Source organism: Erythrolamprus reginae, chromosome 2 (genome assembly GCF_031021105.1).
Source record: "Erythrolamprus reginae isolate rEryReg1 chromosome 2, rEryReg1.hap1, whole genome shotgun sequence".
In the NCBI taxonomy this organism is placed as follows: Eukaryota; Metazoa; Chordata; class Lepidosauria; order Squamata; family Dipsadidae; genus Erythrolamprus; species Erythrolamprus reginae.
The window spans coordinates 173361892-173433980 of NC_091951.1; the positions used below are offsets into that span (position 1 = coordinate 173361892).

General features: G+C 40.4%; 1 protein-coding gene across 2 annotated transcripts; it reads right to left on the reverse strand.

Annotated features, from left to right (window-relative positions):
* Window positions 1–948: 948 nt before the first annotated feature.
* On the reverse strand, window positions 949–26002 carry DGKE (diacylglycerol kinase epsilon). Of its 2 annotated transcripts, XM_070736005.1 has the most exons (13): window positions 25944–26002; window positions 25322–25416; window positions 23572–24051; window positions 21400–21559; window positions 17811–17930; window positions 15421–15564; window positions 14144–14301; window positions 12974–13025; window positions 9034–9147; window positions 6824–6895; window positions 5985–6112; window positions 4151–4262; window positions 949–1606 (listed from the first exon to the last, which is right to left on the reverse strand). In XM_070736005.1, the coding sequence occupies exons 3-13, from the start codon at window positions 24027–24029 to the stop codon at window positions 1415–1417; spliced, it is 1710 nt and encodes a 569-aa protein (XP_070592106.1). In that variant the 5' UTR covers window positions 24030–24051; window positions 25322–25416; window positions 25944–26002; the 3' UTR covers window positions 949–1414. The 2 variants fall into 2 exon arrangements, with proteins under 2 accessions (XP_070592106.1, XP_070592107.1); XM_070736006.1 differs by lacking the exons at window positions 12974–13025; window positions 14144–14301.
* Between the last annotated feature and the right edge of the window lie 46087 nt (window positions 26003–72089).

Genomic DNA, 72089 nt, shown 5'->3' on the forward strand with positions numbered 1-72089 from the left:
TTATAGCTATTTAGATCCAGTGTTCTTTTGAGCAAGTACATTCCACTAACAGATTCTTCTAACTCCCCTACTATTATAATCCTTGACAAGCATCTGCAGAATGTTAGAGGTCCCCCTGGAATAATGCGGTTACTATACTGGAGGATTGAGGGGGAAATTAATAAAAATGGTCTCCCTACTCTCATTCAAATATCCAGGCTGGCTTTTTTTTTTTGGTTATCGGGAGCCAGCAAGTTTCTTTTTCTCCAGTGGAAAGTGCCAAAATATTAAAAAAAGAGTAATACAAATAATTGGAATGCCATAAAACTCACCTATTATCATACATCTCAAAATTCTAAAGCAACAGTGCTGAAATCTCAGTGTATATGTGCTCTTATCTACATTCCTATAAGATCCTGCAAGGTCTTTGCGTTAGAATACGTTTTGCATTCTGGCAGCAGCCTGCATTTCCTATAAAACAAATCTAAAAGTAATCTCCAAAGTTGTAACAGTTAATTGAGGAGTCCTAATTAGAACTGCCATTTCTATAAATAAATCAGTGTAACAGACATCAGAAACAAAGCACATTGTAAAAAAAACCCACAACACATTCTAAAACAGCTAGTACGGAAGCCAGATTAATATTCCAAACAACGAACATTTTCCTATGAGAGCTCCAAATATGTTATCAGTATTGACTGGATAGGTAGCATACAAATCTACCCCCCCCTTCTTTTCAGGATCACAAAAAAGGTAAGAATATCAGCCGGTGTAGTCTACAGCATGTTTGTCACCAATAATATTACTTATTCAACAAAACTGAACTCGAAGCTGACTGTGAACCTAATGCAGACATAGTTTTGCCCCATAGCTTTGTAACCTTATGAAGATTTCTTTCTTCGGACAAATTTTCTTCATTTTTCATAATTTCATTTTCAAAAAGAGAGTAAAAATAATGGCACCATGCCGTTTTAGGGTCTGCAAATTTTTTTTAAAAAGGAATGCATTACCAGGAGAGGTGAGGAAGGGAGAGAAAAGGGGCAGGTGACTCCATATATCATTCCTGATCAGGCAGGGCTATGTCTGATGGAATTTGAACCCCCTCCCCATAAATGGCTTTGTGCAGTTAATGGAAGAACTGCCTTTAAGCCTCAAATTACAAACCTGGTAACGATTACTACTACACAGGACTTTACATACGTTTTCAGGGTCTACTAAAAAAGTAAACAGTTACCATGAAAGGTTCTTTCACCCTGCTATTTTTTGGGGGGGGATACACTCAAAAGTCTAGCTTTTTAATATTCCTGTGTTGTTTGTAAAAGCAGAGATGGTACAACGTCTGCGGGAGCCAGGATCGTAGTGCAAGGTTTTTTGTTTCAGCAAAAGCCATGCTGAACTACCATTACTGGTTAGCAGGCCAAACCTGGATCAAGACCTATGTGTCTTCATCAGTTTGATCTTTTGTCGGTTCCTGTTCAGACACACTGGAGACGTCGTCGTCTGACTGTTCACCTGAGTGATAGAGCATCAGTGCGTGGGTCTTGTGAGTAATAGTGATGGTGCAAGGGCCTTGTGCCCAAGGTTCCCCATCCACCTGCATTGGCATTTTTGAGTTCTTCAAGATCAACTGAAATGGAAAAACAAAAGAGGAGATAAGTAAAGGTAGAGGACTGTGGAATCTGAGAATAAAGTCAGTCCAGGATAGTGTTTTAAACACTAATCACAATAGCACTTAAGACTTACATACTGCTTCACTGTGCTTTACAGCCCTCCCTAAGCGATTTAAGAGTCAGCCTATTGCCTCCAACAATCTGGCTCCTCATTTTACCGATCTTGGAAGGTTGGAATCAATCTTGAGACGGTGAGATTTGAATTGCTGAACTGCTGGCAATTGGCAGTGACCAGAGTCAACCTGCAATATGCTTTCTAACCTCTGTGCCATCACATCTCTATGCTAAATATATTTTGTATGCACTAAACAATACTCCTTCCTGAGTATTGCATTGGCAGTTCTGTGTTAGCAAAAACTTCAGAAGAGAAGGATTTAGGGGTAGTGATTTCTGACAGTCTCAAAATGGGTGAGCAGTGTGGTCGGGCAGTAGGAAAAGCAAGTAGGATGCTTGGCTGCATAGCTAGAGGTATAACAAGCAGGAAGAGGGAGATTGTGATCCCCTTATATAGAGCGCGGGTGAGACCACATTTGGAGTACTGTGTTCAGTTCTGGAGACCTCACCTACAAAAAGATATTGACAAAATTGAACGGGTCCAAAGACGGGCTACAAGAATGGTGGAAGGTCTTAAGCATAAAACATCAGGAAAGACTTCATGAACTCAATCTGTATAGTCTGGAGAACAGAAGGAAAAGGGGGGACATGATTGAAACATTTAAATATGTTAAAGGGTTAAATAAGGTTCAAGAGGGAAGTGTTTTTAATAGGAAAGTGAACACAAGAACAAGGGGACACAATCTGAAGTTAGTTGGGGGAAAGATCAAAAGCAACATGAGAAAATATTATTTCACTGAAAGAGTAGTAGATCCTTGGAACAAACTTCCAGCAGACGTGGTTGGTAAATCCACAGTAACTGAATTTAAACATGCCTGGGATAAACATATATCCATTGTAAGATAAAATACAGGAAATAGTATAAGGGCAGACTAGATGGACCATGAGGTCTTTTTCTGCTGTCAGTCTTCTATGTTTCTATGTTTCCTTCTTTCTCCTGTGAACTGAACTGAACTGAGAGAGAGAGACTGGTCTCAAAGTCACTTTCCTGTTGTGGCCCACCAGTAGCCCATGCAGCTGATAGCGGATCCTGTTCAAGAGGAAACCGACTTGGTGATGTGCCAGTGGCCTGTGCAGTTGGTACCTGAATCGGACAGTGAGGAGGCTGGCGAGGACCTGGTGCCAGAGGCAGGAGCGGTTACTCCAGAGGAGGTTTCCTTGGGAGTAAGACTTAGGGTTAATTGGTCACTCTCCTAGTCTACCTAAGCAGAGTAGAGAAAGCTGAATGTCTGCAAGAAACAATGTTTGAAGTGTGTGTGTTTGTCGTGTCTTGAAAATCTCTATTTTGCTTATCTGCTTCGGTTTGTTTATTGAAGACAACTTCTAGGCATTTTGCCAAACTTCGTGAGCTATCAAAAATTACTATTCTATGGTTTAAGACTTTCTAAACCTATGCCAACTGTTAATGATGATTAATTAACAGTTGGGTTTTTGCAAGAAAAGACTGCCTTTAGATTTGTGTGTGTGCGTGACCTCTACTAAGACAATTATTAAGTAGTCAGTTATTGATTAAAAAAAGTTCAAACAAACTGTGTGTTTGCTACGTTCTTAGCTGGGGCAGAATATTTCCTTTGTAACCAACAAAGAGGAAGGCAGCAAGGTGGCAGAAGAGGCTTTCCCAAAGCAAAAATTGAGTCTGCAGATTGCTTCCTCTTTGGCATGAAAATGAAAGCCAGCAAACTCCTGAGAGCTTATTGGGAAAAAAAATAGAACAATTTCTAAACTTTTCTGGAGAGAAAAATAACTAGATTTTGAAAAGGATAGAGTTGAATGAGACAACAGTATGCCTTGAACAAGAAACAAGAGAAGCAACAGACAATATTTTATTTAAAAAAATGCTTTGGCAAGTATAAGCATTCAAGCAATGTTTTTGTCTTGAGCATATGATTATGTCTCAGTGTGAAGTAAATATTGGTTAGACTGCTGGAGAAAGTGGACTTTCTTATGTACCAACAGATGAATGTACACTGTTAAGAGGAGACAGCAATTATGTCCTTCTGTTTCTTCTTTCTGGACTAGTTTTGAATGACACTCCAAATGAATTGGCGTTAAGATCCTCTGCTGAATATAAGCAGATCATCTGCACCAGAAAGTCAATCAAAGCACCAAAGGGCATTATCCCCATTTGTCTCTACAGACACTAAAAATTAATTTAAAAAAATGTAAGCTGAAATTCCAAAGTGTTTTGTCATGCACCTGCCCCAGAGCTACAGTCTCTTCATGCAATATGAAGGTTTCCTGGTTTGGTCTGCCTATTTCCAAGTGCAATTAAACTAATGTGCTTCATGCCCTGCCTTTTCTCAATACAGTTTCTGTTTCATTATTGGGTTCCAAATAAAAGATTCAATCCAGAGTATGGAAAACTGCCATAGAAATGTACAACATACCCTTACTGTATGGGCCTGTCCCAGCCGGACAGGATTTGCAAGCTTCACTTGAATTTGTGCACAGTGAAATGAGCCATTGACTCCAACGACTTCCAGCAATCCATCATCATGCCTTAAGTAGGACAAAGAAAGTTTAGGATCAGTAAAGATATCCTGGACCCAACTGTCAAAAAGTTTCCGCATTATGTGTATCACAACCCTACCAATAATAAATAACAGCTCCCACCCCTTCCCAGACTGAGATGATATGCTGAGAAACCCAAATAGATAGGTGTGGGCTTATCTTTTATGACTTAACAGTTATGACTGTAACTTGTTGCTTGTATCCTTATATATTAATATTGATTGTTTCCTGATCGCTTATTTTTACCCTATGACAATCATTAAGTGTTGTACCTCATGATTCTTGACAAATGTATCTTTTCTTTTATGTACTCTGAGAGCATATCCACTAAAGACAAATTCCATGTGTGTCTAAACACACTTGGCCAATCAACAAGTCTATTCTATTCTATTCTATTTCATTCCTATTGCCTCAATTTTGCTTCCTAATCCAACTTCTCAAGCCTCTACTTGCAGAAAAGTGTTTAAAAGTCAGAAAGAAAAGGAGGTCAAAAATTGAGATGATGATTTAGATCAGGGGTGTCGAACTTCCAGCCTGTGGACCAGATGGGTCACATGCTGGCCCCTCCTGGTTTAGGGAAGGGGTAAAATGTGTCACGTGACACCACCGTGAGTTTGAAACCCCTAATGTAAATGCTGTTATGTGCCTTTCATAAGCTCCTTAAAACCCACCTCTGCCATCAGGCATGGGGAAACTGAGATATTCTTTCCCCCTAGGCTTCTACAATTTATGCATGGTATGTTTGTATGTATGATTGGTTTTATAACAAGGGTTTTTAGCTGTTTTAGTATTGGATTGTCACATGCTGTTTTCATCACTGTTGTTAGCCGCCCCGAGTCCACGGAGAGGGGCAGCATACAAATCCAATAACTAACTAACTAACTAACTAACTAACTAACTAACTAACTAACTAACTAACTAACTAACTAACTAAAGTGTGAACACCAGGCCAAGAATTGGGGATGGAACAAATTATTCTGTGGGATCCTTGGGAAACCTCAGAACTTGGGTTTTTGGGGGGAGGGGGGGTGGCTTGCAGATTTTTCACTACCAAAGTAGGTAACTTCATCAGTACTCTCTATTCTCGACTCTATTGGAACAAATTATTCCTTTTTAGGATGGCCAACTAAATTACACACCCAAGAAAAGGTCCCTGAAGGGTTTCCCCCAGGCTGTCACCTTTTCAACTTACCAATAGAAGGAACCAGCATTCCTTTAGTTTAGATAACTCTCCTGCGTTAAGGAAAGTCCTATAATCATGCCATAAGATCCCCCATAAAGCAAGTAGCTTCAGGAGCTGTGCTTTGAAGCAGCCCATCTGACAGCTGAGGGGGCAGGACGGCAATCAGTTGTTGAAGAAGCAGCCATTTTGGAATTTATGTGTCAAATGGGCAGTAAGTTCTGCCTTTTACTTCTTAAATATTTTAAGGACTATTATCTTTATTAAACTAAGATAGGTTCGCTTTAGCCACAGCCTGTTATTCATTTTTTGAAGATCTGTGCCATTTTGGAGATTATTTCATTGTTAAACACCAAGGAAAAAGGCTGCTAAGGCAAGCTAAAATAAGGAAGTGTGAAGTATTTTTTAAAAAAATACTGAGCTATAAAACTATCAGATGATCTTGCTTGGATGGATCCCACCCCCGGATACAAAACTCTCCAAACCTTCCCAACTGTATATAATTTATATGCCACTTATTACTAACCTACCTTGCTAGAGGATAAAGTTCATCCCCCATTCCTTCCCATAGTCGACAGCCACCTCCCCAGTAGGCAATATTTAGCACTATGATCCCCTCCAAACTGGGCAAGTCAATCTTCTCTCCATCCAACTCTAGCTTTAAAGATATACAATAGGTTGTTAGTAAGTTACACCTGTGAGAATGCATTCAAAATGTTAGCCATCTATGGCAAATCAGAAGGGAACATAAAAGAAGGCCAGCAATGAGTTTGTAGGGCCTCTGCTAAGCCAGAGATAATCACGATTTGGGAAACATTTCCTAATCAAACCACTAACAATTTTGCAAACAAGCAATCCTAGCTTATTTGGCCAATTGTTATTTTGCTTTCCTTTGCTTTTTAAACACTGCTTTTGCATTGTAAAATCTATGAATTGGTCAGGGGTTTGACTGGAGCACAAAACAAGCCAGGAAACTGGTTTGGCTTGTTTTGTTATGGAAGATAAATTTATTTATTGGCCCCATTCATACCTCCTGCTAAGCCAGAAACAAACCAATCACATTCTGATTTCATATAAAGGGTGACTCTCCCATGTGATTTTAAAATGAATTGATCCAGGGAAGTTTCATATATATGGTTACAAAAGCAGAAATAAGCACAAGTGAGCATCCAATGATTGCTGTCTAAGACAAAAAAAAATCCTTATTTAAAAGCTACTAAACATACTTATTGATGCCACTAAAGCCCTTCCGTGTAACTGTACATTCTTGATTTACTGTAGGCATTTTCTGATTCTACCTCCTTACAAATGACAAGATATTTCTTATGTAAATTAAATTTCTAAATTAAAGAAAAAACGTTTTTCTTACCTCAATCTTTTTGTTTAAATCTTTACATTCCTGAACTAAGCAATCTTTGGTTCCATAAAAAAAATACACAGCCTAAAAAACAAACACAGGCAGGATTTCAATCAAGAAGTCTGGAGAGGTGGCATCCCCCCCCCCCTTACAGATTACACCTAGTTTCCAAATTCTTTTGACGTATATAGAATTATTACATATAAATATTTTGTGAGAGATAACTACCATGAACAAATTTTAAAAATTCTAAACCAAAGGAGAGAAAGATCCTTGGTCTCTTTTTACAAGCTTCCTGGTTACATTTTTCACTCTAACCCCACCGACCACCCACGTCCCTGGCTACCTTAAACAATGTACATCACCACTAGTGATTCTGAAAAAAAAATTCCCCCTGGAATTTCTTAATTTGGGACTATCCACATTCCAATTATATAAGCTTTACATTACATTTTGAATAGTATTTCCTTCACGGCAGAACTTGTGAACTCTTGCATTGATAACAATTGATACAGACAGTCCTCACTTGATGTCTATCACTACTTGTAACCATCATAGACAAACTCCATTACAGTTTAACTAAAGGAATATCATTGTTGGGGTTCTCTCAGACTGAGATAAACTAAGAATGTCCTGAATTAGAGACAATCATAAAAACCACAGAATCCCATCAGAGAAAAAAAAGTATGCTTATGCGTAGCTATCAGAAGATTGTATAAGATATATTCTCCAGAATGTAGAGTATTTCAGTGTAACAATCAATGATGCTGAACTATTACTGATAACTTTCACCTAGTTACAGTGGAACCTCGACATACGAGCAGCTCTACTTACGAGCTACTCGAGATAAGAGCTGGGAGGGGAGCGACATTTTTGTTCGCCTCCCGAGCTCACATTCGGGATACGAGCGCCAAGGAGCTGTCTCCTGAAGCCGAACGCTAACTTCCGCGTTCGGCTTCAGGAGACAGCTCCTTGGCGCTCATATCCCGCGTGTTTTAAAAGGTTGCAGCCGGCCTGGGGGGCTCAGGGGGGTGCTGGCAAGCCCCCCAGGCCGGCTGCAACCTTTTAAAACACGCGCGCCGCTTCGCAGCTGTCTCCTGAAGCCGAACGCGGAAGTTAGCATTCGGCTTCAGGAGACAGCTGCGAAGCGGCGCGCAGCCAGCCTGGGGGGCTCGGGGGGAAGCCCCCGAACCCCCCAGGCCGGCTGCCACGTTTTAAAACACCCGCGCCGCTTCGCAGCTGTCTCCTGAAGCCGAACGCTAACTTCCGCGTTCGGCGGCAGCGGTTTTTTTTTGTTGTTGCACGGATTAATTGACTTTACATTGTTTCCTATGGGAAACAATGTTTCGTCATACGAGCGTTCCGACTTACGAGCCTCCTTCCGGAACCAATTAGTCTCGTAAGTCGGGGTTCTACTGTACTTCCTCTAAATACTGTAGGGAGAAAATGGATACAGTTTTACTATGTGCATTTAGTTGACTTATTTGGAGGAAGGTCAGATAAATTCAGGTAGTCCATGAATTACAATGATTTATTTAGTGACTATTCAATGTTACAATGGCACTGAAAAAAACGATGCATGACTGTTTCTCACAATTATGATTGTTGCAGGATCCCTGCAGTCATGTGATCAAAATCTAGATCCTTGGCTCATATTTATGAGGGTTGCAACGTGGTATGGTTGGGGGTAGGGGGTGGATGTCCTCCCTGAATACTCTCTATCAGCTGTTCCCAGAGGTGAAATTTTCACAACAGGTTTGTTGGTTGTGAGCTCTGTGCCTTGCTTTTTCAGCCTATGAATCCTCCATTTCAGAGGCTTTTTTCCAGCCTGTAAAACCCCTGTTGTAGCCCCACCCAGCCCCTCAAACAGAGGTTTCAGAGGCTGAAAAAAGGCCTCTCTAAACAGAGGTTTAACAGGCTGTTTTCAACCTCTGAAACCTCTGTTTGAGAGGCTAGGCGGGGCTACATTTGGTGTATAAAATGAACCCAAATTTTCACCTTCTTTTTTTGTGGGGGAGGGGGAGGAATGTTTCATCTTATACTCCAAAAAATACGGTATCAACTGCAGCGATTCACATAACAGCCGTGGCAAAAATGGACATAAAATGGGGCAAAACTCATGCAACCATTTTCTTACTTAGCAACAGAAATGTTGGGCTCAATTGTGGTCGTAAAAGTTGAGGACTTCCTGTACCAGAATTTTTGGCTCATTCAACCCTTACCTTGTTAATAATCCTGCTAGTAAAAAGAGACGGAGTCTTCTTACGGTGCGCATGGAAGTTTAAAGCCATGAGGGCATCTGGCCCTACCGAAAAATAGTTATTCATTGAGAATACCTGCAAAGAGAGAGGGCAGAGGGGAGAGAGAGAGAGAGAGAGAAAACACCAACCATCAATGAATGCAAAATTGGAAAAGAATAAATTAAAAAAAAAAAGTGTCAGTTTTGTAAAACACACAGTCAAGAAACACTATTTAAAAAAAGAAAAAAAAGAAAAAAGACCTGGGGATTTAAGTAATGTCATGAGGTTGATGAAGGAAGTCCAATCGGGTCATGCAATGTTCTTTTTTGAAGACTGTGTGTAGATCTGAACATTCTGTTCTGCTTCCTGCTCAGCAGTGCCGTGGCTTACCAACATTAAAGGGGAAGGAATTCTTATATCTCTTTGCAAATAAGGCACAACAGAACTCTTTAGAACGCTTCTCTGGCATGGAGTAAGATGGCTGAGAATTACATCCCCTCTGATAAAGGGGGGGGAGAGAAGGCATCTATGAACTAACAACATTCTTCTCTACTCCAGAAATGTCACAAGTTCAGACTAACATGGATATTTCCCCTGCTCCAGTTGTCAATTATAAGCCTGAATTATCTGAATATCTGAATTATAAGAAAAAAGGTGAATATATTTTCTTCCCTATGAGTGGGCAAAAATCTTAGAAATAGCAGATCACCCACCTCTTTCGTACCTTACACTAGGGTTGCTCTAAATTTAATCCAGCTCTCCTGAATATACATGCTTAGTTAAGAATCTTGCTGGATTAAAGAACCTAGAATCTAGCAGGTCCAAGCGGATCACTAGAAATTACCTACCGACCCATAGAGATTCAGGTTTTTATAGTACAGCAGGGCTGTCAAACTCGTGGCCTGCAGACGGGACGTGTCTCGTGCTGGCTATACCCATGCCTGGCTTAGCAAAGGGGGAAAATGTCCTGATACATCACATGAATGATGTGAGTTTGACACCCCTGTATTATAGACAGATATATAGAAAGATAGAATTCTTTATTTGCCAAGTGTGATTGGACATACAGTGATACCTCGTCTTACGAACCCCTCTTCATACGAACTTTTCATGATACGAACCCAGTGTTTAAGATTTTTTTGCCTCTTATTCCGAACTATTTTCACCTTACGAACCCGAGCAGCCGCCGGGATTTCCCTGAGGCTACTCGCTTCCCTCCATTTTTGCCAGCGCTTCTTTGAATCCCAGCGACAAACTCCCCCCTTCCAAACTGCATGGGGAAAAGACTCATGGAGCTCAAGAGAGGAGAAAGGTGTGGGAGAAATGAGCAGAACGGGGTGGGCAAAAACGGGAGGGACCCATGGAGCTCAAGAGAGGAGAAAGGTGTGGGGAAGATGAGCAGGACAGGGTGGGCAAAAACGGGAGGGACTCATGGAGCTCAAGAGAGGAGAAAGATGTGGGAGAAATGAGCAGAACGGGGTGGGCAAAAACGGGAGGGACTCATGGAGCTCAAGAGAGGAGAAAGGTGTGGGGAAGATGAGCAGGACAGGGTGGGCAAAAACGGGAGGGACCCATGGAGCTCAAGAGAGGAGAAAGGTGTGGGGAAGATGAGCAGGACAGGGTGGGCAAAAACGGGAGGGACTCATGGAGCTCAAGAGAGGAGAAAGGTGTGGGAGAAATGAGCAGAACGGGGTGGGCAAAAACGGGAGGGACCCATGGAGCTCAAGAGAGGAGAAAGGTGTGGGGAAGATGAGCAGGACAGGGTGGGCAAAAACGGGAGGGACTCATGGAGCTCAAGAGAGGAGAAAGGTGTGGGGAAGATGAGCAGGACAGGGTGGGCAAAAACGGGAGGGACCCATGGAGCTCAAGAGAGGAGAAAGGTGTGGGGAAAATGAGCAGGACAGGGTGGGCAAAAACGGGAGGGACCCATGGAGCTCAAGAGAGGAGAAAGGTGTGGGGAAGATGAGCAGGACAGGGTGGGCAAAAACGGGAGGGACTCATGGAGCTCAAGAGGAGAAAGGTGTGGGGAAGATGAGCAGGACAGGATGGGCAAAAACGGGAGGGACCCATGGAGCTCAAGAGAGGAGAAAGGTGTGGGGAAGATGAGCAGGACAGGGTGGGCAAAAATGGGAGGGACCCATGGAGCTCAAGAGAGGAGAAAGGTGTGGGGAAGATGAGCAGGACAGGGTGGGCAAAAACGGGAGGGACTCATGGAGCTCAAGAGGAGAAAGGTGTGGGGAAGATGAGCAGGACAGGGTGGGCAAAAACGGGAGGGACCCATGGAGCTCAAGAGAGGAGAAAGGTGTGGGGAAAATGAGCAGGAGAGGGTGGGCAAAAACGGGAGGGATCCATGGAGCTCAAGAGAGGAGAGAGGTGTGAGGAAAATGAACAGGACAGGGTGGGCAAAAATGGGAGGGACTCATGGAGCTCAAGAGGAGAAAGGTGTGGGGAAGATGAGCAGGACAGGGTGGGCAAAAACGGGAGGGACTCATGGAGCTCAAGAGGAGAAAGGTGTGGGGAAGATGAGCAGGACAGGGTGGGCAAAAACGGGAGGGACCCATGGAGCTCAAGAGAGGAGAAAGGTGTGGGGAAGATGAGCAGGACAGGGTGGGCAAAAATGGGAGGGACCCATGGAGCTCAAGAGAGGAGAAAGGTGTGGGGAAGATGAGCAGGACAGGGTGGGCAAAAACGGGAGGGACTCATGGAGCTCAAGAGGAGAAAGGTGTGGGGAAGATGAGCAGGACAGGGTGGGCAAAAACGGGATGGACCCATGGAGCTCAAGAGAGGAGAAAGGTGTGGGGAAAATGAGCAGGAGAGGGTGGGCAAAAACGGGAGGGATCCATGGAGCTCAAGAGAGGAGAGAGGTGTGAGGAAAATGAACAGGACAGGGTGGGCAAAAATGGGAGGGACTCATGGAGCTCAAGAGGAGAAAGGTGTGGGGAAAATGAGCAGGACAGGGTGGGCAAAAACGGGAGGGACCCATGGAGCTCAAGAGAGGAGAAAGGTGTGGGGAAGATGAGCAGGACAGGGTGGGCAAAAACGGGAGAGACTCATGGAGCTCAAGAGGAGAAAGGTGTGGGGAAGATGAGCAGGACAGGGTGGGCAAAAACGGGAGGGACCCATGGAGCTCAAGAGAGGAGAAAGGTGTGGGGAAGATGAGCAGGACAGGGTGGGCAAAAATGGGAGGGACCCATGGAGCTCAAGAGAGGAGAAAGGTGTGGGGAAGATGAGCAGGACAGGGTGGGCAAAAACGGGAGGGACTCATGGAGCTCAAGAGGAGAAAGGTGTGGGGAAGATGAGCAGGACAGGGTGGGCAAAAACGGGAGGGACCCATGGAGCTCAAGAGAGGAGAAAGGTGTGGGGAAAATGAGCAGGAGAGGGTGGGCAAAAACGGGAGGGATCCATGGAGCTCAAGAGAGGAGAGAGGTGTGAGGAAAATGAACAGGACAGGGTGGGCAAAAATGGGAGGGACTCATGGAGCTCAAGAGGAGAAAGGTGTGGGGAAAATGAGCAGAACGGGGTGGGCAAAAAACAGGAGGGAAAGACACATGGAGCTCTAGAGAGGCTCTTTTCGCCTTGCTTCGTCCACCTCTTGCCACCTCTCGCTGTCCTTCCTCCCACTCCGTTTGCCTCAGCTCAGTCTGCCCCCCCCCCGCTTAAAAAAAAATAAAAGCCTTAATGTTTTGGATTTTCCTAATGGGCTTGCACGCATTATTGGCTTTTCCATTGATTCCTATGGGAAACATTGTGTCATCTTACGAACATTTCACCTTACGAACCTCCTCCTGGAACCAATTAAGTTCGTAATACAAGGTATTACTGTATAAGGAATTTGTCTTTGGTTCATATGCTCTCAGTGTACATAAAAGAACACTGCATTATAGCATTTTAATCAATACCCAAAAACATTTTGAAGCCTTACCTTCAATTTTCTTAAGTTGTAGTATCCTTTGTTTATTACCTGAACCTTCCACCTAAGAGAGAATGCACAGATTGGCATCTTACATGGCAAAACAAACAGATAATGAAGAGCTAACAGTTGTATCCTGAATAAGTTGCAATGGTTTTTAGGGTCAATGACAATTTCTGAATACATTTCTAGGACTTTCCAGGTTCATTTTGTGACTACATGGGAGTGGCAGGCACTTGTAGTTGTCCCTTGAATGGCCCGGTCTTTTCACAACATATTTATTTTGATGGGTATACCTTGCCATATAACCCATTTATCAGAAGGCAAAACTGCAAAGATAGTTCCTTGCTATTTTTCCAGCTTCTCGAGTTGTTTGCTTCAATTCTTAGAATATCATTGTCTTTTTATGGGAATATTTCTATATTTTTATTTTTTTTAATACCTATCTGAAGCCCAGAGGAATTCTTGTAAGTGAAGATGGTGCTGAAGAATGTCATGTAGTTTTACAGGATGTTGGGTTTCAACGTATTTAAATGTAGAATATTAATTAACATCAGGTGGGGCAGGAAGACCAGCAGCTGTGAATGGAGATGACCATGGGCACCTTGGTAATCTAGGTGCTACACACCGCCTACCTATGTACTGTATTATTCATTAATTTTTGTTCATTAAGAAAGGATTAGTTAGCATAATGTTGCTTTTTGTCTCAGAGAGCCCTGAAAATAATTCAACCTTGACTGTCAGGGGCTATAAACACAGATTTGGAGGAAGCATTACTAAGCAGGAAATGGAAAGCTTTGATAGGTCACAGATCAAGCTGCTTTACCCTTAATTGGCAGGATCCCAAATGCCCTGCATGATTTTTTTAAAAAACCATCCACCACGGGGATTTTTAAAATTTATTTTGTGCTTATATACGGTATAACATGGTGTGCACAGCTTAAAATAACATTAGAAATAGAATAGTCAATACAAGGAATGTATTAATGCCAGCGCAACTATAATATAAAGCTGTATTTAATGAGAAAGAAAGTTATTTCAGCTTTGTAAAGAACCCCGTGAAAGCCCATTCTAAATTTCAAGAGATTGGATTCCGGATCCAATTCCAAGGAGGATTTTTTGGAGGTGGGTGGGACAGCAAGAGCAGGAATTCAAGAGAGCTTTTGACTTTGAATCACTCACCTGTCCAAGCGGATTTCATCTGCATCCATGATGTTGTGTAGAATCTGTTCCACTGGAACTTCTCCGGCATAGCCAGCACCCCAGCCAAGGGTATTTGATAGGTCATTACCTGTGCCCAGGGGTAAAATCGCAACCCGAGGGACATACCTTTCTTGTCCCTGTGATATAGAAGCATTGATTCGGGGTTAAGAGTTGAGATTTTATATGCCTAACATCTTTGATATTTGAAATTTCCAGCATAGCTTGAATTGTCACTAATTGAAATTCTGCTTCAAGGATTCTTCCTTAATAGCATAGTGGGGCTTCTAAGGAAAACAATTGGAAAACTATATACTTAATAATATTTGCAAAGCCTGGTTAGGCTTCAGCCTAAGGAGGAACTGAAAAAGAAATTATTTGACTTTTATCCCGCCTTTATACTTTGTAAGTAACTCAAGGGGGTGAACGTACTCCTTTCTCCTTCTATTTTTCCCACAACAGCCTTGGGTTGGGCTGAAAAAGAGTGAAAGGCCCAGTCAGCCAACTACCTTCTGTGCCTAAGGCAGGGCTAGAATTCAGCATTTAGGCCAGCTTCCTAACCATTAGAACAATCTGGCTCTTAGAAGCAGCCTTTTTGCATGAATGCTGTATTTAGTTTAAGGGCTAGGATTTTCATGGCTGAACATTATCACTTTGGGGGTGGGGGAGAATCCATGTTGTAGTCTCCATTCTGGAGATGAGGTAAGTCAGCAGTTAAAGACAGTGAGCTTGTCAGCTGGAAAGTGGATAGCCTGATTCAAGACCTGAGCACCACACAATAGAGTAAGCTCCTGTTCCTGCCTATCCTGTTCCTGCCTATTCAAAAGCATGCAAATGCCTATAGATTAATAGAGACCACTTTGGTGGGAAGGTAACTGTTCTATGCCCCTTTGGTATATAGTCATGGACAAATGACCATGGAAATTGGCTCCATCAGCTAAGAAATGATGATGAGCACTGTGCCCAAGAGTCCGAATATTATATTCCCATTTAATTTATAGCAAATTAGCCTACTTTTAAATATCTTTTTTTTTAATTGTCTGACACAAGGACAGAATATCTTGTAGAAAAAGCATGCTTCAAAACACACATTTCAGTCTTGGGAGGGGGAATAGCTTTTTATGGCAAAGCTAATACTGTATATTGCTGCATTATCCTGAAAATATTGTATTGGAAGAGATGCAAGGAATTGACAAAGAAGCCAATCTGTGAATAACAAAGAGGAAAAGGGGTTGCCAAGGTATTCTGAAACACCGTACCTTTATTTTCATGCTATCAATTGCATCCAGGACCCAACCCACCGTGCCATCTCCACCACAAACAAGGACTCTGGCAGAATTGCTAGGTAGCCAGGTACAAAGCTGGAGTGCTTTTGCTGGAGTTGTTTTGGTTAGGTCAAATACCTAAAAATACATTTTAAAAATATTTACTTGCGTGACACTGAAGAAAGCATTTTATTTATTTTTAAAATAAATTTCTATGATTATAGGTTCTGATTAATCTAATCTAATGTAATCTAATCTATTAAATTTAGACAGTGCCCATCTCACTACACAAGTGATTCTGGCCACAAGCCATAAAACCATATAAAGAGACATACTGTATTTTTCGGACTATAAGACACACCGGTGTATAAGATGCACCAAGACTTTGAAGAGGTAAGTAAGAAAAAAAAAAGTATTTGTCCTTCCCTGCCCCCAAGAGCAGATCTCCAAACCCTCTGTGCAATGTTTTTTGCAAAAAAAACCCCAAAACAGTGAAAAACAGGCCTATTTTTGTAAAAAATGGGGTGTGCAGAAGACTTGGGAGCCCCCAGAGGCACTCTGCAAGCCTCCTAAATCCTCTGTGCACCATTTTTTTTTGCAAAAATTGCTTGTTTTTCACAAAAACTGGGGCATTTTTGCCTTCCCCCAGAAGCATTCTGCAGACTTCCCAAATCCTCTGCGCACTCCGTTTTTGTGAAAAATGGCCCCATTTTATTTTATTTTTTTGCAAAAATGGGACACGTGAGCAGGGATTTGGGAGGCCAAGAATGGCTGCTTTTGATGTATAAGATGCCCCAATATTTTCACCTTCTTTTAGGGGGAAAAAGACAAGTTAAAAAGTGGAGTTTGGGTTCTCAAGCCACCAACCACCCCCAGGATTGTGTGCCACTCTCTGATCCCCACAACACTTGGCAGAAGGCAAGATAAAGGACAAGATATTCCATTAGGTTAAATGACATCTTTTCATCTAAGCCATGATCTATGACCTTAAAAATGACAAGAAAATTATTATTTTTGTTCTATGGATTATTGGAACATATTTACTGTAGAGGTAACTCCGAGAACCTGAAAAAATTTAAGCAACTGTTCAGGTTCAGTGGAACAAGAAACCGAAGGAACAGCATATTCCTATCATAGCTCTGCATGATAGCATCCAGCTGAGTTCAGATAATTAACAGAGGAAGACAGTGTGAAATATTTCCAATGGTAAGATTTTAGCAAAGGCATAAAATATATAGCAAAGGATGGAACGGACAAGAAAAGCACACTTGTTTCTTTTCTTTTTAAACTATTCAAAAAAATGTTTAGGAAAAAGGCTATAGTGGTAAAAGTTGTCATTTAAAAATTAAAAAAAAGTTAAGGAGTAAGAGTCCTTCTATATTATTACGGAATGTACTGCAAGTGTACCCTAATTATTCTGCAGCATTCACCATCAATGGCAAGTGGCGAATATTGAAAGAAAGTGCCATACAATCCTTTCACAAGGAAGAGATTTGCTGCATTATGCAATTTTTTAAATCTCGAGGGCTAGTGACAATGTAGTCTCCAAAACAATTGGAAAAACATTTTTCAAATGATACAGTATATTTGCAGAAGTGTCGTTCTACTGCACATGTAAAATGATGGCTAATGGTTGAGCTATACCATCTAGTTCCGGCCAAAAGAGACATCAATGCTTTTATTTCAGGGGGTTTAACTGCCTTTATATTGTTTTTATTTGTTGTATGCTGCACAGAGTCTGCAAGGGATTGGGCCGCCTATAAATTTAATAAATTAAATTAAATTATAAATATTTATATATCTGCGGAATTCATTCTCGGTGTGTCCAGGCAGCAAAACCTGAAACCCCCCCCCCCTCCTGATAGGAATCCAATACTGGTGTCAACATCTGTAGCAGCAATGGTGGTCAAGGAGAAATAAGGAAGAAGGAATGGGAACATGCAGGAAAGATTCAGAGGTAGTTGGGCCAGAGAAGGAAGCGTGCTCATCAGAGAGGGAGGAAGGAACAGAAGGGCTGGCTAGTGGGATCAGGATTGGGCAGCAGAGAGCTAAGGGAGGGAGAAAGAAAGGAAGGTGGGTGGGTGGGCAGACCGCAGGCTGGCTACATTACAGGCCTACTAGGAGTTCCGGGAATTGAAGCCCACATATTTTAAGCTTTTATTGTTGAGAAGTCCCGCTGAACAGTATCATGCTCATTTCTATACCGCGATGTTATGCATGTTTCTTCAATTGAATCCATCAGTGATAATTCCTTAAGGGAGTTTTTAACCCTATTTTTTAAAAAACAAACAAACAAACTTTAAGGATGTCTTTAGTTATGTTTGATTTCTTACTTAAGCAACAAATCTAGCTCCTCTTCAGTTTCTTTATATCAATACAATTACCTGAACTGGATTTAATAAGCTCTTGAATTGCCCTATTAGCGTTTCCCCCATATTGTTTCCACTTCGAGTATTAAGCAGAATTATTACTGGGGTCCAATTTTTCCCATAAGACTCAGATAGCTGGGGAAAAAAAGAGAGAGAGAAAATGGCAGAAGCAAGCTATTTAGATCTGTAATGTCACAAAACAGCAATTCTTATTTTTTCCTCATGTTGTTGAGAAATGAACTCTTAAATTGTAAATTAGAGACAAATAAATCACTTTATAATTTGTAGGAAATACCAATTTTGCTGTTCAATGTAAGGCTAAACCACAATTCACATATAAGATTTATTGTGATTTTCATACGATTGCCATTTTGAAATAATCAACAGAACCTACCGTCTGTTTAGAACTCAAAAATATAAAATCTTTCTATGCATCAAATGGTTATGTTTGTCCTGGTAGTGCTTAATATACAAAAAAATTAATATCCACAATAGATGTCAGAAGCTATGCTTAGATTGCAAAACTGATCTGGGTAAGTCTTTTAAACCAGAAGCAAGTTAACTTATGTGCAATTTGCACAGAGAGTGAAATACAAACTAGAACCCATGCAAGAAGCCAACCGGGTTACCTTAAAAGCTGGTTTTTCTTTAATAGAGCCATAGTAAAATCAAGTGTGACCATTTTTGCCAATTAACAAGTGGTAACATTTATTTTGTTCTCTGATCTTACTATAGGATGCATTTTTCTTCCCAACCATTTCAGGAGCAGCTAAGTAAAGCTGTAACCTAATAACCTGCAGTTTATTATCTTTTATTGGGGCATTACAGTAGTTGGCACATGCTTGTATCAGAGGGATATTTTAATACACTATTAAACAACTATTAACCCCACTATTAAGAAGTGCAAGTATCCTATAACTACTGAAATTATATATTAACCCAATCTTCAAAGGTAACATTAAACAAGCACAATTAAGATACGGATTTTCAACAGAGCAACCAGTTTATGAAACATAAACTAAAATATGGATAACAAAAGCAGCTTTCACGATCATAAAGCTAATGCTTTATGATCGTGAAAGAGACGCTATTTCATACCAAGTTGCCAACAAGCCCTTTATGTACTGTATTTTTCGGTCTATAAGACACACCTTTTTACTGCAAAAAAGAGCTTTAAAAATTGGGTGCGTCTTATGCATTGAATGCTGCTGAGACCGTCCGGCAGCTCAGCCCCAGGGGTGGGCAGGGTGCCGGACGTAGCACCAGCAGGGAAGCCTCTCTTTCCAGGTGGATGCCTGGGGCCTCCAGCAGGCAGGGAAAAGGTGGGCGCGTCTCCTGAATTAGCCAGCCCAGCGGCAGCGGGGGCAACTGCTGAGGCAGCTCCGATGGCTTTCGTTTATTGGCGAAATCGCGAGGCTGAGGTCGGCGAACAGGCCCTGAAGGGGCAGAGCTGTCGTCCGCACCAGCACTGTGTTGTTGGGTGGCCGGCTTGGCTCGGAAGCCGGGGAGAGCCAGCCTCTGCCCAGCCCCTGCCATAGCCGCTTGCCCAGACGAGCTGGCCAACCAACAACACGGTAAGGGGGGGCTGATGGAGCCGAGCCCACTCGTGCCAATCAAGGCTGCCCTGTGGGCTTTCTCCAGCAGCTGGATACACAGAGCGCTGAGGGGACTCATACCCGCTTCTCCTCAGCTGCCGCCACGTGCACCCACCTCACTGCAACTTCCCAAAGGCACCCCCGAAGGCAGAAGATCGGGGTGGGAGCTGATGGAGCTGAGCCCGCTTGCGCCAGATGATAGAAACATAGAAACATAGAAGACTGACGGCAGAAAAAGACCTCATGGTCCATCTAGTCTGCCCTTATTTTATCTTACAATGGATATATGTTTATCCCAGACATGTTTAAATTCAGTTACTGTGGATTTACCAACCATGTCTGCTGGAAGTTTGTTCCAAGGATCTACTACTCTTTCAGTAAAATAATATTTTCTCACGTTGCTTTTGATCTTTCCCCCAACTAACTTCAGATTGTGTCCCCTTGTTCTTGTGTTCACTTTTCTATTAAAAATACTTCCCTCCTGAACCTTATTTAACCCTTTAACATATTTAAATGTTTCGATCATGTCCCCCCTTTTCCTTCTGTCCTCCAGACTATACAGATTGAGTTCATTAAGTCTTTCCCGATACGTTTTATGCTTAAGACCTTCCACCATTCTTGTAGCCCGTCTTTGGACCCGTTCAATTTTGTCAATATCTTTTTGTAGGTGAGGTCTCCAGAACTGAACACAGTATTCCAAATGTGGTCTCACCAGTGCTCTATATAAGGGGATCACAATCTCCCTCTTTCTGATTGTTATACCTCTAGCTATGCAGCCAAGCATCCTACTTGCTTTTCCTACTGCCCGACCACACTGCTCACCCATTTTGAGACTGTCTCCTTTGCCATTAACAATAACTCTCTGATGTCTACGCTTCAGCCAGCTTGAAATCCACTGAACTATCCAGGGATTAAGTCCAATCTTCACTAATTTATCTACCAGCTCTTTATGTGGAACCGTATCAAAGGCTTTGCTGAAGTCCAGGTAGGCAATATCCACGGCACCACCTTCATCCAACACCTAATGATCAAGGCAGCCCTGCAGGCCTTCTCCACCAGCTGGATACAGAGCGCCGAGGGGACGCCTGCTCACTTCTCCTCAGCTGCCACCACATGCCCCATATCATTTTTCCGGCGTTGGGCATTGGGGTCTCTGCCAGCACCGCCATTTTGGATGCCTGTGGCAACTAGCTGCCCCCATCCAAACTGGGGGTGGTACAGGCAGGGACCCCGCAAGAAATGCCCGCTGCTGGGCAAGTGAGGCAGGGCGTGTGGCGGCAGCTGAGGGGAAGCGGGCAGGCATCCCCTGACTGGTGGAGGAATTCTGGGAGTTGAAATCCACTAGTCTTAAAACTGTCAAGTTTCAAGATCCCCGAGTTAGGAGTTAGAAGTGCAAGGGTCTTCAAACCTGGCAAGATTAAGGCTTTGGAATTCAACTCCCATTCCTAAAATAGCATGACTGGTGGAGGAATTCTGGGAATTGAAGTTCACTAGTCTTAAAACTGTCAAGTTTGAGGACCCCTGAGTTAAGGGTTAGAAGTGCAAGGGTCTTCAAACCTGGCAAAATTAAGGCTTGTGGACTTCAACTCCCATTCATAAAATAGCATGATGGCTGGAGGAATTCTGGGAATTGAAGTCCACAAACTTGTAAAAAGTATTCTGCTACACTGGTATTTTATTAAACAATATAATACTACACCATTTGGTGCAGAATACGTTTTCCTCCTCTAAAATCTAGGTGCATCTTATACACCGAAAAATACGGTAAGTTATATATTGTACTGGTGCAAGGGCTTCCTTCTTTCATTTTCTCTTATGGTTTTTCTCAGTGAACTATAGAATCCAACATATGTATTTTATTTCTCCTCTTTGTTTCGCTCGGACCCAGCTCACAGCATGCAAGACCAAATCCCCCCTCTCCCCAACCCAGTCAGTGATTCTGAGCTCCTGGAAACAGACTTCAAAGGCCTCCCCAGCTGGATCTTGAGAACAAACACCTTCACACTTACCTTGTAGTCATTAATGTGTTTAAATTTACGCATCTGACAGACTTTGAGCAAGTAAGTTGGGGGGATAATAAGATTGCGAAACTCTCCCAATTCACACTTCCCGTTCTTCAAAGAATTCTGCATACAATCATCATGTACAGTTTGCTGGCACCAAATACACCTGAAAGAAGAACAGTCAGGACAATATTCAGGACAAAGATTCCATTCCCATGTAGAATTACTGTGGATGCTTATAGAAGCAATATCATTTTTGAGGGACTTAACAAAAAATGGTGCAATCAGTCAACCACTGAATTAAAGCACATCAGCTCTACTCTTTCTTTATTAGTTTCGGAATGTGGCTGAAAATAAGTCTTTCTTCCATCTTTTCTCACTTTTACAGCAACTTTGCATTATTGCCAGCACTGTTTCAGTGTTCTTCTATGAGCGGCAAATGTACAGCTTTGCAAAAATATTTAGGAGACTAGGAAAATATCATTGAATCAACAAAAGGAATTTTTAGATATACCATTCTATGTAACCAAATAAAATACTGAGTTTAGTATAGTCAAACCCAAGCATTAATACCACAAAGCAGAAAAGGAACAAAAAGAAAGGAATTTGACAAGTTTGTTCTGATCAAGCATAAATTAACTTATCAATAGTCAGGTAGATTGTTTTTAATAAAAAGAAGCTTGGTGTAAAACAAACAAAAAACAGAAATGATGGATTGGCACTATCACTTCCAATCCAATTTAGAAAAAAAGGATTAAAAGTCCAAGAGAAATAATTCCCATAAGCAGCATCAATACCCTCCAAGCAACAGATGGACAATATATTTTCTATCAAGTAAACACAGATCTGTTGTAGTATTAGTTTATTTTAATAATCCAAAAATGAGCCAGTTAGTAATTGAAAGAAAAAATAACATTTATAATTGTTCATATATGTTGTTTTGAATGTCATTGGACAATGTTTAGGATAATATTCTAATAAAAAAATATTTCCCCCCTGCAGGGTTTAATAATTGGGCTAAACCACATCTGTTTGATTCTGAAAAAAGGTGCACTTTTTTCTTTTAAAAGCGAGTAATATGGGAAATCAACCATCAAATGAAGGGAAAGATAAGCCCTGGCAGAAGATAATTTTCAGCAGCCAATACAATACTTAATTTCTGTACAAAAATAACAAATTAGTGTAATTAAAATGTACCTTTCATATTGCATTAAGACATTGTATGTAATATCAACAATCTGATCTGTTCAAGTGAGTCACAGAAGCCCATTATCAACCTACCTTCAGGGATATTGTGACTACAACATTCAAAATTCCCAGATGACGCCTGTTAACTCTGGCACTGGTTCTTAATGAAATGTAACAGAGGTTTTATAAATAAAGCAAAATGCAGTTGCAAAACACATGAAGGGCCTTAAGTTGAGGAAGACTGAGCAATAGTGTGAAACAAGTAGGGAGTGATGAAGTGTACAAAGTAGATGCTTGTGAAAAACATTCCAGAGACTTTACATAAAAAGTGGTAGTCATATGCTAAATTAAGATGATCATATTGGGAGAACAAACAAGTTTCCTTTTCCCTTTCTTGGAATGTAAAATGTTTCTTATCGATTGTATTTAATCTACTAGATTTTTCCTTTGTTTTTCAAATGTGAATATCTACAAAATACTGTACTGTTCTTCAAAAAAATAGTGAAATTTCTACCGAACAAGACTAGAGATGTTATTTATAAAACCAAATGGCTTTTGCCATGAGGAGTGACTCCAGGAAATATTGAGATATGATGTCAACCCCTTGTAGCTCTTTTTATACCATAATTTTTGCAGAGTAGAACTGGGCTGTAATATCCCAAAGCTTGTTTCCAGTGAAAACTTTGTTAAATCCTGAGTATCATCACAAGAAGATTTAGCAAAACCCTGTCCTATTCTTGAGCCCCAGGGAATCAAAAGCTGAGAAGCATTCAATAATTCCATTCTATGAAAAGAATATGCAAAAATCTGCTCAATCAAAAGATGCCATCCATAATTAAAATGTGACAATTTAAACAAACTATAATGGGTGGCTTGCATAAAACACAATGTTTTATGGAGTCCCAGAAATGTAAAGAGGACAAATAAGGAACTGACATTAATGTATTATTTCCACTACCACTTCCCTGATATTTAAATCTGCAGCATTACCTGTAATCACAGAGCTTGGGTTGTGTACCACATTGTAGTTTGCACACCACACAGTAGCTACACAGTGGAACATTGCCTCGGATCCAATGGTGCATCATGGAAGCTTGCCTCGCATCTTGGCTTCTTGGCAGAATTTCCTTGCATAGGAAATGACCATCAGCTTTCTTCAGGCATTCATCATCAACACGCACACCACAGCAGTTACAGAAAGCTCCATGGAGAATATGTTGAGTGCAGACACAGCAATAGGTAGGCTGGCTGAAGAAATCTATAGCTTGCCAATCATGCTTGCTTTTATGCAAGATATCCTGCAGAAGTCCTTGCCTCCGAGATCGCCGAAAACTGCACCACAAGGTGATCATCACTGGTACCATCACTGAAGACAAAGTCCAGAAGGCCAAACTCCATTCTGGGAGGAATCCTGAAGATGATTTAGATCTGCTTTCAGCCTCTCCCATCTTCTATTGATTTACAGTCACTCTAGATAATTAATTCAATCATGTAAGATAACACTAACTTGTAGGCCTCAAATAGTCTTTACTGTTACCTCATTAATTGGCCCAGTATAAAAATTACCAAGTGTATTCATTTCAATTATCTTAATTAACCTACCACTGTATATCAAGAAATAGTTGTTCCTTAAATCAGAAGAATCCTTTATTTATTTATTTATTTATTATTTGGATTTGTATGCCGCCCCTCTCCGAAAACTCGGGGCGGCTCACAACAAGTGAAAAGACAATCCAATACATTAATCCAATTAATTAAAATATTATAAATTTAAGAACAACCCCTATACTAACATACACACACACACAAGCATACCATATATAAATTCAACGTGCCCAGGGGAAGATGTTTAGTTTCCCCATGCCTGACGGCAAAGGTGGGTTTTGAGGAGTTTACGGAAGGCAGGAAGAGTAGGGGCAGTCCTGATCTCCGGGGGGAGTTGGTTCCAGAGAGCCGGTGCCGCCACAGAGAAGGCTCTCCCCCTGGGGCCCGCCAACCGGCATTGTTTAGTTGACGGGACCCGGAGGAGGCCCACTCTGTGGGACCTAATCGGTCGCTGGGATTCGTGCGGCAGAAGGCGGTCTCGGAGATATTCTGGTCCAGTGCCATGAAGGGCTTTAAAAGTCATAACCAACACTTTGAATTGTGACCGGAAACTGATCGGCAGCCAATGCAGGCTGCGGAGTGATGGTGAAACATGGGCATACCTGGGTAAGCCCATGACTGCTCTCGCAGCTGCATCCTCAAAATAAGAACTGATAGCCTCTTTAGACCAATAATTTACTCCTTTATTTACACTTTATTTCACAATGTCAATTTATTCTTCACAGTGACAACAGTACTCACTTATCAAGTGTAACAAATGTGTTTCCCAACTTATTAATTTTTTAAAAAAATACATAAATACCAGGCCAATCCCCAACACAAGTTTTAGATTTTCATATTTGACTTCTTTTTTATTGTACTTGTATCTTTTATATTGTAAGCCGTCCTGAGTCCTTTGGGATTGGGCGGCACAGAAGTCAAATAAAACAAGCAAGCAAGCAAGCAAGCAAACAAACTAAACTTAGCTTAAAATACCCCCCCCCCTTTCCTCTTTGTTTCTAATAACACTATTTTGTTTCTTTCCCTCTTGGTTCAACCCAAAGCTAGCACATTTCATGACCATCAAAGGCTAATTATTTGCTAAGGAGGGCCCAATGAAAGCAATTCCATTATAACACATGCATAGCATACTCACAACCGGTATGAAACAGAGCTTGACGTCCCTCTCATTTCCAATGTCAGTCCGTGCATCCCCAATTAGACTGTTGCAGCAACTCCAGAGCAAATCATCTGAAAACAGAGGAAAATGAAGAAAAGTAAAACCACTATCCCTTTCATTCATTCATTCATTCATTCAGTGTTCCTCCTATTTCTATCCTCAGCTGCAGCCCAGAACCACACAAAGTGTCTAGGAAAGCAGATTACTTAAACCAGGGGTCTCCAACCCTGGCACCTTTAAGACTTGTGGACTTCAACTCCCAGAATTACTCAGTTGAAGTCCACATGTCTTAAAGGTGCCAAGATTGGAGACCCCTGACTTAAATCAATTAAAATTCTCCTTTATAACAAACGTCCTCGGTAATACACTGGGAGGCAATCACCCCGTTGGACGTAGGATAGATTTTTTTCTTAAACCTGCACTGGGAGACCAGAGCCAAGCATCCCCATCGCCTGCCGAAGATGATGGAAGTTGTAGTCCACCTTATATAAAAAAAGCGGAGAAGGCTGTTCTCAGGGCTGCAATTGCATTCTCTTTCCATCCCTCAGCCCCAGTCCCAGACGTTCCGTACCCCCTCCCCCCCGCCCATCTTCCCTACCTGGTATCCGCCGAAAAACAATAGCACTCAATAAGCCGGCATAGAAGTGGGCGACGACGGCGGAAGCGGAAGAGGCGGGAGCCAGAGGTCACTCAACCGGAGAGGAGGGAGGGTGGGGGAAGAGGATCGGAAGGAAGGGAAGGCGGGTGCTGATGCCAGATGCTAGGAGACGAGTAAGCCACTCAGCAAAAGCGCTAGACTATGCTGGGGGGAGGAATTTACAGGATTGGGAAGAACAATGAAGGGGAGGGAGAAATCCCTTTCTTGGGCTTGCTTGCTCGGAAATAAGCTGTGGAGACTTAATTATATTGGCACTGATTGTGTCCTGATTGCTTATTTGTATCCTATGACAATCATTAAATGTTGCACCTCATGATTCTTGAAAAATGTATATTTTCTTTTATGAAAAGATAAGTAAAAAAATTCTTGACAAATGTATCTTTTCTTTTCACTTAGCCAATAAAGAATCCCATCCCACCCCATTCCATTCCATTGAATTTCATGGCTTATTTGCAAGCAGCTTTGCTCAAAGCCACTGTTTTCCATTTCTGTTGCCTTCCAATCACATTTCCTAGGACCCAGAACAGAACCTTGTGGCACACCGCTTGTAACCAGGCGCTGCTCAGAATACTCGCCATTAACAACAACCCTCTGATATCTGCGCTTCAGGCAGCTGCAAATCCACTGAACTATCCAGGAATTAAGTCCAATCTTCACTACTCAGTTCTCTGAACTTGAGTAGTTCAGAGAACTGGTAGCAGGAATTTTGAGTAGTTCAGAGAATCGGTAAATATCACTTCTGGCTGGTCCTGGAGTAGGAATGGTATTTTGCAGTATCCTTCCCCTGGAATGGGGTGGGATTGGAAGTTTTGTAGCATCATTCCCCTGCCACGCCCACCAAGATATGCCCACAGAACTGGTAGTGAAAAAATTGGATTTCACCACTGGTCTGATTGTTAAATTGATCCTCTCTCCCTTGTGAACCCATTGCAATTCTAAACACTCTACTGAAATCCTTGGTGTCTTAAAGGCATAATTCTACACTTTAAAGAAACTATTGTACAAAGGGCCATAGTTGTTTAAGGAGAGGCTGAAATTTTAAGAGCTTATTTTATTTTATTTACTTATTTACTTATTTACTTATTTACTTATTTATTTATTTACTTACTTACTTACTTACTTACTTACTTACTTACTTACTTACTTACTTACTTACTTGACTTCTAGGCTGCAAGAATAAATATAGATTAAAACATATAAGAAATCCAAACATTAAAACTCATATAATCTAATCTAAAAATCCCCAATTATTAAAAAACAACCAACCACCATTCATTCAATCACAATCCTACATACGTCCGGAACAGGATGCCAATGTTCAACGGCCCCAAGCCTGCTGCCACAGGTGACTTTTTAAAACCTTATGAAAGGCCAGGAGGTTAGGGGTGGTATGAACCTCTGGAGGGAGTTAAAGTCAAGGGAAATCCTTGGCAACAACTTAACCCTTTATAATACTAAGGCTTATTTCAGAAAGACTGTTGGCTTTCTATGAGATTTATGTTTTTAAGTGATCTTCACTTCATTTAGCAGAGTATTATCATAGCAGAATTGTGCAACGATGTATACTGGGTACATAAACACACTGACTCCAATATAAGCTTATGTGTTTTATTTCTTCTTCTTCATGGAACTTGTTTAATGTTTTCACAAATAACAACTTGACAGCAGAACTATATTTCTCTTCTCAAGTAATAACATATATACATAGTCCCTGTGCTTCATTTATACCCTATCCTAATCTTAAATATTCCATCTATGAATAGTATATGTATATTCCCTCATGAACTCTAACATTAAGAGAATACATCTGCCGTCTATGATGCAGATTCACCAACAGTCAGCAAGCAAATGAAAATAATTCTCCCTTCCAACTGCCAAAACAGACATACAGTGTTCCCTCGATTTTCGCGGGGGATGCATTCCGAGACTGCCCGTGAAAGTCGAATTTCTGCGAAGTAGAGATGCGGAAGTAAATACACTATTTTTGGCTATGAACAATATCACAAGCCTTCCCTTAACACTTTAAAACCCTAAATTGCAATTTTCCATTCCCTTAGCAACCATTTAGATTATTATTCACCATGTTTATATATTAAAGTTTATTAAAAAAATATTTATTAAAGGCAGACGAAAGTTTGGCGATGACATATGACGTCATCGGGCGGGAAAAAACATGGTATAGGGAAAAAACCTGCGAAGTATTTTTTAATTAATATTTTTGAAAAACCGTGGTATAGACATTTCGCGAAGTTCGAACCTGCGAAAATTGAGGGAACACTGTATACCACTATGCAAATTAGCCTCATGTAGCATTCTTCTCCCTTTTTCCATGCTGTATGCTAACAGAGACACAGCTATTTATCTTTATATATTTATCTACTAAATCATTTACCATATTACAGGCGTCTGTAATATGGTAAATGATTTAGCTTTACTAGATAAATGGTCAAAGCAATGGAGACTGCAGTTTAATGTTTCCAAATGTAAAATAATGCACTTGGGGAAAAGGAATCATCAATCTGAGAATTGTATTGGCAGTTCTGTGTTAGCAAATACTTCAGAAGAAAAGGATTTAGGGGTAGTGATTTCTGACAGTCTCAAAATGGGTGAACAGTGCAGTCAGGCAGTAGGGAAAGCAAGTAGGATGCTTGGCTGCATAGCTAGAGGTATAACAAGCAGGAAGAGGGAGCTTATGATCCCGCTATATAGAATGCTGGTGAGACCACATTTGGAATACTGTGTTCAGTTCTGGAGACCTCACCTACAAAAAGATATTGACAAAATTGAATGGGTCCAAAGACGGGCTACAAGAATGGTGGAAGGTCTTAAGCATAAAACGTATCAGGAAAGACTTAATGAACTCAATCTGTATAGTCTGGAGCAGGGGTCCCCAACCACCGGGCCGCGGACCAGTACCGGGCCACGGGGCATGTTGCACCGGTCCGTGGAGTCAGCAGCTGCCGGCCCTCATGCCGCCCCCCCCCAGCGCTTCGCCTCCCGCCGGGCAAGAGGCCTCGGAAGGCAGGTTCTGCCGGCCACAGGACGATGGACGGGACAGAAGGGCAGGAAGGACCGAGAGGCTCAAGCCTCTTTTGGCTTCTGCCGCGGGGCGCTTTTGCGTTTTTGGCTGGGGGGAGGCAGGAGGGCCAGCCTGACCCCCTGTCTCCAGCGCTTAGGCCCCACTGGGCAAGAGGGCTTGGGAGGCAGGTTCTGCCGGCCCACAGGGCGATGGCGGAAAAGAGGGGCGGGGAGGACCAGCACCCCCATGCTTAATCCCGCCCCCAACCACACCCCTTTCCGCCTCCACAGGGCCATAGAAAAATTGTCTTGCTGAAACTGGTCCCTGGTGGAAAAAACGTTGGGGACCACTGGTCTGGAGGACAGAAGGAAAAGGGGGGACATGATCGAAACATTTAAATATATTAAAGGGTTAAATAAGGTCCAGGAGGGAAGTGTTTTTAATAGGAAAGTGAACACAAGAACAAGGGGACACAATCTGAAGTTAGATGGGGGAAAGATCAAAAGCAACATGAGAAAATATTATTTTACTGAAAGAGTAGTACAGTAGATCCTTGGAACAAACTTCCAGCATACGTGGTAGATAAATCCACAGTAACTGAATTTAAACATGCCTGGGATAAACATATATCCATCCTAAGATAAAATCCAGAAAATAGTATAAGGGCAGACTAGATGGACCATGAGGTCTTTTTCTGCCCTCAGACTTCTATGTTTCTATGTTTATTTTATAAGCAGGTCTTTGGTGGCTCAAATGTTCTCAGGTTTCTTCACCAGTTGCAGCTTGGATACCATTTCAACTTTCACATTTATCAGTCCTGCCGAGCCCAACCAAGAATGACAATTGTGCTGCAGATAACCTCGCTTGTATATACAGTACAGTAGTGGATTCTGTATTAGTTTGCTACGGGTTCACGAGCAGCGCTTCGGCACATGTGGTTGGTAGTACAGAGGACAGCCAGTAGCAAGGTGGATAGATCAGATGACAAAAACAATGAATACGCCTCTGATAGAGGTTTTGACTCATTTGCTTAATTGGGTTATTTTAGGACCAATGTGGAGAACAAATCATGTTTTAAATCATATTTATACAAAAATTTCAAAAGGGTTCAGAAAGTTATAAGCACCATTGTGAATGACTAAGTTTGGGAATCTATTTAAGTGGTTTCAAAGTCAGTGCTCAATTAACTCCTAAAAGCCTCCAAAACTGCCTGCTGCTCCACAGAAACATCTTCATTTAATTAATTTCCAATAAAGATGCTGGGCATAAAGCTTACTTGTTGCACTTAGTAGACTCACTGCACTGTAATTCTCCAAATCAGCTTTCCTTTCCTTTTGGTAAAATGAAATAACAACTGCACAGCGCCAATCTTTGGGAGTATTTACTCTGCAATTTTAAAACGCTTTGCAATCAAAACAGCCACACGATGGAGATGGGAAAAGCTGTGCTGAAAGGTTAAAATGGAAAGAAAGGACCAAATAAAAGTGATTGGGGTGAAAGGAACAAGGCCAGGAAGGAAAGAAAAGAAAAGAGAGGAGCTCTGCTTAGACATTACAAAAATGCAGCATATAAACAGCCTCCTTCCCAAACAGTGGCTAATCTTCCATGTTATTAACCATCGCAGCAGCAGCAGCAACAACAATAACAACAACAGGGAGGCACATGAAAATACTACTTATTTTTGTAATTTGTTTTAAAAAAAGCAACTTATTTTTTATTATAGAACTTCAAAAGAATGAAACAGGTTTTCTTAAGATGACATCTTAGGGTTACTTGCTCTTATGGTAAGAAGACAAATTAAATATTTTTCAAAATTTTGACACAATGAGCCCCAAAGGTTCACCATCACTGTACTATATGTGAGATGTTTTTGCTGGATGTTTAGAATTGATTCCCTTTTACCTCAACATCTAGAAAAGAAGGTCTGCCTGCCTGCCTGCCTGCCTGCCTGCCTGCCTGCCTGCCTGCCTGCCTGCCTGCCTGCCTGCCTGCCTACCTACCTATCATCCATCTATCTATCTATCTATCTATCTATCTATCTATCTATCTATCTATCTATCTATCTATCTATCCATCCATCCATCTATCCATCTATCATCTATCTATCTATCTATCTATCTATCTATCTATCTATCTATCTATCTATCTATCTATCCATCTATCCATCTCTATTTCTATCTCTAACCTTCTATCTATCTATCTATCTATCTATCTATCTATCTATCTATCTATCTATCTATCTATCTATCTATCTATCTTTCTTTCTATCTATCTATCTATCTATCTATCTATCTATCTATCCATCCATCTATCTCTATTTCTATCTCTAACCTTCTATCTATCTATCTATCTATCTATCTATCTATCTATCTATCTATCTATCCATCCATCCAAAATGTATACAAGATAGCATGTATTGGTATAAACATAAACACAAAGTAAATACACATAAATGAGGACAACAGGTCAGGGATGGCATGTGTGCAATAGCACATGTGTGCGTTCCCACACTCATAATGCAATGCCCCCCCTCCCTGCGCATGCACGCAACCCCAATGGCCTAACTGGAGGTTTGTTTCCAAACTTCCAGTTAGTTCATTGGGCTGTTTTCAAGAGGTTTTCAAGGGTTCAAGAGACTTTCCTGAAGCCTGGGAAAAACAAGAACAGCTGAAAAGAAGGCCAAAACCTAGCTCTCCACCGTGTGCATACAGCAACGCATGAGCATAGGGCAACACCTCACATGCCGTCAGATATGGCTTCATGTGCCATACATTCACTGTCACTGCTATATCTGATTTTGGAGAGACACAATGCAAAACCCATGCCTTGCCTCAGATGTCAGGAAGTAAATATGAAGGTTGGAGATGGTGTCAAGATGTCATGAGCATATCATTATTTTAGTGCAATCCAGGATGGTTCTACATGTCTCTATTCAGTTGCTGCATAAGACTAAAAAAAAGGATGCCTTTAGTTTATGGGTTGCCAACAGAGACTTCTTGTGTACCGCCACATATCCTGAAGCCCACTTTGCCTTCAAAGTGATACAATATACTATTACTAATTTCGACTGGCCAGTCCAGCCACTCAGGAACAGATGATAAATAGACTCATTCATGCTAATTTTATAAGAGAAAGTGTGATACATTTGCATAAGTGCACCAGCATGCCTACCGTCTCTGTCCTAATGTTTCCCTCTTATTAGTACCCATCTCATGTATGTAAACAGCACTATATCTATGTGTACCACCATTACGTACTTGATAAAATAAATAAATAAATAAAATGTGCAAGAGATAAGCCACAGAAAAGTCAAACATTTTGTTCACTCTAGTTTAGCATGTTTAGAAATCAATATTTGAATAAAATTCTTCTAAATGTTTTCCACTAGATGTCACTGTTCCTGCATGCAAACTAACTAAGCCAACCATCAAATGTCAATAAATCATAAATATAGACTTTACCTATGGAAAATATTGTTTATGCATTTTAATGTTTTTGGTGATGGAAGAGCAACCTTGTTTAATAATACCCAAATATTTTGTCTGAGCGATTCTAAGATATTATATGTACCATTGAGCTGTTTTCAGTTTTCACTTTCCCTTGTAATTTTATTTTGCACCATATATCAAAAATAAATTTTGGTTAACAGGGTCTAAGTAGCACAGGAAAATATAAGCTTTTGCTCTGTATAAAATTACTTCTAGATATTTGCTTGTATTTGTTGGATGACAGCCCTGGCATCCAAATCTTTAGAATTTCTAACATAAACATGCTGCTTTATATTTCACATTTAGCTATTTATCACTCAAAGTAATGGGCACAAATATGGGTGCAGACATTTCAGGCCCTGGTAGTTCTTGTTTGTCAGAATCCCTTTATCGTTCTGTCCTGTTTTATTTCACCTTTTTTTTGCAGTCTGCAGACTACATGGGAAAATTCTTCTTTTTTAGTACTTGTTCAGGTCAGTAATCTCCAACCTTTACAGCTTGGTGGTCCGGCTGTGTGTGTGTGTGAGAAGACTGGGCTGCCAAGGGGAACCAGGCCACATGACTGGCAGGTTAGCATGCAAACGTGGCTTGACTGCATGTGTAGTCCACTTGTAAATAGGCCATGGCTCAGTAATGGGCCGCATAGGGATGGTTTCCACCAGTGAAGGGCTACCAAAATGTTTACTACCACACTGTGGGTGTCGCTTATGCAGGATTATTATTATTCTTTCAACTACTGTAATGCTCTCTACATGGGGCTACCTTTGAAAAGTGTTCGGAAACTTCAGATCGTGCAGAATGCAGCTGCTAGAACAATCATGGGCTTCCCTAAATATGCCCAGGTCACACCAACAATCCGCAGTCTGCATTGGTTGCCGATCAGTTTCTGGTCACAATTCAAAGTGTTGGTTATGACCTATAAAGCCCTTCATGGCACCGGGCCAGGTTATCTCCGGGACCGCCTTCTGCTGCACGAATCCCAGCGACCAATTAGGTCTCACGGAGTGGGCGTTCTCCGGGTCCCGTCAACTAAACAATGCCATTTGGTGGGACCCAGGGGAAGAGCCTTCTCTGTGGCGGCCCCAACCCTCTGGAACCAACTCCCCACAGAGATTAGAATAGCCCCCACCCTTCTTGCCTTTCGTAAGCTTCTTAAAACCCACCTCTGTCATCAGGCATGGGGGAATTAAGATATTCTTTCCCCCTAGGCTTCTACAATTTATGCATGGTATGTTTGTATGTATGATTGGTTTTAAAATAAGGGTTTTTAGCTACTTTAGTATTGGATTGTCGCATGTTGTTTTTACCACTGTTGTTAGCCTCCCCGAGTCTACGGAGAGGGGCGGCATACAAATCCAATAAAATGAAATGAAATGAAACATCCCTCAGTGCAAACTGGGTGCTCTTGGGTGGAGCTCAATTTTCGCTACTCCACTGCATTCCCCCCTGTCTGGGCAGTAGCCCACTCCTGGTTTCCACTTACCTTTGCCACCGCTTCACATTGCGACATTTTGCACATGCGCGGTTGCTACACTTGTGTGTGAGTGTGTGCGTGTCCTCTCATGCGATTTCACCTCCGCGCATGCTCAGAAGGTGGATTCAGCCCGAAACACAGCTGAGGAGCTGATCAGCTGTGCTTCAAGTGAAGAGATAAAGCTCAGTATTAACCCAGGGGCAGGCAGGAGGGCTTTTTTCAAAGCACAGAACAAGGAGAAGCCATCCAAGCACAGGAAAATTAGCTGAAAATTCAGAAAAAAAGATGGCGGCGAGCACCGAGCAGCACAGACAGAACTGGATCCGTGACGCCAAAAATACATACCAGCGGGTCGCTAACAGTTTGGGTAATCTGGTCCGAACTGGGGGAAATCCACCCCTGGGGCTCCAGGCAGTAATGGGCAGCCAAAAAGTTTACTGCCACACTGTGGGTGTGGCTTATTTTGTGGGTGTGGCTTGATGGTCATGTGACTAGATAGGAGTGGCTTGCTGGTAATGTGACTAGGTGGGAATGGCTTGAACGATCATCATCGTTCAAGTGAACTGTTAAGTCCTCGATTTACAACCTCACCAGTGTCGCTCTCTGGGGTGACAATTTGCTTCGCGTTTCCTGCGCTCTCCTTCCTGGGTCGCCCCCTGCCTCAGGCTGGGTAGCTAGGTGAATGGGTGTGAAGGAGGGAGGAAATGGTCCCCCTGCAACACCTGTCGGTGCTGGTCTCCCTGCCGCTTTCCGAGGAGGAGGAGGAGGATGGGAGGAGGGAATGGTTAGCTAGAGCTGGGCACACAGCTTCATTTCTGCTGGTGGAACTGTGTTCCACCCTGCCCTGCCTGACACCAGGGGTTGGGGACCCCTGGTTTAGGATTTCTATAAGTTAATTAGCACTTCAAATGCATTTTCCTTAAATATCAATGGAAGCACACCACTATGGAAGTTTAGCTCAGATATCTCTGTCTTTCTCTTTTTCAGTGTACCGGAAACCTCAACTAATATTGTTTTTAAACTAACCACGTCTGTTTATGGTATCTGAACTCAAGAGAGAGATAGTTTGTTTAAACTTCACTTGAAAAGCCAGAATCAAATTGTTTCAAAGCCACACTTTAAACATACAACTCTTTTCCATTACATCAGTAACTATCTGTGTTGTCAGTATACCGCTCTTTCTTCTTTCGTATATCTGTCCTTGATAATTGAAGCAAAGTATCATTTTCCTCACAGAAGTAAAGTTACTGCTAGTCTATGTTAATCATCATTCTCCAACTTACTGTCCTCTAGATTTGTTTGGTTTTATAATTCCTAGAAATCCCAGCCAGAATTCTCACCTCTACATGGTTGAATAATGCTGAACTGGGCTGTCTTTATCTTTTAATTCTATAGGTTTCTTAGGCTAGCCTTTTATTTAAAAAGTCCCCAATATAAGTATGATTATATAATGTTGGTCCTCCTTCCAACTTCAAACCTTGCTAATTTATGATTAAAATGAATTTCCTCAGCCTTAAATTAATTTTGTATCGAAGCAGAAGCAAGACTAAGTAATGTGATGTTTGTAATGAAACTGAAGATAAAACTGAAGTTATCATTTTTAATAAATGTTCTTTTATGCGTATACATTCATTGTTTTTTTTTAGAGTTTGTAATTTTGTTTAATTGTTTTAAACTTTTTAAAATTGTGTTAATGTTATATGCTGGCTCTGTTAAAAAGTGCTATTGCTAACATGTTGTAAGTTGCTTTGAGTCTAAGGAGAAGGGCAGCATTAAAAAAAATATGATAAAAAAATAAAATAAATAATTCCCTCCCTTAGCTAGTTAAGTGATGCCAGCCCTGTAAGGTACCGTAGATCAAATTAGGAAACGAACTCACAGGAAGACTACAACTATACTTTCTTTAGTGAGATGGACTACACTATACAGTAACGGAATCATACAAATCTGTCTGTATTTTCTCTTCCCTCCCTCCTATAACCCAGAGATTCTCAGAAGAGCAAATCTCAACTGTGACATAGGTGGCAGACAGGGGTCTCAAACTCAATTTACCCGGAGGCTGCGGGAGGCAGAGTCTGGGTAAGGCTGGGCCGCATCAGGTTTTCCAGAAGAAAAGCTCTTATAAAAACATTCCAATGTGATCAAATGTCTTTATTTTTTCATCTTATTTTGTGTTAAAAAATAAAAATAAATTAACACATTCATAAGAAAAAAATAAATAAATCAGTAATAAATAAATAAAATGAAAATGATGATGATGATAATAATAATAATAATAATAATAATAATACAGCAGATATAAAAGACTGAAGAAACCACCTATAGTTGCTGACTAGAGAAATGTAATTATTATTATTCAGATTCAAATGTTAGTATTAACAATTCTTTAACATTTAACTTTCTGAACATGAATGGAACATTGAACATAAACTGTTTTGAACATGGCTTCTTCTGCCTACTTTTTGCTGCTAGAGATCTGGCAGCACTTACTCTCGCATAGCCGAGCCACATTTAGCTTAAGGGAGGAAGCAGTTGAGACCCCATTGTGATTGGTAGGTTCATTTAGCTCTGCACACAACACTGAAAAGTGCCATTCGTATCAAACTTGGGCCGCACTAACATTAAACTTTGATATTGAGGTGGGGGCCGCAAACTATTGTCCCAAGGGCCGCAGTTGGCCCACAGGCCGCGAGTTTGAGACCCCTGGTGGCAGATAAGAAAAATAAAATCTGTTTCTTCTATCCTATTTGGCTTAATGGATGCTTCTTCTTCAACTGCTGTTTCTCTAGCAGTTTGTGGCTATTTTCTCCCAGGTCATCTCCATGGTTCTCTATAAAAACTGAGGATACTCAAAACAATGGACTTCACCTTATATCTTTGGATAAGCTCTCCCAGAGACTTCATCATAGGAACAAAGAGTATTGAGTTCTCCGCAACAGTAGTGGCTGCTTGAACTGCCCATCTCCTATAGAAATAGAATAGAAATTGCCCAAAGGTTTAGGAATGAAACTTCTGTAAGAAGATACTCCTGACTCCAACTCCTACAGATAATCTAGTAAGAAACCATAGCCAATGGTGTCATATACTGCTCAAAAAAAATAAAGGGAACACTTAATCAACAGAATATAACTCCAAGTAAATCAAGCTTCTGTGAAATCAAACTGTCCACTTAGGAAGCAACACTGATTGACAATCAATTTCACATGCTGTTGTGCACATTCAACTTTGTACAAAACAAAGTATTCGATGAGACTATTTCATTCATTCGGATCTAGGATGTGTTATTTGAGTGTTTCCTTAATTTTTTTGAGCAGTATATATATAAGGACACTACCTGGCAACAAGGATAGTCAGGGATTCTATTATAAAACTAAAACAAAAATGAACATAGTCCTTTAAAAATAATTCCATGGGTATATTCCCTATGCAAGCCATATTTCTAACATAATCAAGGTTCAAACTCTTGTGCCTTCTTCTCCAGCTTGACCTACTGGAACGTGTCCAAAGCCACTCTTTTAGGCAGGAAGAATGACTTCCGTCTATCGCTTGTTTTGGCCATTTGCTTCTGACTATTGGAGAGCTAAATCTCGCAACAGATCATTTTAAGATTACAGGTAGTCCTCAACGTATTGTCCCCCAAATGTATGTTGCTAAGCAAGGCAGTTAAGTGAGTTTTGCCCCGTGTCTTCTATTGGTCACCAATACTGACTATGTAATCTATAGTGTAAGTTGCATCATGCATTTTATAAACCTTACTTCATTAGTTGGTTACCTATAGAGCCAATATGCATTTTTAAATGTTATTTTTGTTTTTAGCACAAAATTATGTAAGAACAGCTGTTTTCATGCTCCCAACTTTTTACCTGTAGAATAGTGTATCCAAATAGAGGTGTAGCTGGTCCCATCAGCCTAGGTTGGCAGGTGGTGTGCTTTGTCAGAGAAGACATGTAGGCCTCTAATTAGAGGAACAATTTAGAAACACTTCCAACTACAAGCTGAATCTTTCAGAGAGAATGCAACTTATTTCAGAACAGGTTAAAGATCACTCACTTAGGCAGCTGGCCCATCCACGATCTTTATTCATGTATTGATTTATATAATTTATGTAAGCTGCCTACCCCACACAATGACCCTAGGCAGCTTACACGATTAAAACAGAGAAGTCCAGAGCCCAAGGAAACCACCAATTCCACTCACTAACAACAGCATCCTTCCCATGTCTTCTCTGAATGATGCTTTAATTTATTGCTCCATTAATTCTAAAGAAGTTTTTTTATTGCCTTGCTTTGTTCTAATTAAAAGCAAAGACTGGGGTGCATTGCATTGACATGCACAAAGACGTGTCATTTTATACCTCTGAATGATCTCAATTAGCAGTTACACATAAATGGTAGATAAAAAAAATAGATGACACCCTCCCCCCAAATGTAAATGGCACAGGATTGATTTCTGACCAGCTATACTTTCTGGAGGCAATTAATCACGTATGAACAGCACTACCACAAAATAGTTTTACCCACACCTACAGTAACTCAGGCGGCTTCATCTGACTCGGGATTCGTAGTCTTTTACCAAAAGTAACTCTTGGATTAAAAGCATACATAGAATCGTGTTGTGGTTGGCTCTGGCCCAGCTCCTGCCCCAGGGAATGGGGAGGTGGATGCAGGGGAAACTTCAATATGTCACAGGCCTGTGTTATTGCCGACAGAATCACATCAGAGTTTAGTTTCCTCAGATGAAGAAGAAGGTGGGAGTGACTCGGCAGAGGAGGGCTTGGCACACAGCCAAGGCAGTCAATCTTCCTTATCTTCTACAGCTTCAGATGATTACATTTTGGATCCACGCAACCGCAGAATTATGCGTAGAAGAGACCAAGTAAGAACATATTACAGGAAATAAGGGAGGCCACCTGTGTTTGGGTGGGGCTCCAGTAATTAGGGTTGCTGCTATAAATAGCAGCATGTGGGTTTGGCCATTGTGGAAGAATATCTGTTGCAGTTTCGTCAGGAATCTTGTGTGCTGGACTTTGTTGCTTTTTCACGCCTTTGAAACCAAAGCAGAGCAGTGTGTGTGTGTGTGTGTGTCTCCCTTCATTGGAAGAAGAAGGGGTGTGAAGTTTCTCCACAGCTGCTGGCTAAGTACTTAATGACTGCTTAAGGGACATTGTACAGATTACCCGGTTGTTTTGGGAAGAGTGCTCTTTGCAATACAAAAAGAGTGCTTTGTTTATTTTGACTTTTGTGATAAAGAACATTGTTTTGAATTTTCAAACGTATGTGTGTGTGTGTGTGTGTGTGTGTGTGTGTGTGTCTGAAATTTGTATCCTTGTATCCTAAGGGTCCTATCAGAGAGCCCGACAGAACAGAATCAATTAGTCAGGAATTATGAGGATTCTGATTTCTTCTTCTTCATGCTGCAATGTTGGAGTCAGAAATTAAAAGCCTTAAATTTGCAGGTTTCCTCAATAAAAAATTATATATGCTGCCTATAATGAACAATACTGTATTTCCAAATCATATATATATAGAATAAAAATGAACAGATCATAAACAGTAATAGTCTACAGCTATAACAGAAATTTGCATAACACTAATGTGGAAATTAGCTAACCCAACTTCAAATGTTCTTAAGTCCTGGCACTGTTCCCAGGCCTGGGGTTAGGATGCTTGCGGTGCCCCTGGCGATTCCCTCCCACCCAGATGTTATTTATGTGGTTTTGCCCAGGCAATCATGTTCCTTTTTAAAATATATATTCTTTTAAATACTGAAAGCCACTCAGGTCTTTTTGGAGTCAGGCAGGCTTGAAATCCAATAAATAAAATAAAAATAAATAAAAACAAACTGAAGCAAGAGTGTTTGTAAATTTAGAATGCAATTTTATTTACTAGGCGTGGCAATTCTTGAACCTTTTCTTGGCAGTCTTTGGAAATCCCTCAGCTAGGATTGCTGAATAGGATCCGTGTGATTTCTTCCTATTTTCAAGTCAGGGGACTCTTCTTTTTGTCTATATTACAGTGCATTCCTTTCATCTTTGAGCTGGCAAAATAAAAATTAAAAAAAATGCTGGCATAATTCATGCTGCCCGAATGACCAAGCTTAACATATTTCAGTAATGCCTTTTTTGAGTGGTCCTATCAGAACAAGCTGGTTTGGGAGAATTTAATGACAATGGCTGAAAGATCCCCATTTTTCTTTCCTAATTCTAATCCTTTTCCTAGCCCAATGTTAGCTGTTAGCATGGAAAAAACACCACCAATGACTCCCCTTTAAGATGTGGTGTAGCAGGCTTGAGTGAGTGTGCTTAATTTCCTAGAACAGAAGTTTTAATCACTTTCACTAAGTCCATCTGAAAGGATGCCAGTGTGAAGCTAACTATGCCCTGTAACTCTGGCTATTTTTGAGCACCAGTCTGGAAGCCTCAGTGACATAAAAGTAATACAGTTCTGTCAGAAAAGTAATAAACAGCTTTACCCCTCTCGCACTCACTTTGACTAGATGGGGAAACTAGTTAGAACTCTTTCTCAATTTTAACTCTGCTTCCAAATAACTCAAATTCCTAAGTACTGCTAGGCAAGGAAATAGCAGTGGTGCTGACTTTGACAGCTGTCAAAAGTATCCCACAGAGTATGCAAAATGGCATTTCCTTTTTTCCAAAAGTAATAAGAAGCCCACTAAAGAGCCCAGCCATCAAAACCCTTGGTTGGGCTGAAACGGCAAAAATTCCTAATGATACAATTGGGACAGAACAAGGAATAGCATCTCTTTCTTTGTATAAATCAAATAATAGCCCTAGGTTATTGTTTTTTAAACAGGCAGGTCTACCACTGAACATGTTTAATAATCTACAGTATTTAGTATTCATCCAGAAGTCCTACATATCAACGCAGATAAAGGGGTTACAGAATATATGGACAGCAGGTCAGGCATTATGTAAGGACATGCCTCTGAGGAAGACAGATGCCCCTAACAGCCCACGCCATGAAAAATAGTGACCAGAGGAAGGAGGGAGTGCACAGCAGCCTAAGAGACCAATAGATTCTCAGCAGATGCCAGCACAACAGCATCTATCTCAAGATTATGAATAAGACATCCTAATGTGTACATTCATGAAGATGGAAAACATTAACACTTGAACATTTATGGATAAATGTATGGCTCCCTCTGAAGAGGGCTCAATGTGAGATAACTAGCAATTGCAATATCACTTAAACTTATATACCGCTTCATGGTGCTTTACATAGCACTCTCTGAGCAGTTTTCAAAATCTGCATATTGCCCCCAACAATCTGGGTCCTCATTTTAGTGACCTTAGAAAGAGGGCTGAGTCAACCTTGAGCCAATCAGAATCAAACTCCCAGCAGTGGGCAGAGTTAGCCTGCAGTACTGCATTCTGACCACTGCACCTATAAAGGTTTGTTAGTACTATGTACAAAACAGTTGGGTTTGCAATACTGTATATAAACAAGGTAACAATGAATGTCTACTGTATATGTATTGGAGTATTATAGCTTTAAGATTTAATGTTGCAAATTGCCATAAGAGGGAGCCAGAAAGCATGGTTTTCTCTTTCTGTTCTTTCTCTTGATTCACTGTGACTGATGTAGTAAGCTCTGTGTGTTCAATGGTAGTTTTATGTATTTGTAAGCTGTGATATATGTCTGACATGTAAGACAAAGACAGGCTTGTAATATTATTATTGTATTGAGAGATATTAACTGATTTGAATGTGTATGACTGGACTGTTTAACCTGACTGTGCTATTTCTAAAGTAAACACTATTTTATACACTTTAATGTATCTGTCTTATATGACTGAATAATTACTCCTGTCTCCTGGATATCTGCTGGAATCCCAGGTTTCCTCTGTGCATGTCCTTGATAACTCAAGGGTTCTGCATACTCCTTAACAAGGCTGCATCATGAGGATAGGGTGCCTTTGTGCAATAATTAATAGAATCTGAGGATCAGTCCAGAAATACACAAAACACAGGTGTGGGCTTATTGTCTTAACAAAAACTCCCAGGTTTTAAAATAAGAAATCAGAAGTGTCACAAAAAATCTTACTGAACCCAGGCGTGTGTTCTGATGCCATCAAATTTGCATGATGGCTCTGCCCCCTCTGGCTCTCAGGTTATGAAAAGTGCTAAGAGCAATATCTGGCTATCAAATGTTTGCTCATCCTTACTATATGGATTTACTTGGATAAACATCCAGTGAATGCAACAGGATGTACTTATGAATGGATCTATGTACAGTTGCTCTCTTAGAGGACTTTCCTCTGGCCAGCATCCATTTATGTCGGACAGAGAATGACAGAAATGCTCATTATGAACCGCAAATATACTAAATGCTTCCATCTCTTAATGCAAGCAATGGGAGGAATCTTCTTTCCTCCCTATTTCTACCCTGCCATGTTTCAACAAGGCAGGGCTTTAAAAACTGGTGGAGCACTTTGCCCAAGTATTCTTTGCTCTACCATTCTTACCCAGGATCTATTTCTTGTGACTATTAATAAATTCATAAACACAGTCCAAGGCAAATTTACAACAACACCAGATGGGAATAGGAATAAATATACACTGCTCAAAAAAATAAAAAATAAAGGGAACACTTAAACAATACAATGTAACTCCAAGTAAATCAAACTTCTGTGAAATCAAACTGTCCACTTAGGAAGCAACACTGATTGACAACCAATTTCACATGCACAATCAACTTTGTACAGAACAACCCATTCAATGAGAATATTTCATTCATTCAGATCTAGGGTGTGTTATTTGAGTGTTCCCTTTATTTTTTCGAGCAGTATATTTAGCATTTAAAGCTGTATCGGTGAGGAAAACCTTTCTCAAATTGCATACTCCTCCACCCTTCACCAAGAAGTTATTACATTTGTGAGTTTTTACCAAGGAAATAGTGGCATAATTATTGAAGGAACGCCAGAGTAAGAGACAGGCTTTACAAGCAATGGAAACTGCAGTTTAATGTTTCCAAATGTAAAATAATGCACTTGGGGAAAAGGAATCCTCAATCTGAGTATTGTATTGGCAGTTCTGTGTTAGCAAAAACTTCAGAAGAAAATAATTTAGGGGTAATGATTTCAGACAGTCTCAAAATGGGTGAACAGTGCAGTCAGGCAGTAGGCAAAGCAAGTAGGATGCTTGGCTGCATAGCTAGAGGTATAACAAGCAGGAAGAGGGAGATTATGATCCCGCTATAGAGAGTGCTGGTGAGACCACATTTGGAATACTGTGTTCAGTTCTGGAGACCTCACCTACAAAAAGATATTGACAAAATTGAACGGGTCCAAAGACGGGCTACAAGAATGGTGGAAGGTCTTAAGCATAAAACGTATCAGGAAAGACTTCATGAACTCAATCTGTATAGTCTGGAGGACAGAAGGAAAAGGGGGGACATGATTGAAACATTTAAATATGTTAAAGGGTTAAATAAGGTCCAGGAGGGAAGTATTTTTAATAGGAAAGTGAACACAAGAACAAGGGGACACAATCTGAAGTTAGATGGGGGAAAGATCAAAAGCAACATGAGAAAATATTATTTTACTGAAAGAGTAGTAGATGCTTGGAACAAACTTCCAGCAGACGTGGTAGATAAATCCGACAGTAACTGAATTTAAACATGCCTGGGATAACCATATATCCATCCTAAGATAAAATACAGAAAATAGTATAAGGGCAGACTAGATGGACCAGGAGGTCTTTTTCTGCTGTCAGACGTCTATGTTTCTATGTTTCTAAGAAACAAGAATTCATGAGAAGTTGTAATTTCTGGCCAAGACTGGAAGCAAACACAGAAATCAAGTAATTGTAGGCACAGAATACAAAAAGCCCTGCCTTCCATCTTTTTCCACTTCTTCTAGGCATGTATATGTCATGAAATCATTCTTGTCCTATGGGCAACAAACACAGTATTAATACAGGGTGTGCATATTACTATTAATTATGGCAGAATAGTAGCATGATAAATTTAAGTTTACAGGTCTAAGGGAAGACCCTTTAATTTAATGGGAAATGACAAGGCGTCTGTGGCCAACATGTGTAAAATTTACTCCTTTCTACCTGAGTTACATACCATTGAATATTTACTTTGTGTCTGAGGGTGTATTTACCATTCATTCAGCGTCACAACCGATCAAAGGAGCTTACTGAAGTTCGGATTTTCTGGTCTCTCACTCTTCTAAATATGAAACGTTCTTGACTTTAAAAGGAAAAAAGTACATTTCCAAATGTTTGACAAAGAAACACATTCCAGGAAACTCAGAGACAAGTATTTAAGGTTAAATAAGGACATGTGGTTTGGGGACAAAGAGTAGTTGAGAATTGTGAGGAAACTTTAGAATGTTTTTCATTGTTCATACACAAAGTGGTCAAATTTTGAACAACAAAAGAATTAAACCATCCTCTTGGCTATGATTTATATTTATTCTGAGAATGTGAATTGAACAATTCAGAATGCTAATTGCAGGGCATCTTTAAACCTGAATTATTTTCATTAATATGCAAATGAGAATTTATTACTCCATCTCATTACTCTAATTTCTGTCCTCTCTGTCTGCAAAAACAGGCAGATGCAGTTAACTCTGCCTTCTTTTGGTAATGGATAAAGACTAATAATAGGAATGGATATGTAAGAGATCTAATTCCTGCATTTCAAGGAAATATAAATAAATACCTGAATACAGTACATGCACCAAAAAGGAATAGTTTAACTTGGAGAAACTTAAATTGATTTCTGGACCTATCTTCTTATTAAAATATGTACAAGGAAATCTACCATTCAGAGACATTTAACATAATTGTACTCTACTAGGTATCAATATACTCTAGATGTTGAATTTAAAAAAGATAAATATCACTTGGCAACTACTAGAAATCTCCAGACATTCAAGCTGATTCAGTTTTGTTATTATTGATTTTTTTCTTTGTTTTAAAACACGGTTATATTCAGTTGGCATTACCATGGTGACTGAGGTAGCTTAGAAATTGATGAAATGAACAAAAAAAAAAAAAACCCCAACAACTTCTGGAAATGGAGCCTGATACAATAGATCAGGAGTGTGAAATTTGATTTTATTGAGGGCTGCATCAGGATTATGATTGACCTCTGGGGACCAGTGGCAATGGTGGGATTCAAATTCTTTTACTACCGGTTCTGTGGGAGAGAGAGAGAGAGAGAGAGAGAGAGAGAGAGAGAGAGAGAGAGACAGAGAGAGACAGAGAGAGAGACAGAGAGAGACAGAGAGAGAGAGAGAGAGAGACAGAGAGAGAGAGAGACAGAGAGAGACAGAGAGAGAGAGAGAGAGAGAGAGGAGAGAGAGAGAGGGAGGAGAGAGAGAGAGAGAGAGAGAGAGAGAGAGAGAGAGACCCCATCAATGATGTCCCGTTTTTACCGAACTTATAAGCTGGTCACCTTACTTTTTACGGAACCACACATAAGAGTATGTTATGCATATATCATTTTTTTCCTATTTGGCCTATAGAAATTCCCGAACTTAAATATATATATATATTTGACCCATGTTGCTGCCATGGCACCAAGCTATTTGCTTTTATCTTTTGGGTCCTGTCCCCCCTCCCCCCACCCAGTCTAACCAACAGGTCTGAGATCTTCTGGAGGCTTTCTATCCAAGGGCTCACAATGTGGCTCTACTTAGTTTTTTCAAGACATATCAAGCCCATCCACATGCTCCATTGTAATAATAACTTGATGAAATTTTGGTAATATTATGTGTCAGATCAGTTCATTAAATTAAGCCAACAAATGGATGCAAATTTTCGGTTAAATGGTTTTTTGTTTGCTCCGGCTTTTTGAAATGACTATGTTCAGATTAACTACTGGAACGGGGTAAGTTAAGATGTTTGATTTGACAGCCCAGTTTTTCAAATTGATTTGCTAGATAAGAGAACACAGAAGTGCATAGTCCCAGCATATATCACTTACAGGCGTATTAAGAATCCTTACCAATGTTGGCTTCAGATAGGTCCATCTGTAAAAGTCTTATTTTCTTCCATTGCTTCTGCTGAACTTTGCATTATCAGTAAGCACTCTTCACTCCTCAGAAAAGAAGAGGTTTTAAAAGGGTTTTTCTGGGGGAATGGAGTGCCAAAGGTATGCTTTGCTTTGTTTTTTTTTAACAATCCTAAGCCTATTTTAGGATTTACGTGACTGATGCCTAATGTGTGGGTCCTATGGAGTTAGACTGAAATAAAATTTGGAGGATTTGAATTTTAAAACCACATATATAACATTTTAACAAACAGGAAATTAAACACACATGATCTAAATCAACCCAACCAGTTCAAACCAAAAAATAATAATAATCATATTTTGTCCAAAGAATTTGTTTCAAGTTTATGGTCAATCAAACGCTTCTTTGGCTCCTCGGTGTGCACAAGACGGTGACAACTGGCTTCCACTAAATTAGGATTTGCAGCTTGAAGTCAGAAGCCTAATTCAAGGTTATGAACACAAGGAATCATTATATAGCTTCCCAACAGAATTAATGCTTTTGCTCCAAGCTTCTCTTAATAGTGACTCCACCTTCCTAGACAAGTAAACGAAAGATACACTTAAATGACTCCCCCCCCATGTTTGTTTCAAACTTGGCTCACAGGGTCCGTGAAGGTACAAAACAGAGGTGGGCTTCACATACTGTAACAACCGGTTTGCCCAGCACCGAAAATGTTTGTGTGTGCCATCCACACGTGCGTGCGGCATAAAAAACACAGCGATATGGGACGGGATTGCATCCACAGATCACCAATACTGGTTCGCCCCGAACCAGTACGAACCAGCTGAATCCCACCACTGGCACAAAATAATAACAACAACAACAACAACAACAACAACAATAATAATAATTTATTAGATTTGTATGCCGCCCCTCTCCGAAGACTCAAGGCGGCTCACAACAGTAATAAGAAACAGTGTAATAATGGGACAAATCTAATAATAAAAAATATATAAAAAACCCCAACAATTAAAAACCATACAGCACATACATACCAAACATGAAATATAAAAAGCCTGGGGGAGATGTCTTAGTTCCCCCATGCCTGGCGATACAGGTGGGGTCTTGAGTAACTTGCGAAAGGCAAGGATGGTGGGGGCCATTCTAATCTCTGGGGGAAGTTGGTTCCAGAGGGCCAGGGCCACCACAGAGAAGGCTCTTCCCCTGGGGCCCACCAAACGACATTGTTTGGTCGACGGGACCCGGAGAAGGACAACTCTGTGGGACCTTATCGGCCGCTGGGATTCATGCGGTAGAAGGTGGTTCTGGAGGTATTCTGGTCCAATGCCATATAGTGCTTTAAAGGTCATTACCAACACTTTGAATTGTGACTGGAAACTGATCGGCAGCCAGTGCAGACCACGGAGTGTTGTAGAAACGTGGGTGAATCTGGGAAGCCCCACGATAGCTCTCGCGGCCACGTTCTGCACGATCTGAAGTTTCCGAACACTTTTCAAAGATAGCCCCATGTAGAGAGCATTGCAGTAATCGAACGTCAAGGTGATGAGAGCATGAGCGACTGTGAGCAATGACTCCCTGTCCAAGTAGAGCCGCAACTGGTGCACCAGGCGAACCTGGGCAAACGCCCCCCCTCACCACAGCCAAAAGATAAAGTTCTAATGTTAGCTGTGGACCGAGAAGGACGCCCAAGTTGCGAACCCTCTCTGAGAGGGTCAATAATTCCTCTCCCCAGGGTAATGGATGGACAGATGGAATTGTCCTTGGGAGGCAGAACCCACAGCCACTCCGTCTTGTCTGGGTTGAGTTTGAGCTTGTTGACACCCATCCAGACCCCAACAGCCTCCAGGCACCGGCACATCACTTCCACTGCTAATTCTGAGAGGCACATGCTACTGAGTTTTGAGTTATCCATCCCTAATTTAGTCTATGTTTATTTATTTTTTAAAATAATTTTTATTAGTTTACAAAAAAAAAAGTATATACAAAGGGAGGAAGAGTGGATATATCTTATTTGAGATCACTTATGATAACATATAATCGCAAGTAGAATATGATTATTCTGTTCAATTAAACTTTATCCAGTCAATATACATATCAAAACCAAAACCAGTTATGAATTAAATTTTTTTTTAAAAAAATACTGTATCTCTGTAATTCGTTATCATTTAGTTCTTCTGATTCTTCCTTCCCTCCCCCCCCCAATGAACTGTTAACAGTTCTAAAGACTTTAGATTATTAATTGGGCGGCATATGGTTGCCGCGTGTGTTTTTTTCCCCCCCAGTATATTTTTGATCTACACTTGAGATAAAGTCATATTGGATTGATCAAGATGTTCATAATAATCCGATAAAACCATTCAGAGTTTGTATTTTGTCGCTATAAAGACTTCTCCACTATCCGTTGGCGTATTTTTGATCTACAATTTATGTTGTTTCCTTGTCTTTCTTTTCTTTCTCCATTTGTTTTTTATTTTTTACCCAGTCGTAAAATTTTTCCCAAGTCTTATAGAATCTTGAATCCTCTTTATTTTTAAGTTTTTGGGTGAGCCTAGCCATTTCTGCACAATCACAATTTTTTTAAATAATCTCTCTTTCACTTGGTGTGTTCTCTTTTTTCCAATTTTGTGCAACTGTGATTCTTGTAGCTGTAATTATATGTTGTATTAGGTATAGGTCGTCTTTTTTATTTTCCAAATCCATTATGCCCAAAAGAAATATTTCTGGTCTAAATTTTAATGAAATTGCTGTGATTTGTTGAATCCATATTTGAATTTTTTTTCCATAGTTTTTTTATGTGTGGGCATGTCCACCATAAGTGATAGAATGATCCAATTTTGTTGTTGCATCTCCAACAGTTTGGTTTTAGGTTGGGGTAAATCTTAGCCAATCTAGCTGGGGCTAGGTGCCATCTATAGAACATTTTTTGTAAATTTTCTTTGAACGGTATGATTTAGTGATTTTCAAATTGTTCCACATTTGTTCCCATTGTTCTATATGAATGCTATGACCTATATTTTTGGCCCAGGTAATCATATTTTCTTTTACTATTTCAGTTTCCATAGTATACCCCATTATATAGTTGTACATTTTAGTTATAATTTTTTTTTCATATCCTAATAATATTTTATCAATTATACTATCTTTTTCTTGGATTCCTTCCTTCTTTTTGTCTTTATTCCATTTCGTCAAAATTTGAGCATAAGACCACCAATCAATATTAATGTTTTGGTTTTGTAGTTGTTGTCTAGTTTTTATAACTCCTTTCTCGTCTAGTGTATGATTATAATTCAGTACTTTTTGTGTTTGAAATACATTAGGGTGTCTAAGGGCTTCAAGGCTGGAATACCACCTTGGGACTTTAGAGTAGTGTTCTTTTTTTATTCTTAACCATGTGTTTATTACAGAGTCCCTGATCATGTGGTTTCTAAAATATACTGGTATTTTCTCTTTTTCATTCCATAGGAAGCTATGCCATCCTTGGAGAATGTTGTGTCCTTCCAAAGCCAAAAGTCTCTGGTTTTGGAGGGTTATCCATTCTTTTGCCCATAGAAGAACCGCTGATTCGTAGTAGACTTAAAAGTTTGGTAGTCCAAATCCGCCTTGTGTTACTCTGTCTTGTAAAGCTTTAAATCTCACCCTTGGCTTTTTCCCCGCCCAGATTAATTTTGAGATAGTTGTATTTATTTTGGTGAAAAAGTTTTTGTTCAATTTTATTGGGATAGTCTGGAATAAATATAAAAATTTAGGTAAGATAGACATTTTGATTGTAGCTATCCTCCCTGATAACGAGATGTGAATTTTATTCCACCTAATTAACTGTTGTTCTGTTTTTTTGATAAGTAGATCATAGTTATCCTTTTGGATTGTGCCACACCTTTTAGTTAGTATTATGCCCAGATATTTTACTTTTTTGAAGGTTTGGATTCCTAAAATTTTTTCTAATTCCTGTTCTTGTTTAATGTCCATGTTTTTGGTTATGATTTTGGTTTTTTGTTTATTGATTTTTAGACCAGCTACCTCTCCATATCGTTGTACTTCTCTCAATAGGTGTTCCCCTGCTTCTATTGGGTCCTCCAAAATAAATGCTAGGTCATCTGCATAAGCCTGGACTTTAAATTCCTGTTTTTTTATCGTGAGACCTGTGATTCTCACATTAGTTCTTATTTGATTTAATAGTGTTTCTACTGCTAAAATATATAGAAGCGGAGATAAAGGACATCCTTGTCGGACTCCTTTTGAGATTTGAAAAGACCTCATTAATTCACCATTAAGTATAATTTGAGCTGATTGAGTGTTATATATAGTTTGAATCATTTTTATCATTTTTGGGCCGAATTGCATTTTTTAAATTAATTCAAGAGTAAATTCCCATCTTAGATTATCGAAAGTCTTTTGGGCGTCCAAAAATATTAGTGCTAATTGTTTTTCTGAGTGTGTCTCGTAATATTCTAAAGTGTTGAGTATTGTTCTTGTGTTGTTTCTTATGTATCTACCTGGGAGGAAGCCATTTTGATCCTCCTTTATTATTTTATTTAAGATTGGTTTAAGTCTTTCAGCTATTATTGTCATAAAGATTTTATAATCGACATTGAGAAGGGATATTGGCCGATAATTTTGTATGTGTTTTTTTTTCCCCCGGGTCTTTCGGGATTAAACTTATTAAGGCTTGTGTCCAAGATGTCGGTAGCAAACCTTTTCCTAACACTTCGTTAAATATTATTACTAAAATTTCAAGTAAAGACTCCTTTAGTTCTTTATAAAATTCGGCCAGTATCCCATCTGGGCCTGGAGTTTTGCTATTCTTTTGTTTAGCTATTGCGTATTCAACTTCTGATATGGTTATTTCTTTATTTAGTATAGTTTCATCTGATTCTGCTATCTTTTGTACTTACGCTTCCTCTAAGTATTTATTTAATTGAGCTTGATTTGTTTCTTCCTTTTGATACAAATGGGCATAGTATTCCACTGCTATGTTCTTTCCCCCCCCCCCCCCAGTATATGTTGTATTTCCCCGTTTTTATCTTCTAAAGTTTGTATGTATCGCTCTTCTTCCTGTTTTTTTAGTTTGTAAGCAAGCCATCTGCCTATTTTATTCGCGTTTTCAAATTGGTATTGGTTGGTCTTCCTTAATTTTATGACAATTTCGTCTTGTATTATTAGATTAATGTTATGTTTTATTGTGTCTATCTCTTCTCTTATTTTTCCATTTTGGAGGTCTTTTTGAGCTTCTATTTCTAAGTGTTTTAGTTTACTCTTAAATTCCTCTAGTTTCCTATCTTTATGTTTCTTTCTTTTTGCTAGGTAAGCTATTGTTGTCCCCCTCATAAATGCTTTTGTTGTATCCCAGATGTTCTGAATAGTGGTGTCAGTGTTCCAGTTGTCTCTTAAGAATAGCTTCAGTTCTTGTTTAATGTGTTTAATATAATCCTGATCTTGGAATAACAATTGGTTTATGGACCAACGATGTTGTCCTGGGGTCGGTATTTTAATTTTCATCAATATTGGTTGATGGTCTGCCCATATGTTTGGGCCTATTTCAATCTCGTGGATTAATTTCCCAAAATTTTGGTCTGTCCAGATCATGTCTATTTGGGACCATGATTTTTGAGGTGGTGAATAAAAGGTGTATTCCCGGGTGTCTTTCTCTCCAAATATCTACCAATCTATATTCCCTTGCTATTTCCTGAAATTCTGATGGAAGTGTTTTTCTATCTTTCGATTTTTTCTTCATAGATTTAAAATCTTTTTTAATGTCACTCACTGCATTATAATCCCCAATGATACAGATGTCCCCTTTTTGTATATGTGCTAGCTGTTCAGCTAATTTTTTGTAGAATTGTTTCTGTTTTGTGTTTGTAGCATAAATCGCAGCTATCACTATTTCTCTATATCCTATTTTAATTTTTACAATCAGTATTCTTCCATCTTCATCTGAGTAAATTTTTTCCGGTTGGTATATGTCCCTAATGTATAAAGCAATCCCTCTCTTTTTTGAGTCTATTAGAGCTGTGAATAGTTTACCTAATTTTTTGTTTTCTAAGAGTTTACGATCCTGATTTCTGATATGTACTTCTTGAAGGCATAATATATCTGAATTTTGTTTTAATAATTTCGTCATTATCTGTTTTCTTTTTATCGGAGAATTCAATCCATTGATGTTTACAGAGATTAACTCAAGTGTTTTTAACGTCATTTTCTCCCCTTTCCCCCCCGTTGCTTTCCTTTCCTTTATTGACGTTTAGCCGCCGCTCTTGTTGTAACCCTTTGTTCTTTTTGTTGTTCTTCCTTGTCTTGTTCCTCCTCTCTCCTATCCTCCGTCCGTCTCTCCTCCTGTGATAGATCTTCTATAGTTTGACGATTCTCTGGTTCCTGTTCTAGATGTTTTTGAATGAAATAATCTGCTTTCTCGAACGAATCTATTTTGATTTTTTTTCCATTCCACGTTACCAGGAGACCGTCTGGAATTAGCCATCGGAATGGGATTCCCCTTCTCAATAGCTTTGCTGTAAAATAGTGAAATTCTCTCCTTTTCTCCCTTATTCTTTTCGGGATCTGTTTGAGAATTATTATGTCCTTTTCTTGATACATGATTTTCCCATTTCTTGTTGATTTGTATATTTCGTCCCTAATGGATTTTTTAGTAAATTTTACGTGGACCTCTCTGGGTAATCTGTGGTTCTTAGCATAATTTGTCTGAATTCTGTAAATTTCATCGATGTGGTCTTTGACCTCGTCTAGCTCGATTTGTGTATTATCAGTGATCAGCTGCGCTAGTTTATTGAATAGATCTTCGTCTGCATTTTCGGGAATATTTTGAAAGCGGAGAAAGTAAGCTGCTTTCTCCATTTCCAGGATTGCGATTGAGTTTTCGAGCTCGTTATTGGCCGCAATTAATCTTCCTTCTGCTTCGATTCTTCTCTCATCGATTCTTTTTGTGTCTGTTTCAATTTTTTGTATCCTCTGTTCATGGTTAATTATAATTTCCTGTATGCCTTCCATTCGGTTTTCCAAGCCTTCAATTTTTCCAGACATTTTTTCAAAGTTTTGTTTTGTTTCCTCGTGGTTTTGTCTTATGGTTTCTTGGGTAACTGTGGCTGCCTCTTGGCTGCGGACCATGAACTCTTGAATCAGGTTTAACGAGGCCTGGATCGATTGCAGAGAGGTTTTGTCAGTGGTTGCCATTTCTATATTTGATTTTGTGCTTTGTGTCGTCGGTGTTCCTGGTGTGGGGTTTTTTTGATATTTAGAGAAATTGGTTGTCATACTCCTTTTCCAGATAAGAGTGATTAACAAATTGTCCGAGATAATGTCCTTTCCACTTATTCAATTAGTTAGTAAAGGAGGAGTTGTTGTTTGAATCACACTTCAAGGTTAGTCTCACTTGGCAGGTTGGAGTAATTAAATTCGTTCTAACGTAGTCTATGTTTAGGTGGGAATTTTACACAAACACTGATGATTTTATGTATTGCTCCTTCACACTGCAATCAAGTTTATTTTAAAATGTAGCCTACACACATCTCCCACATTATTTGTTGCTACCCCAGATTTTGTCACAGGACACAGTTTGCCCTGCTGGATGTTGGGGTGGGGTGGGGGGTGGGGAAAGAGAAGCATCCTGCCTCTGTAACATTGGGATTAAAATGGAGCAAATACTCGTAAAGGCATGATTAGTCAACTTTTATTAAAAAACGTAACGGGGTTTAATGAAAACAAGTCATAAATGCAGCATAAATAAATAGTAATAAATAAAAGCAACAAGGTGGAAATTTACACAGGCAAGTTTTCCTGGGATTGCTTGACTACTGTATGACCCTACAATGCAACTTCTTTAAAAAGGCAATGGCAGTATGACATCCCATCTAAAGCACCTTTCCTGCTGCAAGATACAAAACGTTGCACATCCCTAATTTTGTGAAGTCTTAGAACCAACTGGTTGGCTTGAAATTCAGACCAACTCATGCATGCATTTTTTTAACTGCATTTTTTTTTTACAAGGGGCCTTTTCCCACTTCCAATTAATATGAGTCAACAAAAACTGTACCGGCATAACATTCGCTGTCCCTTTTGCCAATCCCTATGCTGCATCTATTGCCTATGTTTTGGCTCACTGTGGAATAGTGATGTCTCTCTTTCAGATGTGCCAGATAGGTTAAGCAAAGAAATGTATTAAACTCTCTGGGTGTGTTGCTCAACCTTTTTTTAGAAGGCTACCAGCTAGTGGAAAAATCATCTTTGCATCCCGAGGATGGGACAAAGGTATCGTTTTGGGGAAATTTGAACAGGTATGCTGACCCCGGCAAAAGAGGAGAAGGTAAGTCTGTTTTCCAGCTCTTCTGCTTGCTCATCTGTTTTTATTTTTTTAAGAATTGTGCTTTCTTGCTTGGGTATGTAGCTTTTTAGAACCAGTTAACTTTGGATGCGAGGTAGACCTGCTTGTTCAGCAAGCATGTGGAGGTTAAATGTTTTGACATATTTATAGTCTCTTCTTTCTCTTATGGCTCCTTCAAAACCGGCAATTTATTTTATTATTTATTTTTATTTATTAGATTTGTATGCCACCCCTTTCCGTAGACTCGGGGCGGCTCACAACACAATAAAAACAGTTTATAACAAATCTAATAATTTACAATTTAAAATATTAAAAAAACCCATTATTAAACAGACATACACACAAGCATACCATACATAAATTGTATAGGCCCGGGGGAGATATCTCAGTTCCCCCATGCCTGACGACAAAGGTGGGTTTTAAGGAGTTTGCGAAAGGCGAGGAGGGTAGGGGCAGTTCTAATCTCTGGGGGTAGCTGGTTCCAGAGAGTCAGGGCCGCCACAGAGAAGGCTCTTCCCCTGGGACCTGCCAACTGACATTGTTTAGTTGACGGGACCCGGAGAAGGCCCACTCTGTGGGACCTAATCGGTCACTGGGATTCGTGCGGCAGAAGGCGGTCTCGGAGATATTCTGGTCCGATGCCATGAAGGGCTTTAAAGGTCATAACCAACACTTTGTATTGTGACCGGAAATTGATCGGCAACCAATGCAGACTGCAGAGTGTTGGTGAAACATGGGCATACCTAGGGAAGCCCATGACTGCTCTCGCAGCTGCATTCTGCATGATCTGAAGTTTCCGAACACTTTTCAAAGGTAGCCCCATGTAGAGAGCATTACAGTAGTCGAACCTTGAGGTGATGAGGGCATGAGTGACTGTGAGTAGTGAGTCCCGGTCCAAATAGGGCTGCAACTGGTGTACCAGGCGAACCTGAGCAAACTTCCCAACTCAGTTGGGGCAGAATAAAAAAAAAGAATAGCGGTGAAGAATATGCATGGTTAATAGTGATGGTCTGATCCTGCTTCCTATGGGTCACATGACTGGGTTGCCAACAGCATGAGTAGCAAAATATACCACATTTGTCACCTCTTAAGACTACTCAAACTGTTGATTTGTGGAGGAAAAGACCTTGTCAGAGAGGAGGAGGATTGAAGGCTGTCTCATGAATGGGATGAAGATGTGATGAAGGAAACATCATTAGCAACACAGCATGAAAAAAAAAATACAAATTCAATATTGATGGTATTTTACTTTGTATATGTGATTGGAGTGAAAAATAAAAAAAAATTCTTTGCCGTAAAAAATGTTATTAGGGCTTCTTTGTTCTACGACTAAATACAAGAACGAAAAAATGAAGCTGGAAAAAGCATCTTCACTAAAATCTAAAATAGCTAGAGACAGTAAAGTTACATCTAACTAAATCAGAAATATGGAAGAAGCATCAACGTATCCCAAAAAATGTAAAAGCTTTAGCAAATGCTTTAATGTCACTGTTTTGGTTTTTTTAAACCAGACAAAGTCTGGCTGTATGGGATTTGTGCACAAGAAAAGGTAGATGTTGTGACAGACAAGTGGTCATCTCCAAAGATAATCCACCACAGTGCACTAATACTGTAATTGCAGTTTATTAAGTTATAATTTCTGGAAATATTTAAGAGACTAGGCCACAATTCACCATCCGTAATAGGTGGGCTCATACATCATAACAAATCCAAATAATTTGCATTATGGTTGGGATACATTATATGTGAAAACAAATTAAAATCAGCACCAAATAGTAAGCAACCTGGAAATAAAGCCTGTAACTAAATTTCAGGCCAGTTTCTCTCTCTCTCTCTCTCTCTCTTAGCCCAATCCACTTTGTGCGGTTGTTGTAGAGGAAATAGAGGAAGAAGAAGTTTTAGGTAAGTTCGCCACTTTGAGTTATTTGTAAAAGTAATAAAAGTCTTCAGAGAGGGGCGGCATACAAATCAAATAAATTATTATTATTATTATTATTAATAATAAAAGTAATAAAAAATAAATAAATAAAAGTAAAATAAAATTGGAGAAATTCAAACAGGCCAAGTAACTTTCGAACTTTGTGAACCCTTCTCACAATAAGTTATTTTTTTTAAAGAGAAGTATGCAAAAAAAATAGTGGGACTGTAAATTCAGTATATTAAAAGAAAAAAATCAGCTAAAGTCTAAATTTAAGAATGTGTTTTGAGTCCTGGGCCAAATATTGCTTCTTTTTCCATCAGTCTTTTGCAGATATAATGTCTGCAGTCGTGTACAGAAGACAGATACACAGAACGTCTGCGCAGGTTTATAATAATCTGTATACGGGAAACATACATATTTCTTCTCCAGAGGCTAATTTTCCACAGGCATTTACTAGCAGCTCTTTGGGTTGAATACAAAATTATAGAAATGGAATAACACTATTTATAATGGACGGGTTGTTATGACAGCTATAATTACGGCTGGACAACCTTCCCCGAATGAAAAGTACCACATAAATGAAAACTTGTCAAAATATACAAACTCTTAAGAGGGCGTGGAGGTTAACCCAGCCTAACGAGTCCTCCTGGACGTCTCCAAGGTGTGCTAATTGTGCCTGGCAAAAATTAAGTCCAATCTGAAAAAAAGAAAAAGAGAGCATTCTATAATAACAGATAATAGACAATAATAGAATTCTTCATTGACCCAGTGTGATGGGACACACACAAGATAGTGATAATACACTAAATAAAAGCAATCAACATAAATCATAACATCCAAAATTCTAAGATGCTAAAAGAACAGATAACAGGAAAGATGAGTAGGATAATAGAAATACAGGTAGTCCTCAACTTATGACAATAGAGGCCAAAATTTAGGTTGCTAAGTGAGAAATTTATTAAGTGAATCATTGTAGTTTTAGAATTAGTAATATGGTTGTTAAATGAATCTGGTTTCCCCATTGACTGCTTATCAGAGTGTGTGAAATGGTGTGAAAACGGTCATGAGTCACTTATTTTTAGTGCCGTTGTGACTTTGAACGGTCACTAAATGAACTTTTGTAAGTCCAGGACTACTTGTACAGCCCTACTACATGGTTTGATATCCTAAAACAGTGTTATGGGAATTAATTGCTTAGTAGATTGATGGAACCAGGGGAAAAAACTGTTTTTGTAGCTAGTTGTTTTGGTGTGCAATACCTATCGCCGTGATGGCGAATCTATGGCACGCATGCCACAGTTGGCACATGGAACCATATCTGAAGGTACACAAGGCGTTGCCCTATGTCAGCTCCAGTGCATTTTCAAACTTCCGGTAGACCTGTGGATGGTGAAAAATGGCCCAACAGGCCCACCAGAAATTCAGAAACTAACTTCCAGTAGGCTCATTGGGCCCGTTTTTCATCACCCAGGTTCGCCTGGTGCACCAGTTGCGGCCCTATTTGGACAGGGAGTCATTGCTCACAGTCGTTCATACCCTCATCACCTCGAGGTTCAGTTACTGCAACGCTCTCTACATGGGGCTACCTCTGAAAAGTGTTCGGAAACTTCAGATCGTGCAGAACGCAGCTGCGAGAGCCCTCGTGGGACTTCCAAAATTCGCCCACGTTTCTTCAACACTCCATGGCTTGCATTGACTGCCGATCAGTTTCCGGTCACAATTTAAAGTGTTGGTCATGACCTTTAAAGTCCTACATGGCATGGGACCAGATTACCTCCGGAACCGCCTGCTACCACACGAATCCCAGCGACCGATAAGGTCCCACAGAGTTGGCCTTCTCCGGGTCCTGTCGACTAAACAATGTCATTTGGCGGGCCCCAGGGGAAGAGCCTTCTCTGTGGTGGCCCCGGCCCTCTGGAACCAACTCCCCCCGGAGATCAGAACATCCCCCACCCTCCCTGTCTTTCGTAAACTACTCAAGACTCATTTATGCTGCCAGGCATGGGGGAGTTAAGATATTCCTTCCCCCTAGGCCATTACAAGTTATGCATGGTATGTTTGTGTGTATGTTTGGTTTTATTATAAGGGTTTTTAGTTGTTTAATTAATTGGATTTCTACATGCTGTTTTTATCATTGTTGTTAGCCGTCCCGAGTCTACGGAGAGGGGCGGCATACAAATAAAATAAAATAAAATATAAAATAAAATATAAAATAAAATAAAATAAATAAAATAAATAAAATAAATAAAATAAATAAAATAAATAAAATAAATAAATAAATCAATCCACAGGCTTTGGAGGCTTTTATGAAGCCTGGGGAGGGTGAAAAATGGCCCAACGGGTCTACTGGAAGTCCGGAGGCTTCAGTGAGATCTGCATACATGGTTTGTGCATGCATGTGTGTGTGGGTAGGGCATTGCCTTATGGGTGTGGGCACATGCGTGTGCATACTATCGCACAAGTGCGCCCTTTTGACATCCGAGCAAAAAATGTTTCGCTATCACCGCCCTATAGCCATCTCTGGGATCAAGTCTCCCCAACGCCTGAATTCTGCCCATCCCTGTGCTAAACTCAAGAAGCCTCATTTCTGTCCAGAAAGGTGGCTGAAGGCTCAAGGGTGGTTTATAAACTTGTCCTCGGCTCTACAACCACACTTTCTGTTGCTAAGTGAAACATATTAAGTGAGTTTACCCCATTTTACGATCTTTCTTGCCACTGCTGTTAAGTGAGACACTACAGGTATTAAATTAGTCAAACTGTTATAAGTGACTCTGGCTCCCCCCCCCCTTGACATTAGCAATAGCAATAGCATTTAGACTTATACAGTATACCGCTTCATAGTGCTTTTGCAGCCCTCTCTAAGTAGTTTACAGAATCAGCCTATTGCCCCCAACAATCTGGGTCCTCATTTTACCCACCTCGGAAGGATGGAAGGCTGAGTCAACCTTGAGTCGATGGTAAGATTTGAACTGCTGAACTACAGCTAGCAGTTAGCCAAAGTAGCTGCATTCTAACCACTGTGCCACCCTGACTTTGCTTGTGAGAAGGTCACAAAAGGGGTTCACATGACCCCTGCACTCTGATGAGTCAATTGCCAAGTGCCTTCTATTTTGATCACGTGACCATGAGAACGCTACTATGATTGCAAGCGTGAAAACTGGCCATAAGTCAAACTGGGCAAAGATGTTGCACCATTGAAAGGTCACTCTTGTAAAGCCAGGACTACCTGTCCTATCTGCAAATGCTGTTAGCAAAAACGGGCCTTTCTTTCTAGCTCTCCAATTCTGGCTTTGGCCTGGATTCTTTCTAACCCGACCCTTTTCTTTCCCCCCCAGCCATTTCTCCTCCCCTTCGCAACAAGAGGATGCTCTCTTCAGATCTCTGCCATCGCTCTCCTTTCCCGCCCTCGGCTGGAGGTGCAAACAACCCCGGAGCCGCTCTGTCTGCCTGCCGAGCTGGCCGTTTAAAGAAACAGACGCACATTTCTCACTGAGAACAGTTAAGTAAACAATAATATTTTTTTAACACAGAAAGTAACTCAGCGTTCGCAGCGTGAAGTCAATGCGTCTAGTAAACCCCAAACTAATTTTAGTCGGCTGGCATCGAGGGGAGAGGTGGATTCCCTCTTCCCCTCCCCACTCTTTAATTTACATTTGTGAAAACTTTTTGTGGCTGCAAATATTTGCTAGTCTGGGGCAAACAGGAGGCAAAGAAGCGGGTTTAAAAATAGTTTGATTTTACAGGAGAGAGAGAGAGAGAGAGAGAGAGAGAGAGAGAGAGAGAGAGAGAGAGAGAGAGAAGACGGTCTCATGTGCCAATGAGCATCCTTCAGGACTGAACTGCCCATCAGGGGCAAAAGCATCTGTTGTTCTTTAGGGGGTTAAAAATGCAAGATAGATGGGTTAAATCTCATTCACTTTTGCAGAGCCTGGAAAAAAAGGGGGGGGGGGGAAAGGATAAACTATCTTAGGCAAAAATGGGTACCACTGAAGAATCACATGCTTAACCAAAGCTGGGGAACACATATCTGTATCAGGCGGCGGTTGCCACTCCTGCTGCTACCGGTGCGCTGCGCATTTATTTTATTTATTTATTTATTGGATTTTTATGCCGCCTCTCTCCATAGAGTCGGGGCAGCTAACAACAATGATAAAAACAACATGTAACAATCCAATACTAAAATAACTAAAAAAAACCTTATTATAAAAACCAAACATACATACAGACATACCATGCATAAATTGTAAAGGCCTAAGGGGAAAGAGTATCTCAATTCCCCCATGCCTGACAGCAGAGGTGGGTTTTAAGAAGCTTACAAAAGGCGAGGAGGGTGGGGGCAATTCTAATCTCTGGGGGGAGTTGGTTCCACAGGGCCGGGGCTGCCACAGAGAAGGCTCTGCATGCAGCTTCGGGTGTCCGGCACACGCAAGCAAGTACCCCAGTGAGATTTTGCTTCTGTGCATGCGCAGGAAACAAAATCTTGTGAGCGGATGCATGCATGGCTGAGATTTCAGTGATTTTTTTTTGCATGTGCGGAAGCAAAAAAAAAAATCACCAAAATCTCATGACCATGTGCGTCCTCTCGCAAGATTTTGCTTCCTGCACATGCGCAGAAGCAAAATCTTGCTGGCATGTGCGCACACGCTGGAAACACAAAGCTGCACACCCAGCTCCCATTTTACTACCGGAGCGCAGTGTGGCCCTACCAGGTAGGAAACATAGAAACATAGAAGACTGACTGCAGAAAAAGACCTCATGGTCCATCAAGTCTGCCCTTATACCATTTCCTGTATTTTATCTTAGGATGTATATATGTTTATCCCAGGCATGTTTAAATTCAGTTACTGTGGATTTACCGAACACGTCTGCTGAAGGTTGGTCCAAGCATCTACTACTCTTTCAGTAAAATAATATTTTCTCACATTGAACCAGATACTGATCTGTATCTAGCATCAAAGTCTATGCACAGTCCTCAACTTACAACAGTTTATTTAGTGACTGTTCAAAGTTACAACAGCACTGAAAAAAGTGACTTGTGAACATTTTTCACACGGCCATTGCACCCATGGCCATGATCGTGTGATTATAATTCAGATACCTGGCAACTGGTTCACATTTATGAAGGTTTCAGTGTCCCAAGGATCCCATGATCACCTTTTGCAACCTTCTGAGAGGTGAAGCCAAACACACTTACCAGATTACTATTTAAACACCTGCAGTAATTCACTTAACAACTGTGGCAAGAAAAGTCATAACGTGGGACAAAACTCACTTAACCAATGTTTTACTTAGCAACAGAAATTTGGGGATCAATTGCAGTTGTAAGTTGGGGTCTGTGCATTTTTACAGTGCTGATGGTGTTTTGTGAATTTTAGAATACAAACCTCCGTTTTCTTAGAAAATGGGCTATGTGTGTTTTCTTCATCCACAGAAGGAATAGGTTTCTCCTGGTTCAGACCAGATCGCCCAGAACTGTTGGTGATGTCAAGGATCTGAGTTGGTCAGCGATGGTCCATGGGTGCTGCCATCTTTTTCTAAAAAAAATTGTGTGTGAATTTTTCCCTGTTTCTCCTCTTTCACAGCTTGCAAAAGGGCCCTCTCACCCAGGGTAATACTGTACTGACCTTTATTTCTTTGACTGAAGCACAGCTGATCAGCTCCTCAGCTGTGTTTTCTGCTACTGAGCACATGAGAAAGCCAAATATGGCTCAGGGCCAGACTATTTATGGGACCCCCTCATACCTCTCAATGGCCAATATGGGCCCACAGGCTGGCCTTCTCCGGGGCCTGTCCACCAAACAATGTTGGCTGCCGGGGCTGCCAGAAGGGACTTCTCTGTGGCAGCTCCCACCCTTTTGAATCAACTGCCTACAGAGATTTGTACTATCCCCACCCTACTGGTCTTCCGGAAAGCTGTTAAGACCTGGCTTTTCTGGCAGGCCTTGGAGTAGGAATGATTGAGTGTATGCGTGGTTTTAGGGTTATTTATGTGTTTTATGCTATTTGATGTTTTTTTAATTGTTGTTGCACGTTTGTACTGGGTTTTTTTTTAGTTGCTGTGATCATTGTGAGCTGCCCAGAGTGCTGCTGAAGTTTGGCGGCATATAAATTTCACAAAATAAATAAATAAATTGCACGAGGGGATGCAGGCAGACGAAACATCGTGATATGGCACGATGCGAACCGGTGGCGAATCCACAGGGCTTGTACTCAATGTGAAAATGGAAACAAGAAAGGTAAAATTAAAGCAGAGACACCATGATCTGTAAAATTGTCTCCATGATGCAGATTTTTTAAAAAGAAATCTTCATCCAATGTGGAAAACTGTCAAGGTCCAAAGAAATTTGGAAACTGTATTATTTGTTCCATTATCCACATGGGATGATTTGTTTCTGGAAACTAGAGGGTGCCCCAAGTATTGTGAGATTGGGGGGGGGGGGGGGATGATAGACAGCACTACTTGGATGGGTTTTGAGCAAAAAAAAAAAAGATCTTGGCAGAGAATGAGGGAGAGAATTAATAGAGAAGCTACCAAGGGGAAAAATTGAGCAAATTGAGAAAGTGACATTGTGTTTACCATTACTCTGTAAATGTGGGAAAAGATTTGATTGCATAAAACTGCTTGGAATGAGTAAGTGATTTGTTACTAGGAGCAGGAGATCTTTACTAGGAAGAAAATGGGGGGAAACCCCCCATATATCTACCCTTTATTTCTTGTAAATCTTGAACTATTCAGAAGAGCCCTTCCAACCAATTTATCAAGGAAAAAGCAAGGCTGCCTAAAATGAATAGTCAGGAAAACCCCTCCCTGAAATGTGATTTTGATCCCAGATGTTCTATATCTCTTCTAATGTGGTTCTAGGAGGCAGCCAACAATTCCCAGGCCCCATCCACCCAAGACATTTATTGTCTCAATTACATTCAGATATCAATAGTAAATGCAAATAAATCCCCTGATATTTTTTTTTATCATTTCTTTGCCATCTAATTATACGTCAGCTTATCCTATCCTATCCTATCCTGTAACTTGTGGCTTGTATCCTAAGATTTTTATTAATATTGATTGTTTCTTCATTGCTTATTTGACCCCTATCACAATCATTAAATGTTGTCCCACATGATTCTTGACAAATGTATCTTTTTCTTTTATGTACGTTGAGAGCATATGCACCAAGACAAATTCCTTGTGTGTCCAATCACACTTGGCCAATAAAATTCTATTCTATTCTATTCTATTCTATTCTATAAAATGCTACTGAGTACCATTTTGAAAATAAGCAACTTCCTTCTTTTGATGGAAAATTGGGACACCCCCCCCACTTTGAGTAGGGTTAAAACATTTAAGAGGCAAAATGTGTGCTTTGTCCCTTATTTTTACAAAACATATACAAATAAGAGCCTTATTAAGAGCCTTGGTGGCGCAGTGGTTAGAGTGCAGTACTGCAAGCTACTTCTGCTGATCTCTGGCTGCCAGCAGTTTGGCAAATCTAATCTTAGTAGGCTCAAGGTTGACTTCCATGTTTCCAAGGTCAGTAAAATGAGGATCCAGATTGTTGGGGGCAATATGCTGACTCTATGTAAACCACTTAGAGAGGGCTGTAAAGCACTGTGAAGCCATATATAAATCTAAACGCTATTGCTATAAGGAAAAAAAATCAAATTCAGTGATGTTTTAAGTGGTATTCTGTAGCCTGCAAAGTGTGTTTTGGGGGCCTAAGAGAGTATAGCCAGTGGTTTGCTTGTTGCCCATAATGACTTAGCATCTATAACAATGGCGTCTATATCCTTCCTCTGTTCTGTCCTTCCTTTCTTCTCTAGCATATTTTTTTCCAATGAATCTATCCTTTCCTAATCCAGTTCCAGGCAAAAAAAACAAACAAATCCTTGAATAAAATATTTTATTGGGAACCAACCTGTTTTAAAAAAAAAAACATTTATCTTCATTTGCAAGCAGACCTTGTTTAGCGACTGCTTCATTTAGCAAATCACCCACAGTTACAGTAGTGGTAAAAAATAACTTTACACCCCCTCCTCACATTTACAACCTTTACAGATCTATAAAAGAAAGGACAGCTGAGTCTTCGGAGAGGGGCGGCATACAAATCTAATAAATGAATGAATGAATGAATGAATGAATGAATGAATGAATGAATGAATGAATGAATGAATGTCTATGGAGATTCTCAGTAATTCCCATCATGGCTGTCCCAAAGGTACTTTTTCAAGAGTCAACTGGACTTTCTGAAAATCGCCTCTTGAAAAAGTACCTTTGGGACAGTCAAAGTAAAACTATAAGCATAGTCATGGTTTCATTTAGCAGCTGTTTTTGTTGGTCCAAGTAGTGATTGCTAAATGGGGACTACCTGTATCTGTAATTTGCACAAAAGCAAACAATCACCCATTGTGACTATGTCAAATCTTCAATAGACAGAAATTCTTGAACATGTCTCCCAGGTGATGAGCTGACAAACTGCCTGTAGCACAAAATTGCAGTACCCAAGTATTTCACTTAAGGGAGATAGGTGTCCCTAGAGATTTGTCCCTTAGGCATTTGCCGAGGCTGCCATCATGGTTAGATTAACTTGTTTAAAACACATAATTGGATTATTGCGAAACAGTTTGGTTTAATGTTAATGCATCAGACTAGAAATCAGGAGATTGTGAGTTCTAGCCCCACCTTAGATACAGAGCCAACTAGCTTATCTTGAGCCAGTCATTCCTTCTCAGCCCTGGGAAGGAGGCAATAGCAAACCACTTCCAAAAAACCAGAATATGTTCCTGGTCTTGTTGCCTTGGGTGGGAGTGTTATTTGCTTTTTGAGCAGCCACTGTCTATGTAAATTCCAATTCCAATGAGAAGGGAGTCTGGACAGCTAGCTCTCTGACAGAGCAACCTGGTCTAGACAGAAGTGCAAATTAAACTCTTGTGTAAACAAAAAGGGAAATACCAGAGCTAATATCTTATGAAAGTTTAAAATGCATTTAAAATGATATGCAAAGTTATACTTTTTAAGCCGGTTCATCACCTAGATCAGAAGTGTGAAACTTGTGTTGTCATGTTGGTGTCACATGACGTACTGTGACTTTCCCCCATTTGCTAAACTGGGGGTGGGGGTCAATCCACGGACCGTTTGCTAAACTGGGGGTAGACGTGGGACCCACAGACCATGAGTTTGACACCCCTGACCTAGATTCTTTGGATCTGGAGGCTTATACGGTACATCTAAGCAAATGAATAAATACATGCTGCTTATGCTGTGATTAAAATCTGTAGAGCATTATCAGTCCACAAAGCCCAAGTTCAGCCAATGACTGAAAAAGATGTCAGGATGGTAGTTTGCTTTGCTATGTTTTATTTAAAGTATCCAAGAGTTCACTCAAAAGGTTGTTGTGGATTGTTTCTGATAAGACTTCAGGGGTTTATCTGGTACAGTAGAATTTAACAGAGGGACAATTTGACACTCATTCACTGGATTCATACACTGCACTCAACCATATTTTCCTAAGTAAAAACATTTAGCTGGATTTGAGCAACACACTAAATCAGAATCAAATTAGGAATTTGTCTAGTGCATCAACTCAAACATTATTTAATGCACACATGAAACTACTATGGGGGAGAATTGTTTGGTCTAGACCCAAGAGTTACTTTATGCTCAATATATTAATGAGATTCAGGACTACCTTTTTGAATAATCCAGAGTTAACAGGGTACCTGTAAAGCTGAGTTTTGAAACCATCCTGAGATGTGGACAAAGCAAAACCCATTTAGTTATTTTTTAAAAATGGGATTTAAGCCATCAAGCTTTCCTGTGTTCTCTAAGGACCAGAATGAGCTTAGAAAGTTGCCATTATGCACTAGCATCATTTGGGGCCCGTATGCAAGAAGTACTCCATTGCTCAACGTCTCCAAACCAGATTGAGACACATTATTATTATTATTATTATTATTATTATTATTATTATTATTATTATTATTATTTAGATTTGTTTGCTGCCCCTCTCTGAAGACTCGGGGCAGCTCACAACAGTAATACAAAAACAATATAACAGTGAGACAAATCTAATATTAAAATAAAACATATCTAAAACCCCAACAGTTTAAAAACCATACCACACATACATACCAAACATAAAATATAAAAGCCTGGGGGAGGATGTCTCAGTTCCCCCATGCCTGGCGATAAAGGTGGGTCTTGAGTAATTTGCAAAAGACAAGGAGGGTGGGGGCCGTTCTAATCTCTGTGGAAAGTTGATTCCAGAGGGCTGGGGCTGCCACAGAGAAGGCTCTTCCCCTGGGGCCCGCCAAATGACATTGTTTGGTCAACGGGACCCGGAGAAGGCCAACTCTGTGGGACCTTATCGGCCGCTGGCATTCGTGCGGTAGAAGGCGGTTCTGGATGTATTCTGGTCCAATGCCATGCAGGGCTTTAAAGGTCATTACCAAAACTTTGAATTGTGACCGGAAACTGATCGGCAGCCAGTCCAGACCACGGAGTGTTGTAGAAACGTGGGCAAATCTGGGAAGCCCCACGATAGCTCTCACAGCCGCATTCTGCACGATCTGAAGTTTCCGAACACTTTTCAGAGGTAGCCCCATGTAGAGAGCATTGCAGTAATCGAACCTTGAGGTGATGAGGGCATGAGTGACTGTGAGCAATGACTCCCGGTCCAGGTGCTAATGATTGATAATGTCTTCTAGAACAGGGTCCCCAACCCAGCTGGTGGCCCACTACCAGTCCATGGTCTGTTGGGAACCAGGTCACACAAGTAGTGTGTGAGCGCACAGAGCATTTCAACATGTGCAGATGTTGATTTGCATTGTGCGAAACCATTCATTCTCACCCACCACTGCCATCACCACTTACCACTGCTACTACTGGTCTGTGGAGCCAAAAAGGTTGGGGACTATTGTTCTAGAGCAGTGTTTTTCAACCAGTGTGCCGTGGCACACTAGTGTGCCGCGAGACATAGTCAGGTGTGCCGCGAAGCTCAGAGAGAGAAAGAAAGCAAGAGAGAGAGAAAGAGAAAGAAAGAGAAAGAAAGAAAGAAAGAGAGAGAAAGAAAGAGAGAAAGAAAGAAAGAGAGAAAGAAAGAAAAAGAAACAGAGAAAGAAAGAAAGAGAGAGAGAGAGAAAGAGAGAGAAAGAAAGCAAGAGAGAGAGAGAGAAAGAGAAAGAAAGAAAGCAAGAGAGAGAGAAAGCAAGAGAGAGAGAAAGAGAACAAGAGAAAGCAAGCAAGAGAGCAAGAGAGAGAAAGAAAGCAAGAGAGAGAGAAAGAGAGGGAGGGAAGGAGAGAGAGAGAAAGACATAGAGGGAGGTAAGGAGGGAGAGAAAGAGAGCAAAAAAGACAGGAAGGAAGGAAGAGAAAGAAAGAGGGATGGAGAGAGAGAAAGAAAGAGGAAGGAAGGGAGAGAGAGAGAATTTTTTTGTCCAAACTTTTTTTTGCCCCCCTCCCGCCCCGCTCAATGTGCCCCAGGGTTTCGCAAATGTAAAAAATGTGCCGCGGCTCAAAAAAGGTTGAAAATCACTGTTCTAGAGCACAGGTGTCAAACTTGCCACGTCACGTTCAGCGAAGGGCTCCACTTACTTTCCCCTTCCGGTACGGGACCTGAGGCCAGTTCGGGTGCACCTGACATATGTGCGCATGTCCCTGTGTGATATTTCACTTCTGCGCATATACCCGAAGTGATATCTCATGCGAGATGTCAACAATTTTCGCCCTCTTTTGATTCTGCACATGCGCAGAAGCAAAAACAGGGCAAAATTTGTTGAAATCTCACCTGCAAGAGTGTCCTCGTGTAAGATTTTGCTTCAGGAGCATGCGCAGAAGCGAAATCTGACGTGGAGGCATGCGCACACATGTCGGGCACACGCAGAGCCGGCCCAACCCCTGGAACCCATCAAAAACCGCTAATGGATCGCCGATCCCATCCGTACCGGTGGGGCCCATCACTGTCATGTTGATGTCACATGATGTATTGTGATGTTTTTCACCTTCATGGAGCTGGGGTGGGTGTGGCCTGTATGTGACACATCTGGCCTGCAGGCTGCCAGTTTGACACCCCTGTATATGGTCATCCAGCTATAGGTTTACCAACATAGCAATAATAAATGAGGAAATACCCACCGTTACTAGTCAACGTGGCAGGCCTTAATAAGAAAAGTGGCTTTTGAAAGCAAGGGGTAGTTTTGAAAGCTAACTTTAGAAAACCAGAAGGCTTGTGTGGGTTGAGCCAGAAGTAGAAGCCTTCTCTCTAGTCTAGAGAAAAAGGTTTATGAAAAAATATATACAGAAAAAAAAGCATAGTTTTATGGTAAAGAACTGACAGTAAAGCTACTGTGGTTTTCATCAACTGGCTCACACTCCTCTGTGAAAAGCTGCTTTATTAGTTGCAAAACCAGCTAACAATATAATAGTGAGTTAAATGGACTAACTTAGTGATATAAGCAGTTTACCATATATCACAGCAGAAGCTACTGAGCTTGGCTGAATCTTCCATCCCACCCCCATGCTAAAAAAGCTCAGATCTGGTTAACATTACTGGTATAGCTGGAAGTTGAAAAAACATCCCGGAAGAAGACAGTGGTAAACTATTTATGTATTGTTGCCAAATTAATTACAGAGAAGTGTCTATCTAATCACCAGGAGTCAAGCCTGACTTGTGGGCTCAGAAGTTGGGCTACATTTTTTTCTTCCGTGGTTGAACTTCCCATTAATTTATTTTACCTTCAGGAGACTGCAAGGAGTATGGTTAATGAGATGGTGATATCACCATTGGCACATTTTTTTCATTTTTGGGAGTGGATGTGCGGTTTCAGAAAATAAGTTTGTGAAACTTCCCAGAAGTCAAACAGGTTAAATAGTTTTAAAGAGATGAAAATATTGTGCAAAAATGGGGTTGAGAGCTGAGTACATTTCTGACACACACAGACTTGAGTTTTTTTGAGCCAGCAGGCAGTGACAACATATTACTACTGGATTCATTAGTGAGAAACCATATGCTTCATAAAACTCATCAAGTTCCATTATGGATGTTTCCAGTTAAACAGATCTGAAACATCCTGTAAGAGATTACCAAGCTGAGCCTGAGGCAGGGGTCAAACACATCATTAGTCATGAGTCCCTGTGCGTCCACATAAGAAATCTAGGTCCAGCCCAACTTGAATCTCCTGATTTCCCCAGCATTTGACACATCCTTGTTGGAAGTGTTGGAAGTGTTGGAAGTAAGGCTACAGTAGATATAGCTATCCTAACAGTGTTGTCAAAATTAGGCAATGTCTAGTTCCTAATCAAAGAGCAGTAAAAGGCAGGAGAACAAGATCAAGAGAGGGGCTTCATTTAGAGTGGGGTCTTCCCATGGTAGGGGAGAATCTTCCATCCTTCCACTCAGTTTTTTGAGCAGTGGAGAAAATTGACTCGTCGTATGCTTAGTTTTCCATGCAATTCTGACAATGCCAGAATCTTTGATGGGGATGTCCCATTGTCCCATTATACTCTTACAGGTCTTCCTGCCACATCCCACCAAATAAGATTAGTCCCATCCTGAAAAAACATACAAGTCAGATTGCAATAGCTAGATCAGGGGTTGGCAACCTTAAACACTCAAAGAGCCACAAAGGTCCTAACTGGAAGTGCCCTGTTCAATTCTGGAGCCAACCGGAAGTCCACTTTACCATAGAGTCTCCTCCTAGTGTGGCATCTTTTCCCCCCCCCCTCTACTTCCCTCACCATAAAGTCTCCTCCTAGCACGACATCCTTTTTCCTCTTAACCGAAAGCCCTATCAATTGTGGAGCAAACTGGCAACAGGGAGCCACAGCAGAGGGATGAAAGAGCCACATGTGGCTCCCAAGCCACAGGTTGCTGACCCTTGAGCAAGATAATCCCCCCAAAGCTCTTCTCCAATTCATATAGAAATATTTTAATGGAAAGACAGTACAGTATAGCCACCCTGTTAAGTACAAATGTCTATTCAACCTACTCATTCCCAGATGTTGCAGCTTTTAATTAGCATGTTTGGAAATTTTATTAAAGGCTCAAAAACCACTACCCCTAGAGCTGGGTAAACAGCATTATTAGCTAGAGTAAGTTGCATTTCTGGACAGGGCCACCCCACTTGGAGAAGAGCATCTGGAAGAGATACTTTCTTTGGCTGCAGAGGGAAAGGCCGAGATATGTGAAGCTACAGCACAAGCCAAAGAAGTATAAATCAAAATGATGGGACTGATTGAATAGGTTCTTTCACAAGACTTACCAACTTCTCACAGAATCAGAAAGGATTTGTATGACCATGAAAGCTTTTACAGAAGCCTGAAATAAACATGAGTGTTTTTCTTAGCACTAAAGAGTTAACATTGGTAAAAACCAGGCTTGTATTTTTTTTAGAGGTAAGTAAGGAGAGTCACATAGGCAAGAAAGGAATGTAAACTATAATTATATATTTATTTGTTTTATTTATGTGCCACTTTTCTCCCTACTGGCATCTGAGCTGAAAGCATGTGTGCTGGAGATTGTAGCTACAGTTAATGTTAATATATCTTAGCTATTTTTCTATTGGATATGAGAGCAGGAGGCATATCTTTAAAACAAGAAGTCTACTCTGATCACCCCCTGATCAGAGACACAAGACTCAGGTGAGATCAAGAGGGTCCCCCCCCCCTGCAAATTATAATAGTGGCTTTCTTTGATAACTTGTATGCAGCCCATTTTACACTGTAATTTAACCTTCTTCAGAAACTATGTTGAATGAAGTTGTTGAACAATTGATTGACAAGTCCCAGCTGGAATTCAACAAATTAGTATGGGCAAAGGTTTTGACACACAGTTATAGAGCATCTTGTAATTATTTGGCAGCAGAGACTCAGAATTTGCACCTCAGGTGTTTGAAAACTTGCCATTGCATTTTAATTGTTACCGTATTTTTCGGTGTATAAGAGGCACCGGTGTATTAGATGCAACTAGATTGTAGAGGGGGAAACCAAGGAAAAAAAAATATTCTGAACCAAATGGTGTAGTACTATATTGTTTAATAAAATACCAGTCTAGCAGAATACTTTTTACAACCATGTATACTTTTTAAAACTATGTACACTTTTTACAAACTTCAAACTTGACAGCTTCAAGACTTGTGGGCTTCAATTCCCAGAATTCCTCCACCAGTCATGCTAGCTCAGAAATGGGAATTGAAGTCCACAAGCCTTAAACTTGCCAGATTTGAAGACTCCTAACCCCTAACTCAAACAAATAAACAAAACAAAATTGGACAATTCATTGGGAATTTTTTTTGAAACGGGATAAAGAAGAAATACATAATATATAACTACAAGAAAATTGGGACTACTGTATAATTATATAATATACCTTAAACTTTATTAACAAATTGTACTTCTTATTGATTGTATTGTGTTGATTATACATAAAATATATTTATGCTTAGATTGATTAAGAATACATAGATAGAATATTAATATATAGAATATATATATATACTGTATATAGAATATTAATATATTTATACATTTTACAATATTTTCTGCTTAGTTTTCTATTTTTTTTATATTAATCTACTATTTATATTTATATCTTACATAACTTATATATTTGCACATATTTATATCTATTAGTATATTTTTATATCTCGACAAAGTAATTTGATTGCTGGCATCATCTAAATCAGTGGTGATTCTAATGACATGATCCCTTAATACAGTTCCTCATGTTATGGTGATCCCAAACCATAAGTCTAGTGCCAATTCCCCCAACAGAGCTTTATCCTAGGAAAGACTACATAACAGGGGAAAGGGGAAAACTAGAAAACCACATTACCACATACTTTTACGATATGGCAGACAAGCTAAATTTGATG

What these genes read in the sequence shown, in the direction of transcription:
- DGKE (XM_070736005.1), bottom strand. Translation starts at nt 24,029, where the DNA reads ATGGGAGAGGCTGAAAGCAGATCTAAATCATCTTCAGGATTCCTCCCA. An exon ending in TTGATAGCATGAAAATAAAG is followed by an intron (nt 14,302 to 15,420) that starts GTACGGTGTTTC and finishes TCTATATCACAG; the next exon opens with GGACAAGAAAGGTATGTCCC. An exon ending in CTAGCAGGATTATTAACAAG is followed by an intron (nt 6,896 to 9,033) that starts GTAAGGGTTGAA and finishes TTTGTTTTTTAG; the next exon opens with GCTGTGTATTTTTTTTATGG.